The 60,948-nt window shown below is 42.3% G+C and overlaps 2 protein-coding genes across 3 annotated transcripts; one reads left to right on the top strand and one right to left on the bottom strand.

Moving 5' to 3' along the window:
• Positions 1-1,936: 1,936 nt before the first annotated feature.
• Positions 1,937-35,120, bottom strand: OS9 (OS9 endoplasmic reticulum lectin). Of its 2 annotated transcripts, XM_043446732.1 has the most exons (15): positions 34,926-35,120; positions 34,328-34,504; positions 33,405-33,468; positions 33,199-33,275; positions 32,917-33,015; positions 6,788-6,998; positions 6,571-6,672; positions 6,262-6,359; positions 6,011-6,062; positions 5,251-5,339; positions 4,758-5,033; positions 4,301-4,490; positions 3,265-3,429; positions 3,006-3,118; positions 1,937-2,704 (listed from the first exon to the last, which is right to left on the bottom strand). In XM_043446732.1, exons 1-15 carry the CDS (start codon positions 35,085-35,087, stop codon positions 2,579-2,581), a joined length of 2,001 nt encoding a protein of 666 aa, XP_043302667.1. In that variant the 5' UTR covers positions 35,088-35,120; the 3' UTR covers positions 1,937-2,578. The 2 variants fall into 2 exon arrangements, with proteins under 2 accessions (XP_043302667.1, XP_043302668.1); XM_043446733.1 differs by lacking the exon at positions 3,265-3,429.
• Positions 35,121-35,481: 361 nt separating this feature from the next.
• LOC122427808 (small VCP/p97-interacting protein-like) lies at positions 35,482-36,664 on the top strand. The gene is made up of 2 exons (XM_043447514.1): positions 35,482-35,498; positions 36,322-36,664. Exons 1-2 carry the CDS (start codon positions 35,482-35,484, stop codon positions 36,662-36,664), a joined length of 360 nt encoding a protein of 119 aa, XP_043303449.1.
• The last annotated feature ends 24,284 nt before the right edge of the window (positions 36,665-60,948 follow it).

The raw sequence follows: 60,948 nt of genomic DNA, 5'->3' as shown, positions 1-60,948 counted from the left end.
TTAATTCTTTTTGATTCGGTTTTGGTGGAATATATTTCTAGAAACTTGTCCATTTCATCTAGGTTGTCCAATTTTTGGCACTTCGTTGTTTATAGTATTTTTTACATTTTGAAAATTTCTACAGTATTGGTTATTTCTCCCCTTTCATTTCTTATTTGATTTGGGTCCTTTCTCTTTTCTTTTTGGTGAGCCTGGCCAGAGGTTTGCTGATTTTGTTTGCCCTTTCAAAGACTCAGCTCTTGGTTTCATTGACTTTTTCTATTGTTGTTGTTTTTTTAAATCCCTATTTTATTTACTTTCTGATCTTTGTTTTCTTCCTTATGCTTGTTGTAGGTTGTTTGTTCTTCTTTTTCTTTCTCCAGGTTATTTGAGATTTTCCTTGTTTTCTGAGGAAGGTCTGTATGGTTATGAACTCCCTTCTGAAGATTGCTTTTAATGCATCTCACAGATTTTGTATGGTTATGTTTTCACTGTCATTTGTCTCAAGGTATTTTTAAATTTTCTCTTTGATCTCATCATTGACCCATTTTTTTTAGTATCACATTGTTTAATCTCTGTGTAATTGTTTTTTTTTTTTTGTTTGTTTGTTTCTCTTTTTTGTGGTTGATTTCTAGTTTCATGCTTTTATAATCAAAAAAGATACTTGAAATAATTTCTATCCAATTAAATGTTTTGAGGCTTGTTTTGTGTCCTAGTATATGGTCTGTCCTAGAGAATATTCCATGTGCACTTATATGCACTGTTTTTCCTGATGATGTTAAGCTTTTATGCCTCCATCAAGTCACAGATAAGCCTCCTGCCTGTCCCCACGCTCCCATCCTACAAAATTCTGCTACAGCTTCTGGTCAGCTTCTGATGGTATTCCTTCTATGACTCTTGTCTCCAAGTACCTTCCAGTCTCTTCAGAGCCCAGCTGGTTTATTCTGTTCCTGAGTACTTCCCGTGGGCCAGGCAGTGTGCTAAGAGCACAGCACACGCACTGTCTGATGCAATCCTCACCACCACCCAAGGCCAGTGCAGTTGTCCACAGTTTACCCCAGAGGACACAGCACTGCAAAAACCAAACAGCTTGTTCAAGGCCCTGCTAGTAGTAAGTGGGGGGCGGGGGGTGAGGATTTGAATCCGCCGTTCTGCCTGTAGCTGCACTTGTGGTAGTGTCTTAGATCCCTCTTGTTAAGATGCACAAGTGGATCTGGGGTTGCAGGGTTTTAGAAGCCTACCCATTTGTAATTTTAAATAAAACAATGTAAGCATAACTTGCTCAGCAAGTATAAGACCACTTTCAGCAGGAAGAGGGTCAGCCTCATACAGCTTCCTTCCACAACTGAATCTTTTTGTCCCCTTTTGGAGGCCTGGGAGTTTCAAGCCCTCTATTTCTTACATCACGAGTCAGTGAAGTTGTTGGCAGAAATGCTGCACCTGAGAGGTGCAGAGGAAGAACGCAGGGGAAGCGGGGGACCTAGATTTGCACCTGGTCGTGAGGAAGAGAGGGAGGCAGCTAACCAGGCCACCAACCACTGGCAGACTCAGGAGCGGGCCTGTGTGAGTGGCAGCCGTCTCTCTGGGCATGACTGCAGCTAGAGGTCCTTTCTGGGCAGTGAAGTGGTTTGGCTGGCAGGCGTGGGGTGGAGTCTGCAGCACACTGCAGCAAGAGGACCCCCGTGGCGGGGCGACGCTGTGGGATGTGACGGGGGAGAAGGAACAGAAATGGACAGATGAGGAAAAGGAGGGAGCCTAGCACTGCAACTGCTTCAGCCCTGGCCAGGCCAGCAGGCTCTGCTCCACTGTCCCGGTCTCTTCTGCACACCCCAGATCACTGCCGCTGCCCCGACTCTGAAGCACAGGAGGGGATCAGGGCGCATGCCCTCCACCCTAGGAGAACACCAGGTCTCCTCCCTGCTGAGCCCCCCACCCCCAAAGAAAAAAAGATGGATGGTTTGATGGTCCAGTTCTTTATTTAGAAACCTGATTGTTCTAGGACATGGTAGGTGGGTCTGCAGCCTACCCTTTCCGTGGGATTGTGTCAGAGGTGGTGGGCAACTTTCTTCCCATTTTCTCAGCAATAGAGAGAAGGTGCTTCCACTCAGAAGCACAGATTTGTAGGGCACAGTGTGGGAAGGAAAAGGGGCAGGACATCTCAAGCTGATCTGGGGGAAGCAGGGAGGTGACTCTCAACAGGACTGGGGCAGGGGCGGGGGGGCCTACCTTTTAGGGCCTGCTGACCGGCCCCACTCTTCTCACTCTCCCTGCTCTACTCAAAAGATCTCAAAACACTCTTAGGGAGGGGAAAGGAACCCACGAGCTGGGGGATGACAGCAGGGGAAGCCAGGAGGGAAGGAAGAGGGTGTGGGCAGAACCAGGGGCAGCAGATCACACAGGCCTGGGAGGTCTCCAGGTCTCAGCAGTAGCAGCAGCACTTGCCCCACGACCCCTCCACACCCCAGGAGGGCCTCGGGGTCCACAGCTCACAGCTCAGCTCTCTGCTGTTTCGCCTTCAGGGCCCTGGGGGTTGTGGGGGACAGAGGCAGGGCCAGTCTAGGAAGACTCTGGACTCTTTGGCGAGCTGGCGGTGGCGGTCTCAGAAGTCAAACTCATCCAGGTCCCCGGTGCCCTCCCCGCCGGGGGAGCCCCACACCCGGCGGTAGTTGCTCTCCAGGTCTTTCTGCCGCTGCCGCTCCTTCTGGGCCTCTTCCGCTCCCTGCACCTGGGGGAAGGCCGCAGGGCGGGCTGGGAAGAGGGGATGAGCAGGGGGTGGGGGGCGGGCGGGCAGGTGTTGGGGAGGGGAGGGCAGGAGCCAGCACTCACACCGGTGACTTGCAGGGCTCTTGCTGAGGGCTCAACACCCAGAACGGATAGCCTCGTCTTACAGATGAGGAAACTGAGGCTTGGATAGAGGCGAGGCTGGGGGCTGCCTGGAGGACTCTAAACCTCACCCTCAACCCCTCAGCCTGCTGGGGGACAGGGAAGGCGGGAAGTCCAGGACTCAGGGGCGGGGTGCCTCTCACCAAGATATTGAAGAAAATCTCCTTGAGGTTTTTCGTGTCCTCATCAGTCAGCCAACGTGCATCCTCCTCAGTCCCTTCTGTCCCTGGTCGGACAATTTTGATCTCAATTTTCCCTGGAAAGGAGTGGGGTGGGCAGTGAGAGGAGAGGCCAGGGGGCAGCTCCAGTGCAGGTCCTCTGCCCCCTGGGTCCCCAGCCCCTCCACTTCCGGCAGCAAGCCCTTCCAACAGCTCTGAATCCAGCCCGCCCCCCAGGGCCCACCTTCGGCTGTGAGTCCCTCCCTCTCCAGCAGGTCTTTCACCAGCCCCTCGATTTGTTTCAGCTGTGGGTTTTCCCGTTTCATCTCGAGGACAGTCAGATCCTGATTGGGGCCTCCGTGACGGAGCTTGGTGACCCGGACCCGGACTCTGTGCTCAGGATCCTCCTCTTAGAGGGGGAGACACACAGGGAGACACAAAAGAGCGCCGTGACCCCAGGGCTGGGGGCCGGGGTGCTCGCCCCTCTCTGGCTGTCAGTTGCTTTTGGCAAGTTATTCCCTCTCAAACAGGTATGTCAGTCAGGCTTCAGAATAAATTAGGACCCATCACAACCCCCCTACCCCATTCCAACCTATAAAGCTCCCTCCACTGACTGCAGTTTCCTTTCTTCCCTCTGGACCCAGTAATTCTGCCCATCACCTACAGGAAAACTACTGTCTTCTGAAGCAAAAATCAGCGAAGTTGGGGCCTGCAGAGAAGGAGGCTGGAAGACTTTGGTTTGGACCCTATGTTGGGAGTTGAAAGACATTTCAGTGTTTATAATAGAGGTAGGAGGATGGAAGGATTTAAACTAGGACGTTAGACCTGGAACACCTGGTCTCCTGTCCCACAGGACCCGTGGGACAGACACTGGGACACAACAGGAAGGGAGTGACTCTGTCCAGGCGACTGGCTTCTGAGTAGCTGGGCTGGCCATCCCTCTCTGCCAGCCGAGGGCACGCCCTGTGCAGTCCTAGGTGACAGGAGCGTCTTTGGCCCGCACACTCACGGTCACTCATTTAATATCTACTCATCAGTCACAGGGTGCCGGCAAAGTGCTAGGCACTGGATGTACAGAAGCAAGCCAGCAAACAGCCACACCAGCGAGCCACACAGGCTCTGAAAGCTGCCTCTCAAATGGATCACTAGGAAGCAACCCGGTAAAGGGCTAGAGGTGTTGGGAAGCAGAATGGTGTTCCAGAAAGAGCGAGCGGGTGCGCGTTCTCAGAAGGGATACAGGTGACGGACCTGGCCGTCCGTTCCTGTCTGACAGTCCTCACCTGTTGGTTGAGGGGTTGGGGGAGGCTTTTTGGGGACAACCCTCCTTTTTCGGTGCTTCTTTATCAGCTCTGGGCTCTGTCTTTCCTCCAGCCTTTTGATGAGTTTGCTGAGAGTAGACGTCAGGGCCAGCATGGCCCGCTCGCGCTCTGACTCCTCCTTCAGCCCGTCTGGGTCTAGCTCTTTCTCTGTCTGGGAGGCCCAAGGTGGGGGTGGAGAGTTAGGGATCTGGGGAGTGAGGGGTCGTCCAAGCTCTACAAGGGAGTAATGACCAAGTCTCATCCTTCTCACAGATCCCCTTCCCCACCGTCCCAGCAACTAGCAGTTCAGGGCTCCTGGCTGAATGCCCCAGGCAGGTGAGGCGTGGCTCGGGTTCTCTCCCCGCCCCTCGGCCGGTCCCGCCTACCAGCGCTGGCAGTGGAGGAAGCTGGAAGCCACAGGCGGAAGAGCAGAGCTCACCTCCTGGATGATGTTCTCCAGCTCCCGCTCCATGCCAGCCTTCACCTCCGCCCGGAGCCGCTCTCGGTCTGATGGGAGCAGTATACCTTCCAGTTCCTTCTCAAATTCTCCCAGCAACTGCCGTTCATCCTCATCTTCGTCTTCATCCTCTTCATCCTCCTCCTCTTCCACCTCCTTCTGCTGTTCTGGGCCACCCTTTTCCTTCACCTCTGGTTCCCTGGAAGGGACTTCTGTAGCACTCTCTCCAGGCTGCTCCTGGTCTGCGTTTGGCTTCCCCTGGATGGGTGAGGATCAGGAGAAAGAGAGATGGCAGATGGTTGGGGTTTCCATAGGGACAAACAGTGGAGGGCGGGGCACACAGCAGGGATGTGGTTTAGTTGGGGACTCATGAGGAGTGAAGAAGTTGAGGCAGCTCTTTGGGCCCAGTTCAGGGTGTTCCGAGTACCCCCAGCAGGGAGAAAGGTTCCATCCTTCCCGGGAGCAGGGCTCACACCTTTCTTGTTCCACCCTTCAGCTCCTCTATCAATCGAATCAAGTCTGCGGGACTCCGAATGACTTTGACCTGTACGTTGTTCTGAAACTCTGAGATGGAGGAATAGGAATAGATCATAAATTAATTCTACTTTGACTTCCTAAGAAGAGGAGTTGAGGAAGCCAAGGAAGGACATGGCCCTTGGCCCCAGGAACTACCTGTCTGGTCTGAGACAGCAGCCAACACACCCCTCCCAAGAGCACTTAGGGGCCTAAGGGGGCCTCATAGGTGAAAGAGAGAAGGATGGGAACAGGCTGCCGAGTGCCCTGCTCGTCCACGTGCCACCGAGGCCTCCCTGGCAATCAGCCTGGCTTTTAGGTCCACAGAAGAGATTCTGGGGCCAAGGGCTTCTCCTCCCTGAATCCTGTTCTCCCCACAAATACAAACCCCTTTTTGTCTGCTCAGTTCCAGGGATTGTACTGTAAACTAGATTCATTCTCATTTAATCCTGTAACAGCCCTCTCACGTAGGGGTTATCGCCCACATGTTATGGGTGAGGAAATCGGGCTTAAGTGAAATTATCCAGGACTATAGAGTCAGGCAAGCAGTGGAACCACTGTGTTCTGCCATCCTCCTAGAGAAGCACTGCTGTCTCTAAAAAGGAATCTGCTGCTGGCCCGGCTGCCCAGCCTCCCTCCTAGTGTCTAGGTCTATCCCCATGCCATGCTTGCCAACCTGAAAACACACGCATGCAGACAGGAGACATGGAGCGTTCACTCACCGTCGGGAGAGGTTGGCGGTGGGTCTGTGGCTTCAAGGTTTGGTTCCTGCTCCTGATGGGGAGAAAAGGGCAGAGTCAAGTACGCAGGCTTCTGCATGCCAACCACACTCTTAAGGCACTGCCTCTGGGTATGTCCTTGCATCCCTAGGTAAAAAGAGGTCATCTCATAATGAACCTCAGCTTGAGTGGCCCTCTGACCCGAAGCCCAGGTTCAGCCTCCTCAGAGAAGTGGCCAGGAAGCTGGCTCTCACCTCGGCCTGGGTCTCCCTCTCTGAGGGCTGTTCCTCTGGCTCGTGAAGCATCTTCCAGAAATCTGATTCCTTACTGTTCTCCTTGGCTGGGCTTGCACCTAGAATACAGAAAACAAGGAGGAACCTGAAAGGAGAGGTAGGGTATGTTTCCCTCTTCTATTGTAAGGTGTTAGGGCCTGTAGTGCTCCTTCCCCCACCCCAGAAGTCAGGGCTGTGGGGCTGCTGAGGACCACACATCCCCGGGTGCCCAGGCAGTAACACTGAGGAAGAAGTGGAGGCGTGTGTCACGGGACAGGACTCAGGACCTACCTGCTGTCCTTGGTGGCACCAGCCCGGGCTTGGCCTCACTCCACGCTGCAGGGGCCGGGTCTGGCCGGCCCTCTACGGCCCTGTCTCCGCGCTGCTTTGAGTCTACCGGGAGACAGCGCGTCAGCAGGACAGGGACGGAGTCTCAGCTCTTTGATACCCGATCTTCCGCCTGTCCCTCCCTTCGTGTCTCCTTCCTCCCTTCCTCTTAATCACTCACCAGCTTGCCTCTGGATGTAGGCCATGTACTCCTCAGGCTGCAGGGCGGGGTGGCAGAGAATGGCCTGGGGAGCAGCGCTGGGTGGGGGCCGGAGGAGTGGGTGAGGGCAGAGCCGAGGAGTTCGGATGGTCAGCACGTAAGAACAGGACAAGGGCTCGTCCACTCGGTCAATGTAGTCCCCAGAGATACCAGCGCCCTCGTCACAGAGGAACTGCCAGGACGGGAGGACAGATAGTGATCACCACCAACCATCACCGTCAGTCCTTAGCACAGCTGTCTGCTCCAAGGACTCACGGTCTGTCGAGTACGGGATCTGTGTGTTGTGTATATGGTGCTACAGATGCACCATGATTGTTTCGTTGCTACGTTGGATCTGACTTTTTTGCAACCCTGTGGACTGTAGCCCGCCAGGCTCCTCTGTCCATGGGATTTCCCAGGCAAGAATACTAGAGTGGGTGGCCATTTCCTTCTGCAGGGGATCTTTCTGACCCAGGGATGGAACCCCCGTCTCCTGCACTGGCAGGCGGATTCTTTACCACTGAGCCAGCAGGGAAGCCCTTTACACGCATTAGCTCATTTAATTATCATGACAACCCAGTGAGGGAGGTCATAGTTATCTCAACTCTGTGGCTCAAGATACTGGGGTTTGATATAGTTGAGGGACTTGTTCAGGCTGACCAGCTGGTAAGTTGTAAAAATATGAATTGAACTTGGGCAACTTAACTGTAGGTAACCAGCTGATTCCTGTTTCATGTTCTTGCTTTATGTAAATACAGTATGTACATACTTACACACATTTGATATATGTTTTAAAGTGTATCTGAAATACGTATATTCTGTGTGTGTGCATGCATGTGTGTATGATTTAAAAACAGCTTCAAACAGTTCTAAGGTCTTTATATTAATCAGAAAGAGAGTAAAGACATCAATTAATGTTAGCCTTTGCTAAGTTAGGATTCACCATTGTAATTTCTGGGGCTTCCCTGGTGGCTCAGCAGTAAAGGATCCGCCTGCCAATGCAAGAGATGTGGGTTCGATCCCTGGGTCAGGAAGATCCCCTGGGGAAGGAAATGGCAACCCACTCCAGTGTTCTTGCCTGGAAATTTCATGGACAGAGGAGCCTGGCAGGACTCCGTGCGGTGGCAAAGAGTGGGACATGACTGAGCACGCACACACACTCTGTGATTTCTAAAGTGACCATTACAAGTAGACGAGAGGTCCCACTTCTGAGTGGCAGGACAAGGAGCTCTGCAGGTCCACCCCTACTGAAAGTCCATAACTGGCAAACACTTTTTTTTTGGGGGGCATTTAAAATCCCTGGAAATTTTGCTAAGGACATACAACAAATTAAGAAACATCTATTTAAGAAAATCCACTAAATCTTGAATAGTGGAAGTTTGCAATACTTGGGCCATGACCCTCCTTCTTTTCCCCCAACCCTGACTTCACATCTCAGACAGATGCTCCACTCCAGATGAGTAAGGTCCAAAAAAATGGGGCTTCTATCCCCTCAGCATCCAGTCAAGGGATATGGTATGTCACCAGAGGGGCAGGCCACCAATATTCCTCAATCCTCTCTAGTTACAAGTTGCAGAGAATAAATTCCTGCTGAATATGGTCAAGAGACTGAGGACTCCCTTCCTCCACTCAGCCCCACTCACAGGACAGTGGCTGCACCTCAGGTGCAGAAGGACAGGATTACTGGGCCTTGATCACCCTCACCACAGATCACCTAAAGGGCAGAGGTTTCACAACAGAGATGAGAACCGAGAGGACCAGAGGCTATCACCCCTACCCAGGTCTCTGCTCATAAAACAGGAGTGTCACTGACAGAACTGGGTCAGTGTCTCTGACATCAGCTCCAGAGCAGGGGCTTAGAGATTCTGCCGGGGGGGAGAGGCAATCCATTAGAACAGAAAGCTCCAAAGCTCCTTCCAAATGAACTGACTTCTTGTAAAACAGTATGAGGAAGTTTAAGCCTAAGGGCACTTTCCAAAAAATGAAAAAAATTGGTGGTAAGCACTAAAGAAGAAGCTGGTATCATCAAAAACAACCCTGGTACAGAAGCCCAAATTTAACTGGATCAGATTATGGGGCAACTTATGCCCCACATGTCAAAAATTACAGAGCAATTGGCTAGCACTTAATGAGTATGAACAGCTGGGTATGCTACCAGCAGAGGCAGACAGATTGAGACGGCCACAGGGGGCCGTGCTGACTCGCCAGCACCCACGGTGGCGGTGGGCATGCCCGCGGCTGTGCCCTCAGAGGGGTGACATCAGTGGCTTCACACGGCAGGAGGAGTAGGCCTCATTAAAACAGCCCAGCCAAGTCACGGAGGAAACAAGCAAATGACCACAACAAGTCTCATGGTGGAGGCCAAGAATCAATATCCAGACTTGCCCCAATATGTTACCTAAAATGTATTTTAGGTATATTTTAATATATTTTTGTTCACTTTTCAATAAAAAAATTATGAGATATGCAAAGAAACAAAGTGTGACCCATACACAGGAAAAAAGCAGGCAACAGAAAATGCCTGTGAGAGGATACAGATGTTAGATTTCAGAGAGAAACGTTTTGAAGTCACTATGATAAATCCAAAGAGCTAAAAATTTAAATCATGTAAAGTATGTTCTCCTATAATTAAAAAAGATACATGCACCCCCTATGTTCACAGCAACACTATTTACAAAAACCAAAACATGCAAACAACCTCAATGGCCACTGACAGACCACTGGATAAAGAACGTGTGGTGCGTGTACACTGGGCTCCTGCTCAGCTGCGAAAAAGAATGAACTAACGGCATCCGCAGCAACATGGATGGGCCTCTAGAGATTATCGTACTAAGTGAGGTAAGTCAGAGAAAGACAAATACCTTATTATGTCACTTACATCAATCTAAAGTATGATGCAAATGAACTTATCTATGAAACAGAAATTGACTCACAGACATAGAGAACGGACTTGTGATTGCCAAGGGGGAAAGGAGGTGAAGAAGAGAAAGACTGGAAGTTTGGGGTTAGCAGATGCGAAAGTGAAAGTTGATCAGTCATATCCGAGTCTTTGTGACCCCATGGACTATATAGCCTGCCTGGCTCCTCTGCCAATGGAATTCTCCAGCCAGAATACTGGAGTGGGTAGCCATTCCCTTCTCCAGGGGATCTTCCCAACTCAGGGATCAAACCCAGGTTTCCCACATTTCAGGTGGATTCTTTACTGTCTGAGCCACAAGGGAAGCCCAAGCAGATGCAAACTATTATATGTAGAATGGATAAATAAGGTCCTACTGTATAGCCCAGAGAACTATATTCAATATCCCGTGATAAACCATAATGGAAAAGAATATGAAAAAGAATGTATATATATGTATAACTGAATCACTTTACTGTATAGCAGAAATTAATACATTGTAAATAAATTATATTTCAATAAAATACATTTTTTAAAAAACAGGGACAAAGTATGTTCTCTAACCACAGTGTAATATTAGAAATTAATAACAAAGAAATCTGGGGAATTCATAAATATGTAGAAATTAACACTCCTAAGTAACCAATGGCTCAAGGAAATAACAAAAAAATTAGAAAATACTGAGATGAATGAAAACACAATGAAGACATAATTTATCAAAACTTATGGATGCAGCTAAAGCAGTGCTTAGAAGAAAACTTTTACCTGTAAAGTATAAAGAAGAAGAAAGATATCAAATCCATCACCTGAACGTCCACTTTGAAACTAGAAAAGGAAGAGCAAACTAAACCCAAAGCAAGCAGAGGGAAAGAAATAATACAGATTAGAAAAGAAATGAATGAAATAGAGAACAGAAAAATAATAGAGAAAATAAACTAAAAGTTAATTTTTGAAAAGATCAATAAAAGTGACAAAACTTTAGTTAGACTGATCAAGGAAAAAAGAGAAGACTCAAGTTGGTACAATTGAAAATGAAAGAAGGAACATTGCTACCAACCTTCCAGATGTAAAAGGGGCTGTAAAAGAATACCATGGTCACCTATGTGCCAATAAATCAGATAACTCAGATGAAATGGACAAATTTCTAGAAAGACACAAAATACAAAAACTGACTAAAGAAGAAAAAATCTGAATTAGACCAGTAACAATTAAAGAGGTTAAATTAGTACTTAAAAACAACTTCCCACACAGGGAAGCTTGGGTCAAATGGGTCTACTGATGAATTTTACCAAACATTTAAAACATAAAAATTCCAACTGGTCTCAAACTCGTCAGAAAAAATAGAAGAGGAGGGGCTTCCCTGGTGGCCCAGTGACTTGTACTTCCAACCAGGAGGCACAGGCTTGATCGCTGGTCAAGGAAACAGACCCCACATGCCGCAGTAAGAGTCTGCTTGCCACAACTAAACATCCTGCACGCTGCAACTAGAAGATCCTGCATGCCTGGCATAGACAGACAGATAAATAATGCCTTCCCTGGCGGCCCAGTGGTTAAGAACCCACCTGCCCGTGCAAGGACATGGGTTCAATTCCTGGTCCGGGAAGATTCCACACGCTGCAGGGCAACTAAGCCCGTGTGCCACGACTCCTGCGACTGAGCTCGAGAGTTGATGCTCTGCAACAAGAGAAGTCCGGGCACCAAACTAGAGGGGAGCGCCTGCTCTTTACAACCAGAGAAAGTCCACGCACAGCAACAAAGACAGTGCAACCAAAAATAAATAATGTTTTAAAATAAATAAATATTAAAAAAAAAAAACCAAAACACAAAAAACATAAGAAGAGAAAACACTTCCCAACTCATTCTATGAGACCAGGGAATTCCCTAAACCAATGATGTTTCCATTTAAAAAATAAATTTAAAATGTAATATTATAAAAACAATAGCTAACTATTCTTTAACATCCACTATTTCAAAGGCAAAAAACAAAACAAAAAACCCCAAAACTACAAAACATTGCTGAAATAAATTAAAGATTTAAATGGAAAGATATCCAAGTTCACAGATTATAAGACTTAATATTGTGAAGATGGTAATACTCCCCAAATTGATCTTCAGATTTAACTGTAATCTCCATCAAAATTTCAGGTGCCTTCTTTGCAGAAGTTATGTTCCTAAAATTCACATGAAAATTTAAGGAACTCCACATAGCCAAAACAATCTTGAAGAATAGGATTGGATTTCAAATCGTACTTATGGATTTCAAAGCTTGCTACAAAGCTACAATATCAAGACACTGTGATACTAACGTAAGTATACAGACCAATGAAACAGAACTGAGTCCAGAAATTACCTTCACTATTATCCCCTTTCAGTAAGGTTACCACGATGATTCAATGGGAGTTGTCTTTTCAACAAATGATGCTAAGTCAAAAGGATATCTACAAGCAAAACAATGAAGTTTGACTCCTACTTCATACCATACATAAAAATTAACTCCCATTGGATCAAAGACCTAAAGGTAAAACTATAAAGCTCTCAGAAGGAAACATAAGTGTAAGTCTTCTTAGCCTTAAATGAGGCAATGATTTGTTAGGCACAATATCAAGAGCACAAGTAACAAAAGGAAAAAAATCCATCAAAATTAAAGGCCTCTGTGTCGTAAAGGACACCACCAAGAATGTGAAACGACAATCCACAGAATGGGAGAAAATATTTGCAAATCATATATCTGATAGGGAACTTGTATCTAGAACATACAAAGAAGTTTTACAACTCAATAATAAAACGACAATGCAATTTTCAAATGGGTGAAAGATCTGAATAGACATTTCTCTAAAGAAAAAAGACAAATTGCTAATACGCCCCTGAAAAGATGCTCCACATTGTTAACCATCAGGAAATGCAAATCAAAACTACAATGAGATGCCACCTCATAGTCGCTAGGAAGGCTACAGTCAAAAAGATGAAAAACAGGGTGTCACTGGTGGTCTAGTGGTTAAGAATCCACCTGCCAATGCAGAGGACACAGGTTCAGTCCCTGGTCTGGGAAGATCCCACATGCCGAGGAGCAACTAAGCCACAGCTACTGACCCAGCAATCTAGAACCCAAGAGCCACAATAACAGCCCATGTCCTATAACTACTGACCCAGCAATCTAGAACCCAAGAGCCACAATCATTGACCCACCTCCCGCAACTACTGAAGCCCGCCACAAGAGGAGACGCCTCAGTGAGGAGACCGCGTACTGCTACGATGACCCAGTGTGGTCAAAAATAAAACAAAATTCATTAATTAATTTTTAAAAAGATGAAAAAACAAGTGTTGATGAGGATGTGGAGAAATTCAAACTCTCACCCACCACTTGTGGGATTATATAATAAAACAATGGGACTGTTTCAGAAAAAGTCTGGCAATTAAACATAGAATTTAATGAAAGTCTGGCAATCTAAAAATATTAAAGTCTGGCAATTTAATATAGAATTACCATATGATCCAGCAATTCTATTCCTTGGTATATACCGAAAGAAAAAAAGCACACAAAAACCTGTTCACATATGTTAAAAGCACTGTTGTTCATAATAGCCAAAAAGTGCAAACAACCCAAGTGTTCACCAACTGATGAATGAATTGATAGAATGTGGAATGTTATTTGGCAATAAAATGTAAAGCGGTACGGGTACACGCTACACACAGGTGACTCTTGTTCACAGGATAAATGAAAGAAGCCAGATACAAAAGGTCACACATTATACACATCCCATCTACAGGGTGAAAGAGGAGAGGTGGTCTGGAGCGGTGGATGGGGTGGGGAGTGGAGGTGGAATAGAAAGTAGCTGCTCAGGGGCAGAGGATTTCTTCCAGGGCGATGACAATGGTCTACAACTGACTGTGCTGATGGCGGCACACCTCTGAATACATGAAAAAACCACTGAGATACACCCTGAATTGTGTGCTCGGTGACTGATATCTCCATAAATGTGTGATTTTAGAAAATAAAGAGAGCAAAACTTCCCACTGAGATGAGAGACAAGTGTCATCATTAAGATAAACCAAAAGCAAGGAAGGACACAAAAAGTGGGACAAAGGAAAGCATAAAATAAAATGTTAGACACAAGTCCAAATATATACGCACACACATATATAAATGGCTAAAAATGTTTTAAATACAAGTACGTGCTATTTGGAGACACACTTAAAACATAAGAATATAGAAAATGCAAAAACAAAAGGATGAAAAAAATCAGTAAACATAACTCACTGAAAGCCATTACCGCTGTGTTATCACACCGGAGACTTAAAATAAAAAAATTACTAATATAGAGGTCAATTCATAATGTGAAAACATTCAATTTATGAGGGATAATAATTCAAATTGTCTGTAATTCTTTATCTTCCTTGTCTGTCGCTCCCAAAGAGACGAGGCATTTTTGTCTCGTGTTCTGTTGAAATATGTCTAGCAACTAGAACAGTTCCTGGCACATAGAAGCACTTAATAAACATTTGCTGAATCAATTGATATGTAGCCCCAAGATACAAAAAGCAACAGCTGACAGAATAATGACGAATAAATTGAAAGAATAATAAGTAAAAACAGACAAATCCATAATTATAGTGGGAGACAGATCAGTAAGGATACAAAAGATTTGAACAGCATGACCTAAAAGACATACAGAAAACATCGTGCCTCCCAGTAGAGGACATGTTCTTTTCAAACACAAAGAACCATTCATAGACACTGACATACACTGTACTGTACCCGTCTCACCAAATTTGAAAGGACTCAAATTTAATGGTATAACCATGAAAGTCTACGTAACTATGAGATATATCTATATATGTAAGATAATCAGGGAAACTTGAAATGATTGACTATTTGGTGATAAGAAATGATGGTTAATTTTTTTAGTGTGATATAGTACTGTGGTTGTATTTTTAAAAGAGCTCTAGTCTTTTAGGGATAACACAGAAATATTTAAGGATGAAATGAGATGATGCCTGCAATCTGCTTTCAAATAAGCTGGGAGTCAAAGTATAGTGCATGGAGGTGGCAAGGGGATAGATGAAACGAGACTAGCCATATTGGCTGAAGCCAGATGATACACAGGGAAGTCACTGGACAATTCTGTTTTTATGTTTCTCATTTTCTGTAACAGAAAGTTTTTACAGACAATCTTTAAATATATATCACCTGCACCCAGCAATTATACTTTCAAGATATAGTTACACGTACACAAATGTATAATAGAATTATCTTCTGTAATGACAAAAAGTAGGAGGGAAATGAGTTTAAGCATACAGTGACGGTGACAAAATGATAGAACATTCATACGATGGAATATTATGGAAACATGAAAACAAAGAATAAAGTTCTAGATGTACTGCCCCTGAAAGATCGCTAAGAATTATTGTCAAGATGTATAAAAATAAGGTGGTACAAAGAATTTTTACATTGTATGTTTAAAAAAAAGGGGGAACAGGAAATAAAAATCTCTATTCACAACTGCTTTTAAACACACAAGAAAGGCTGGAAGGCTACAGAATGATACGAGCAGGGTTACTGGGTGCTGGGGAGGGCGTGATGGGAAATGAGCAGGTGGCAGCTAAGTTTGGGAGGGGAAACTTTTATCGCACACCTTTATACTTTCTGGGTTTTGAGTTATGGGAGAGTATTATCAATTTGAAAATTAGATTAAAAAACTTAAAATAGCCTCATAAAACTGTAACATATTTGGAGTAGTAACTGGAGAGAAATTTATAAGAGATGTAAAAGAGGAAAAGCTGGAAATGCGTTAAGTACTCAAGAAATTAGGGGGAGGAAAGCAAATTAAAGCTGAAAAAAGTAGAAGGAAGGAAAAGAATGATTAGCCTGGAAATAAATACAATGGAAAACAAATATGATACAGAAGCTCAACGGAGCTGAAATTAGTTCTTGGAAAAGTCTAATAAAACTGACCAGCCTCCCGAGACTGACCAGTAACAAAACCTGTTGCTGCTGTTAGTCACTCAGTCATGTCCAACTCTTTGAGACCCTATGGACTGTTGCCTGCCAGGCTCCTCTGTCCATGGGATTCTGCCATTTCCATTTCCAGGGGATCTTCCCCACCCAGGGACTGAATCTGCATCTCCTGCTTGGCAGCTGGATTCTTTACCACTGAGCCACTTGGGAAGCCCCATACTTCCTTTAGCATTTTTCAAACTCATTACGCTCCAGGGTTCTCCCTAAGTATGCATTCTGGTGTGATATACTCTAATAGCTGTTTTATGGACAAAGGATTTCCACATTCATACATTCGTAAGGTCTCTCCTCTGTGTGAATTCTCAGGTGTACTCCAAGAGCTGAATTTTGGGTAAAAGCCTTCCCACATTCACTACACTCACAGGGCTTCTCTCCTGTGTGAATTCTCTGGTGTGCACTAAGATGTGACTTCTGGGGAGCAGGTCTTCCACCCCCCACTGCATTTTTAGGATTTTACACCTATGTGAATTCTCTGATGTACTCTGAGGACGGAATTACATGCAAAAGGAATAACCTGAAAAAAGGAACCTAATTACTGATGCTACAACAGTTAGAACTGGACATGGAACAACAGATTGGTTCTAAATAGAAAAAGGAGTATGTCAAGGCTGTATATTGTCACCCTGCTTATTTAACTTATATGCAGAGTACATCATGAGAAACGCTGGGCAGGATGAGGCACAAGCTGGAATCAAGATTGCCGGGAGAAATATCAATAACCTCAGATATGCAGATGACACCACCCTTATGGCAGAAAGTGAAGAGGAACTAAAGAGCCTCTTGGTGAAAGTGAAAGAGGAGAATGAAAAAGTTGGCTTAAAGCTCAACATTCAGAAAACTAAGATCATGGCATCCAGTCCCGTCACTTCATGGCAAATAGATGGGGAAACAGTGAAAACATTGGCTGACTTCATTTTGGGGGGCTCCAAAATCACTGCAGATGGTGACTGCAGCCATGAAATTAAAAGACACTTACTCCTTGGAAGGAAAGTTATGACCAACCTAGACAGCATATTAAAAAGCAGAGACATTACTTTGCCAACAAAGGTCCATCTAATCAAGGCTATGGTTTTTCCAGCAGTCATGTATGGATGTGAGAGTTGAACTATAAAGAAAGGTGAGTGCCGAAGAATTGATGCTTTTGAACTGTGGTGTTGGAGAAGATTCTTGAGAGTCCCTTGGACTGCAAGGAGATCCAACCAGTCCATCCTAAAGGAGATCAGCCCTGGGTGTTCATTGGAGGAACTGATGCTGAAGCTGAAACTCCAATACTTTGGCCACCTGATGCAAAGAACTGACTTATTTGAAAAGACCCTGATGCTGGGAAAGATTGAGGGCAGGAGGAGAAGGGGGTGACAGAGGATGAGATGGTTGGATGGCATCACCAACTCAGTGGACAAGGGTTTGGGTGGACTCTGGGAGCTGGTGATGGACAGGGAGGCCTGGCATGCTGCGGTTCATGGGGTCGCAAAGAGTTGGACATGACTGAGCGACTGAGCGACTGAACTGAACTGAAGTGACAGAGATGAGAACAGAAGGAAATAGGCAACTTTATACCAAGAAATCGGAAAAATGAGACAAACTAGACAGATTCCTAGAAAATACACTAAAACTGACCCAAGTAGAAATAAAAAAACTTTGAATATTCCTAAAACTAGTAAAATAAATGAATCATAAGTAAAAATCTTCCTACAAAGAAAACCTAGACCAAGATGATTTTCCAGGTGAATTCAAGCAAACATGTAAGAATAAAAAATTACAGTCTTACACAATCTTCAGAATATAGTAAAAGTGAACATTTTTAAACTGATTTTTTGAAGCTAGCTTAACCTTGTCTAAAGCATGATAAGGACAGTACTGGAAGGAAAAACTAAGGTCAGTCTCTCTTAGGAGATATTTACAAGATCCTTAAAAACATCACAAACTGAGTCCAACAAGATAAAAAAAGGATACTCAAAGATAATACATGTGAACTTCCCTGGTGGTCCAGTGGTTGAGAATCCACCCACCAACACAGGGACAGGGGTTTGAGTCCTGGTCCGAGAAGATTCCACCTGCCCTGGGGCAACTGGGCCTGTGCTCCACGACTAGAGAGTCGCCCGACTCCTCGAAACTAGAGAAGAGCCAGCATGCAGCAACAAAGACCCAGTGCATCCAGAAATAAATAACTAATAGTATTTTTAAAAAGATATTTTTAAAACTAGATGCATCTCAGGAAAGCAAAATTGGTTTAACATTGGAAAATCGATAAATAACTTAATGTCAAATCACAGACACAGAGAACAAACTGGTGGTTATCAGTGGGGTGATGAAAGCGGCAGAGCAATATAGGGGCAGAGGATTAAGAGGTACAAACTATAACGTATAAAATAAACCACAAGGGTGTACTGAACAACACAGGGAACAGAGCCAATATTTTATAATAACTATAAATGGAGTATAACCTTTAAAAATTGTGAATCATTATACTGTACACTGTAATTTACATAATTCATAATCAACTATACTTCAATTAAAAATTTTGGGGGGGTTTGGAGGGCGGCTTAAGAGGGAGGGGATATATACACATATATAGCTGATTCGCTCTGCTTCACAGCAGAAATTAACACTGTAAAGCAATTATATTCCAATTAATTTTTTAAAATTTTTAAAAAATTAGAGCAAAAAAAATATCTCTGAGTGTAGAAAAGAAGCTAACAATGGTTACCTTTCTATGGGGATAGAAACAGAGTGATGAGGGGAAAGTGTGTTAAGACTTTTCTCCGTACACTTTGTAAAGCATTTCTATATTAGAGCTATGAAAATTCATACCTATCCAAAAATTAAATATGAAATTTTCTAAGTGTGAAAAAAATCCAAGAAGTCAGAAAGAGAACAGAACTTAAAGGAAGAAGAAGGAAATAAATGATAAAATAATGCAGATGTTCCCCTGCATGGATCACTGCCTTGTCGTGGCGAAGGGGCCTCTGTAACCTGGACACGCCACGAGCCGATCCACACAGGGCCCCCCAAGGGCACAGGTCATAGTGAGAGTTCTGACAAAATGTGCTCCGCTAGAGAAGGAAACGGCAACTCGTTCCAGTATTCTTGCCTGGAGAACCTCATGGACAGGATGAAAAGGCAGAAAGATACAACACCGGAAGATGAGCCCTCCCCCAGGTGTCCAGTACGCTACTGGGGCAGAGCAGAGGGCAATGAGCAGTAGCTTCAGAAGAAGGAAGCAGCTGGGCCAAAGTGGGAATGACGCTCAGCTGTGGATGTGTCTGGTGGTGAGAGTCAAATCTGACGCTGTAAAGAACAATAGTGCATAGGAATCTGGAATGTTAGGTCCATGAATCAAGGTAAACTGGATGTGGTCTAGCAGGAGACAGCAAAATTGAGCATTGATGTCTTAGGCATCAGTGAACTAATATGGGCAGGAATGGAAGAATTTAATTCTGATGATACAGATGACCACTGTATCTACTAACTACTGTGGGGAGGAATTCTTAGAAGAACTGGAGTAGTCCTCATAATCAACAAGAGTCTGAAGTGCAGTACTTGGGTGTGGTCTTAAAAACAACAGAATAATCTCGGTTCATTTCCAAGGCAAACCATTCAACATCACAGTAATTCAAGCCAATGCACTAACCAATGACGCAAAAAAAGCTGAAGTCAACTGGTTCTAAGAAGACCCAACACCTTCTAGAACCAACACCAAAAAAGATGTCTTTTTCATCATAGGGGATTGGAATGCAAAAGGAAGTTAAGAGATACCTGGAATAACAGGCAAGTTTGGCTTTGGAGTACAAGGTGTAGCAGGGTTAAAGCTAACAGAGTTTTGTCAAGAGAACATGCTGGGCACAGCAAATACCCTTTTCCAACAACACAAGACTCTACACATGGACATCGCCAGATGGTCAATACTGAAATCAGACTGATTATGTTCTTTGCAGCCAAAGACGGAGAAGCTCTCTATACAGTCAGCAAAAACAAAATCTGGAGCTGACTGTGGCTCATATCATGAGCTCCTTATTGCAAAATTCAGGCTTAAACTGAAGAAAGTAGGGAAAACCTCTAAGCCATTCAGGTATGACCTAAATCAAATCCCTTGTGATTTTACAGTGGAAGTGACAAATAGATTCAAGAAATTACACCTGATAAGAGCCTGAAGAAGTATGGACGGGGTTTGCAACACTGTACAGGAGTGGTGACCAAAACCATCCCGAGAAAAAGAAATGCAGGAAGGGGAGTGGTGTCTGAGGAGGCTTCACAAACCGCCGAGGAAAGAAGGGGGAAAAGGCAAGGGAGAAGGGAAACTTACACCCAACTGGATGCAGGCAAACAGCTGTGAAAAGAAGAGAAGCGGAAAACAAAGGAGAGAAGGAAAGATATTCCCATGTGAATGCAGAGTTCCAAAGAATAGCAAGGCGAGGAAGAAAGCCTTCCTTGATGATCAGTGCAAAGAAATAGAGGAAAACAAGAGAATGGGAAAGACTAGAGATCTCTCCAAGAAAATTAGAGATAAGAATATTTCAAGCAAAGGTGGGCACAATAAAGGACAGAAACGGTACGGACCTAACAGAAGCAAAAGATATTAAGAAGAGGTGATAAGAATACTCAGAAGAACTGTACAAAAAAAGATCTTCATGACCCAGATAACCACGATGCTGTGATCACTCACCTAAAGCCAGACATCCTGGAATGTGAAGTCAAGAAGGCCTTAGGAAGCATCACCACGAACAAAGCTACTGGAGGTGATGGAATTCCAGTTGAGCTATTTCAAATCCTGAAAGATGATGCTGTGTAAGTGCTGCATTCAATATGTCAGCAAACTTGGAAAACTCAGCAGTGGCCACAGGACTGGAAAAGGTCAGTTTTCATTCCAAACCCAAAGAATGCTCAAACTACTGCACAATTGCACTCATCTCACGCACTAGTAATGCTCAAAATTCTCCAAGCCAGGCTTCAACAATACATGAACTGTGAACTTCCAGATGTTCAAGCTGGTTTTAGAAAAGGCAGAGGAACCAGAGAGCAAATTGCCAACATCCAATGGATCATAGAAAAAGCAAGAGAGTTCCAGAAAAACATCTATTTCTGCTTTATTGACTATGCCAAAGCCTTTGACTGTGTGGATCACAACAAACTGTGGAAAATTCTTCAAGAGAAGGAAATACCAGACCACCTGACCTGCCTCTTGAGAAATCTGTATGTAGGTCAGGAAGCAACAGTTAGAACTGGACATGGAACAACAGACTGGTTCCAAATAGGAAAAGGAGTATGTCAAGGTTGTATATTATCATCCTGCTTATTTAACTTATATGCAGAGTATTTCATGAGAAATGGTGGGCTGGATAAAGGACAAACTGGAATCAAGATTGCTGGGAGAAATATCAATAACCTAAGATATGCAGATGACTCCACCCTTATGGCAGAAAGTGAAGAGGAACTAAAAACCCTCTTGATGAAAGTGAAAGAGGAGAGTGAAAAGGTTGGCTTAAAGCTCAACATTCAGAAAACTAAGATCATGGCATCTGGTTCCATCACTTCATGGCAAATAGATGGGGAAACAGTGGAAATAGTGTCAGACTTTATTTTTTGGGGCTTCAAAAATCACTGCAGATGGTAATTGTAGCCATGAAATTAAAAGATGCTTACTCCTTGGAAGGAAAGTTATGACCAACCTAGACAGCACATTAAAAAGCAGAGACATTACTTTGCCAACAAAGGTCCATCTAATCAAGGCTATGGTTGTTCCAGTAGTCATGTATGGATGTGAGAGTTGGACTATAAAGAAAGCTGAGTGCTGAAGAATTGATGCTTTTGAACTGTGGTGTTGGAGAAGATTCTTGAGAGTCCCTTGGACTGCAAGGAGATCCAACCAGTCCATCCTGAAGGAGATCAGTCCTGAGCATTCATTGGAAGGACTGATGCTGAAGCTGAAACTCCAATACTTTGGCCACCTGATGCAAAGAACTGACTTATTTGAAAAGACCCTGATGCTGGGAAAGGTTGAAGGCAGGAGGAGAAGGGGGTGACAGAGGATGAGATGGTTGGATGGCATCACCGACTCAATAGACACGGGTTTGGGTAAACTCCAGGAGTTGGTGATGGACAGGGAAGCCTGGCGTGCTGCAGTCCATGGGGTGGCGAAGAGTCGGACACGACTGAGCGACTGAACTGAAGTGAACTGAATGCAGACTTGCAGAGAGTAGCAAGGAAACATAAGAAGGCCTTCTTAAATGAACAGTGCAAAGAAACAGAGGAAAACAACTGAACGGGAAAGACCAGCGATCTTGTCAAGAAAACTGGAGATATCAAGGGAACACTTTATGCAAGGACAGGCACAATAAAAGACAAAAATGGCAAGGACCTAATACAAGCAGAAGAGATTAAGAAGAGGTGGCAAGAATACACAGAAGAACTATATAAAAAAGATCTTAATGATCTGGATAACCACGATAGAGCCAGACATCCCAGACTGTGAAGTCAAGAGGGCCTTAGGAAGCATCACTATGAACAAAGCCAGTGGAGGTGACAGCATTTCAGTTGAGCATTTCAAATCCTAAAAGATGATGCTGCTGAAGTGCTGCACTCAGTATGTCAGCAAATTTGGAAAACTCAGCAGAGGCCACAGGACTGGAAAAGGTCAATTTTCATCCAATCCTAAAGAAGGGCAATGCCAAAGAATGTTCTAATTACCATACAATTGTGCTCATTTCATATGCTAGCATATGCTCAAAATCCTTCAATCTAGGCTTCAGCAGTATGTGAACCAAGAATTTACAGAAGCATAAGCTGGGTTTTGAAGAGGCAGGGGAACCAGAGATCAAATCGCCAACATTTGCTGGGTCATGGAGAAAGCAAGGGAGTTCCATAAAAATATCTGCTTCTGCTTCAATGACTACACTAAAGCCTTTCACTGCATGGATCACAACAAACTGTGGAAAACTTTTTTTTTTTTTTTAAACTGTGGAAAACTCTTAAAGAGATGGGAATACCAGACCACCTTACCTGTCTCCTGAGAAACCTATATGTGGGTCAAGAAGCAATAGTTAGAACCAGACATAGAACAACTGGCTGGGTCTTAATTGGGAAAGGAGTACAAGGCTGTATATTGTCACCTTGCTTATTTAACTTATATGCAGAGTGCATCATGCAAAATGCTGGGTTGGATGAATCATAAGCTAGAATCAAGATTGCTGGGAGAAATACCAACAACGTCAGATATGCAGATGACACCACTCTAACAGCAGAAAGTGGACAGGAAGTGAGGGTGAAATAGGACAGTGCAAAAGCTGGCTTGAAACTCAACATTAAAAAACACTCAGACCATGGCATCCAGTCCCATCACTTCATGGCAAACAGATGGGGGAGAAAATGGAAGCAGTGACAGACTTTACTTTCCTGGGCTCCAAAATCACTGCAGACAGTGACTGAAGCCATGAAATTAAAAGACGTTTGCTCCTTGGAAGAAAAACTATGACAGACCTAGACAGTGTCTTAAAAAGCAGAGACATCACTTTGCCAACAAAGGCCTGGATAGTCAAAGCTATGGTTTTTCCAGCGGTCGTGTGTGGATGTGAGAGTTGGACCACAAAGAAGGCTCAACGCCAAAGAATCGATGCTTCCGAATTGTGGTGTTGGAGAAGACTCTTGAGAATCTCTTGGAGTGCAAGGAGATCAAACCAGTCAGTCCTAAAGGAAATCAACCCTGAATATTCACTGGAATGACTGTTGCTGAAACTGAAGCTCCAATACTCTGGCCACCTGATGAGAAGAGCTGACTCATTGGAAAAGACCCTGATGCTGAGAAAGATTGAGGGCAGAAGTGGGCGACAGAGAATGAAGTGGTTGGACGGCAACACCGACTCAATGGACATGAATTTGAGCAAATTCTGGGAGACAGTGGAAGACAGAGAAGCTTGGCATGCTGCAGTCCATGGGGTCACAAAGAGTCAGACACAGCTTAGTGAAGAAAAACAACAACAAAAGGAAGATGTTAATGAAATAGTACTCAGTGGTAACAGTTATTCAACAATGTCGATGTGCTTACTGCTACTGCATTGCACACTTAAAAATTGTTAAAATGGAAACTTTTAATGTCTGTGTTACTATAACCTAAAAAACAATAATTAAAAATAAAGGAAGAATGCCTTTATGTTTAAAAGACACTGAAAAAATGGGCAATGCACCAAATTCACCAATAATATCTGCATTCCCCATAACCCGGTGCTTCTAGCAGGTATTTCCCTGGAGAAACTCTTCCCATTCCCAGTGTGGTCTACATGCCAGCACTGTGTCAGAGCAGCAGAGCTGAAACCTGACTGCTCCTCAATAGACGACGGATAAGCAACTAATGAAACACGATGCAGCCATTAAAACCACTGAACTGGATCTCCACGTCATGCCACAGAACGGTAAATGCCTCCATTGGTGGAAAAGCAGAACTATGCTGACGCACAACTTTAAAACACAAAGCTATCCGTATGGCCTGGACGTGCGCAGCGCTAGTAACAGTACAAGCAACCACAGAGACGGTTCTGGCGGTTTCTGGAGACAAGACGAAGAAATGAGATGGCGGGCTTTAACTATATCATTAGTGTTTTATTCCTTTTTTTTTTTTTTTTTTTATTTTTTTTTTTTATTCTTTTTTTTTTTTATTATTCTTTTTTTTTTTATTCCTTTTATTTAAAAAAAAAAAAGAAAGAAAACAGATCCGAAGCAAATATGGCAAAATGTTAAACATCTGTTTAACTTGTCTATGACATTATTTCCTGTATGTCTGAAATGTTTCATAATTAAACATTTTAGTGGAAAAAAATCTTAGATCTCTCTGAAATCCTATTTAATATAAGAATGGAGACAGGGATCCAAATTTATTTAATTCCAGATGGCTAACCCACTGTTCCCAAACTCCATAGAAAATACACTTTTACCAAACTCTGTGCATACTGCTCACACCAAGGAGGCATCTGGAAGATGGAACATCACCAGGCCGGCCCTGGAGTCGGGGATTCACTGAGTCACTAAAGCTATTAACTTGGGGGCCCATCAAAAGCTGAAAATGAGAAGCAGCCAGATAGGAATACCATCAATTTTCTGCCACCAAAACCTCCAGACTCCCCAGAAAATATGCTGTCTTTGTGTTCTAGTTACAGTAACAGTTCCCTACTCAGATCCCAGCCCTGCCCACACTCTGTTCTCATTCCTTCTCTTGTACTTCAGCCTACCCTCCTTTCTACTAAGTCCACCCAGTATGTAAACCTGCTCCTACCTTAACATGTGAAATGACAAGCACCAAGTCCCACCCTCCCAAGCCCACAGCCGTCCCCTTCAAATCCAGACTTCTTCAAAGACTTCCACTTCCTCACCACGGTCCTCAACAGCTCAGCTTCACCAGCCCACGGAAACTGCTCTGCAGGAAACCTCCAACGACCTCTGGCACTGAGTCCGACCAAGGACTGGTCAGGGGAGGCTGGGAACAGAGGACTTAACAATTTTCCCATCCCCATCATCCGAATTTTTATTTCCATGTTTCTGTGTTGCTTTTATTAAAATAACAATTCCTATGATCGCTCACAAGCAGTTTTTAATTCTCCATTTCCTTGAAGGTTCAGACGCAGCCAACACCACGGGCCAGTTCCTTCTCGAGACACGTCCTCCCTAGGTTCTGTGTCAGCACAGCCTCCTTTCTAGCCCCTTCTTCTTGGCAGAGACCCCTTCTGCCCAGGCTTTCACTGATGGCTTCCTTGGGCTCTGTCCCACTTTTCTCACAATATCCTGTCTCTTGGGTGGGATTTTATCCATACCACAGCTCCAATTATAACCAGTAGGTTGATGGACCCGAGCACTCTGGGTTCAATTTAGATCTCTCTCCTGAGCTGTGAACCCAGAGATCCCACAGCCCCCTCATATATCTACATGGATGCCTACAGCCACTAAAATCATCCTATTCAAAACCAAAACCAACATTTTCCTTTACCAAACCTACTGCTCTTCCCACTATACCCATCTTGGGAACGGAAACCACCATCTATCCAGTTGTTCAAGCCAGAGACCTGGGAATCTCACTCCGTTAACTTTGCCCCTTGAATCTCTCCAATAATTTAAACGTCTTCATCCCTGGGTCACCTTTGTTTTCTCACCTGGATCACCACGACCACCTCCTCACTGGTCTCCCAATCATTTGCTTCGCTCCAGCCAGAGAACGTCAACATTGTAGGAATCAGCGAACTAAGATGGACTGGAACAGGGGAATTTAACTCAGATGACCATTATATCTACTACTGTGGGCAGGAATCCCTTAGAAGAAATGGAGTGGCCATCATGGTCAACAAAAGAGTCCAAAATGCAGTACTTGGATGTGATCTCAAAAACAACAGAATGATCTCTGTTCGTTTCCAAGGTAAACCATTCAATATCACGGTAATCCAAGCCTATGCCCTGACCAGTAACACTGAAGAAGCTGAAGTTGAATGGTTCTATGAAGACCTACAAGACCTTCTAGAACTAACACCCAAAAAGAATGTCCTTTTCATATAGGGGGCTGGAATGCAACAGTAGGAAGTCAAGAAACACCTGGAGTAACAGGTAAATTTGGCCTTGGAGTACAGAATGAAGCAGGGCAAAGGCTAATAGAGTTCTGCCAAGAGAACACACTGGTCATGGCAAACACCCTCTTCCAACAACACAAGAGAAGACTCTACACATGGACATCACCAGATGGTCAAGACCGAAATCAGACTGATTATATGCTTTGCAGCCAAAGATGGAGAAGCTCTATACAGTCAGCAAAAACAAGACCAGGAGCTGACTGTGGCTCAGATCATGAACTCCTTATTGCCAAATTCAGATTTAAATTGAAGAAAGTGGGGAAAACCACTAGACCATTCAGGTATGACCTAAATCAAATCCCTTATGATTACATAGTGGAAGTGAGAAATAGATTTAAGGGGCTAGATCTGATAGACAGAGTGCCTGATGAACTATGGATGGAGATCCATGACACTGTACAGGAGACAGGAATCAAGACTATCCCCAAGAAAAAGAAATGCAAAAAAGCAAAATGGCTGTCTGAGGAGGCCTTACAAATAGCTGTGAAAAGAAGAGAAGCCAAAAGCAAAGGAGAAAAGGAAAGATATACCCATTTGAATGCAGAGTTCCAAAGAATAGCAAGGAGAGATAAGAAAGCCTTCCTCAGCAATCAATGCAAAGAAATAGAGGAAAACAACAGAATGGGAAAGACTAGAGATCTCTTCAAGAAAATCACAGATACCAAGGAAACATTTCATGCAAAGGTGGGCACAATAAAGGACAGAAATGGTATGGACTTAACAGAAGCAGAAGATATTAAGAAGAGGTGGCAAGAATACACAGAAGAACTGTACAAAAAAGATCTTCGTGAGGTCTTTACAACCTCCAGACATTCTTTGGATTCATTGGAGAGTATATAACTCCATTGCTAACACTAGCAAAGGGGGTACTCTTTTGCCCCCTTCTGATGCCTATGTCAGAAGCTTTCTCTATCTCCTTTATACTTTAATAAAACTTTATTACACACACACACACAAAAAAAAGATCTTCATGACCCAGATAATCATGATGATATGATCACTCACACTCACTTAGAGCCAGACATCCTGGAATGTGAAGTCAAGTGGGCCTTAGAAAGCATCACCATGAACAAAGCTAGTGGAGGAGATGGAATTCCAGTTGAGCTATTTCAAATCCTGAAAGATGATGCTGTGAACGTGCTGCACTCAATATGTCAGCAAATTTGGAAAACTCAGCAGTGGCCACAGGACTGGGAAAGGTCAGTTTTCATTCCAATCCCAAAGAAAGGCAATGCCAAAGAATGCTCAAACCACTGCACAATTGCACTCATCTCACACACTAGTAAAGTAATACTCAAAATTCTCCAAGCCAGGCTTCAACAGTATGTGAACCATGAAATTCCAGATGTTCAAGCTGGTTTTAGAAAAGGCAGAGGAACCAGAGAGCAAATTGCCAACATCCGATGGATCATCGAAAAAGCAAGAGAGTTCCAGAAAAACATCTACTTCTGCTTTATTGACTATGCCAAAGCCTTCGACTGTGTGGATTGCAATAAACTGTGGAAAATTCTGAAAGAGAAGGGAATACCAGACCACCTGACCTGCCTCTTGAGAAATCTGTATGCAGGTCAGGAAGCAACAGTTTGAACTGGACATGGAACAACAGACTGGTTCCAAATAGGAAAAGGAGTATGTCAAGGCTGTATATTGTCACCCTGCTTATTTAACTTATATGCAGAGTACATCATGAGAAACGCTGGGCTGGAAGAAGCACAAGCTGGAATCAAGATTGCTGGAAGAAATATCGATAACCTCAGATATGCAGATGACACCACCCTTATGGCAGAAAGTGAAGAAGAACTTAAGAACCTCTTGATGAAAGTGAAAGAGGAGAGTGAAAAGGTTGGCTTAAAGCTCAACATTCAGAAAACTAAGATCATGGCATCTGGTCCCATCACTGCATGGCAAATAGATGGGGATACAGTGTCAGACTTTATTTTTGGGGGCTCCAAAATGACTGCAGATGGTGATTGCAGCCATGAAATTAAAAGACACTTACTCCTTGGTAGGAAAGTTATGACCAACCTAGACAGCATATTAAAAAGCAGAGACATTACTTTGCCAACAAAGGTCCGTCTAGTCAAGTCTATGGTTTTTCCAGTGGTCATGTATGGATGTGAGAGTTGGACTATAAAGAAAGCTGAGCACTGAAGAACTGATGCTTTTGAACTGTGGTGTTGGAGAAGACTCTTGAGAGTCCCTTGGACTTTAAGGAGATCCAACCAGTCCATCCTAAAGGAGATCAGTCCTGGGTGTTCATTGGAAGGACTGATGTTGAAGCTCAAACTCCAGTAGTTTGGCCACCTAATGCGAAGAGCTAACTCATTTGAAAAGACCCTGATGCTGGGAAAGATTGAGGGCAGGAGGAGAAGGGGACAACAGAGGATGAGATGGCTGGATGGCATCACCAACTTGATGGACGTGGGTTTGGGTGGACTCTGGGAGTTGGTGATGGACAGGGAGGCCTGGCGTGCTGCGGTTCATGGGGTCGCTAAGAGTCGGACACGACTGAGCGACTGAACTGAACTGAGCCAGAGCAAGCCTTCAAAACCAGCACTGAATTTGTCAGCATCTGCTCAAAAGATCAGGCTGGCAGAAAGTTCATTCGGGTTTTTCCTAGGACAGTTTATGGGAAAACCTGAATAAACTTTTTGGCCAACCCAATACTTCATTGGTTTCCCCTCATTTCTCAGCTTGTCCAAACTCCTGCACACAGCTGCAGAGCTTCGCGTGACGTGAGACTTGTCCCCTAGCGACTGCCCAGCCTCACCTCCCATAGGTCCCTCCGGTCACCATGCACAGCTATCCATCCCGGCCGTCTCCAAGCCTTTTGAACTCAATGTATCTTCCACCTGGAACACCCTCTCCTTCCCACTCCTCTGCGGCGGCTGGACGAACTCCTCATCCTTCTACTGCCAGTCCACAGGTCCCCTTCCCCAGCGGTCTCCCCTGGACCTGGGTTAGTTCTTTCATTGTGTGCTCCCCTGTAAAAACACCGCCCCCATCAGAGGGTGCGCCCACGTGCCGAGGCTGTTTGTGCAGTGTGTCTCCTGCCGGCAGGACCAGGGCTCTCAGTCAGCATTTCCTCTCCAGTTTCCACCACAGTGCTGGGCGCAGGGCGTCCTGTCAGCAGCCATGAGGAAAGTGAAGTCTTTGCCCTCAGTTCTCAGTGTTACTGAACATACGAACAAGTAAAGAAATACAGAGACTACAATGAAGTAAGTGTTATAATAGATTATGTATGTGTGTGGGTGCTGTGGATTGCTGTCGTCTGAATGTCTGTGTCTCCCTAAAATTTGTAGGTTGAAATCCTAATGCCCACTGTGATGGTATCAGGAGAGGGTCCTGTCAGATGCTTAGGTCATGAGGATGGAGCCCTCATGAATGGGATTAATGCTCATATGAAAGAGACCCCACAGAGCTCCTTTGTGAGGATACAAGAAGTCTGTGACTGGAAGAGGGTCCTCACCCAACCTCACTGGCACCCCAATCTGAGACTTCCAGCTTCCAGAACTGTGAGAAATAAATTTCTGTTGTTTATAAGCTACCTAGCCTGTGGCAGTTTGTTATAGCAGCCCAAACAGGCTAAGATGTGGATATGTGTGGACGCGGATGTGCTGATACATGAAGCTCTGAAACAACACGGTGAACGTTCCGGGCTAGCCAAGAAAGGTCACAAAAAATAAAGCGACATTTTAAATGGCTCATCATTCATTCCATTCATTCAGTGAATAACCTCTGGGCATCTACTTGGTGCCAGGCACTGTGGAAGACGCTGAGGATACAGCAGAAAATAAGACAGTCAGATATTGTCCCTGACTTCCTGGAGCTTATTCTAGTGGGGACAGACAAAGAAATTAAACCCCAAAAATAAAGCTAATTTCAGGAAACAACACATGCTTTGAAGAATATAAAACTCCATAGGTGTTTACCAAGATGAAGGCAAAAGGGTGTGTGTCTGTGGGCCCACGTCAGGTCTCCCTGTGGAGGTGTCACAGGGATATGTAATCTGAATCAGAGGATGGGGACAGCCATTCAGAGATCTCTAGGCAGGGGAAATAGACTCAATGGTTCAAAAGACAGGAAGAGGGACTTCCCTGGTGGTCCAGTCACAAGACTCTGCTCCCAGTGCTGGGGGCCTGGGTTCAATCCCTGGTTGGGAAAACTAGATCCCACATGCCCCAACTAAGATCCAGTGCAGCCAAATAAACAAAGTTTTAAAAAAACAAACAACAACAACAAAAAATCAAAGGGCAGGAAGAAGAGCCGTGGGACAGAAATGCAGTAAGATTTTATATCTCTAACCCAGACCCTGTCCTGGAATTCCAGAGTTAGAGAGCCAACTACCAACTGACCATTACCACTAGGATATCTACTAGGCATTTTGACCTTCATGTGTCCACACCAGCCTACTTTCCTCCTCCACACCCGTTACCTCCCACTTAACTAAATGACAATTCCATTTTTCCAGCTGCTCAAGCTAAAGGCCCTGGAATCATTGTAGACTCCCTGTCACATCCAATCCTTCAACAAATCTTATTGGTGCTATCCTCAAAATCTATCCAGAATCTGGCTGCTTCCCACCTCTGCTGCTACCACCCCAGTCTGCTCTGAAGTATTTGGATCTTATCATTTGTGCCAGGCAGAATTGTTGAAGGCTTTCCAGAACTCGGTAGAGAAGTAACACTTGCTCAGAGTGGTGTCAGAGCCCACTCAGGCCAGTTCACAAGAGCCGACTGGTCAGTTTTCAGGAATGTTGCACAATGATCGACGTTACAGTGATAGCATGCATTTGTCCACAGGGGGATGTTTATACCATGGATATTGGCAGACATCACACCTGGGCTCCCCCTCCACCACCCCACCCTAGCTGGGCGATCCTCGTGTCCCACACTTACCACCACACAACTGCATGTGCAAATCTGTATTACATAAAGAGAACTGTTGTGTCCTGGCTCTCTACAGGTGTATATGTTTGTGAATACACATTAGAATCACCTGAGGAACTTGGCCTACCAGACAGCTGCCTGCCTGAATTCCTTTAAGTACCATGGTATCAGGAAACTTTGTTAAGAGGCTGCTGGAGGTGATGCAGGTGAGAGATGAAGGCATGAAGCACAGGAAAGAAGAGCACAGCTATGAGAGGAATGCAGAAGCAGAATGAAGGAGCTTTGTTATTGACTCTGATTCCTTTCCTTTCCATCACTTCCCAGCTTGTAATCACAGGCTCATCTTTGTGATTCTTTAACCTCTGCCTTCCTCTCCCGCCTGCAGTCCATGAGGGTAGGGGCTGCCTGTCTGCCCACCCCTGCATCTCCAGAGCGGAGCCCAATACCGACACCAGCACGACCTCACTGCAGACGGTAAGTGAAGAAAGGAGGACAAAGTGAAGAAGGAGGAGTCAGTAAGGAAACGCAGGCGTGCAGCTGAGGCGACAGAAGGGAGACGCACAGATCAAAGTGCGGCTGTTGGTGGGAATGGAACCCATACAGCCACCATGGAGAACAGTATGCGTGTGTGCTCAGTCACTCAGTCCTGTCTGACTCTTTGTGACCCCATGGACTGTAGCCCACCAGGCTCCTCTATCTATGGAATTCTCCAGGCAAGAATACTGGACTGGGTTGCCACGTCCTCCTCCAGGGGATCGTCCCAACCCAGGGATGGAATCCAAGTCTCTTACAGCTCCTTCATCGACAGACAGGCTCTTTACCACTAGCGCCACCTGGGAAGCCCGGAGAACAGTACAGAGCTTCCTTAAAAAACTAAAACTACCATATGATGCAGCAATCCCACCACGGGGTATACACCCTAAGAAAACCATAATTCAAAAAGACATATGTACCCCAGTGTTCAGAGCAGCACTACTTACAATAGCCAGGACATGGAAGCAACTTAAACGTTCATCAACAGAAGAAAATATAAAGAAGATGTGGTACATATATACAATGGAACATTAGCCATAAAAAGGAACAAAACTGGGTCATTTGTAGTGATGTGGATGAACCTAGATTCTGTCATATACATTGAAGTCAGAAAGAGAAAAACAAATATCATATATTAATGTGTAAATATGGAATCTAGAAAAATGGTACTGATGAACCTATTTGCAGGGCAGGAATAGAGATGCAGACATAGAGACTGGACTTCTGGGCACAGTGGGGTAAGGAGTAGGTGGGATGAATTAACAGAGTAGCATTGACATGTATACATTTCCATGTGTAAACAGGTAGCTAGTGGGAAGCTCCCGCATAGCGCAAGGAGCTCAGTTCGGGGCTATGTGATCATCTAGAGGAGTGGGACGTGGGGGCAGGGACACGGGAGGCTCCAGAGTGGGGGCATATATGTACACATACAGCTGATTCATGTTGTCGGAGAGCAGAACCTAACACAACACTGTAAAGCAACTATACACCAATTTAAAAAAAAAACAGAAATGCCTGTGAAAATGGAGGCAGGGACGCAAAGCTGGAAATATGAGTCTTAAACTGAGGGTCTAGAGCCTGGTAGAGGCACTCTTGCCTGTACCGCACCGCCCTGCGCTCTTCCCGTAGACTCGGAGTTCTCTCTGTCGGAGTGTCAACATCCCTCTCCCAAGACTCACCCGAACCTCGGCCTCCCGGGGCCTCCCGTTGAGGTCGCACTTGGACCCATTGCCATAGGTCTGGCTGTGGTAGCGTTTCAGGCGATGCTGCTTGGAGGCCTGGGGAGGACATCAGGCATGAGGGAGGGGTGTGAGAAAGACAGCAAGGAGGAAAAAAAAGAGCACTCTCTCCTAAGACGAAGCCCAGAGAATCACGTCAGCTAACCCTCACCCTCCCCTTCTCGACAGGGCTCTCATCTGCAGCCCAGACCCCTTTCTTTCCCGGTCCCACACTCCCGCCACCTTTGCTGTTTCATCATCCCAGTCGAAGGCCGATTGGTAGTAGCCGAGATAGAGGACTTCACCTTTGATCTCTGAGTCTGCAAGGGAGAGCACAGTGAAGCACGGTTATCCTGTTCTCAGAGGACTGGGAGGGAAGGGCACCGGGAGGCAGGTCACCTTCCGTGACAGGTTTCTGAGGGCTTAGGGAAAACATAGGTGGAACTCACCTTCCATATGGTACTGCTGGATGTGGCGACCATAACAGAATTCATATGTCCACCAGTCCTTGGTCTGACAGTAAAAGAAAAAAGATCAGTCAGGGGGATGGAGTGCAGACATCTTTTCTTGGAGCCGAAATCTCTCCTGGCCCCAAAACACATAACCACTGATTTACTTCTCATCTCCCCCTTATTCTTAATCCTCCAGATTCTTGGTGATGAGGGCTGTCTATCTTCTGTAACTTGGAGACCTCTATAGCCTAGTTGGTTTACTACTCTTCTCTTTCTAAATTTTTTTTTAAATTTTTTTTCTTTGTAAGTATTTTTTTTAATCCTTCTTTGTTGTCCATAAAGATAAGAAATCATGATATCCTTGAAGCACTCAGACCAGGGAAACATGGAATATCAAAGTATTAATTGAACTTCCTTGTACTGTTTTAGCTACTGTGGATACAGCTGTGAACAAGATACATTCTCTTTTAAATTCTGATTTCACAGACTTACGTTCTAGTACTAGGACTCAGACCAAAAATAAATCACCTGATAATTCAGTTAATAATTTCAGATCATGAGAAGTGCCATGATGAAAATAAAACAGGACACTGGGCAGAGAGTGACAGGAAAGGGGTGACTTAACCAGGAAAGTTTCTCTAGGGGAGTACCCCAACTGCCCCAGCCTGGCCCTCTTTAAGCACCTCAGTATTGGTTTAATCTTTATTCTGAGATTTTCTAACACTCCTTTATAATCAGCAAAGCATCATCACTGGTTACAGCATTCTTTCTTTCCTGTCTGTACAATAGGCCTGCTCCTTCAATGGCCTTCTTAACTCCTACAGATACCCCTCATTCACAGACACACTGTGGATAGATAACTAGTTCCCAAACAGATAACTCGTTTCCATGCCCCTTCCCTCTATCCCAGTTCCTTCCACCTTCAGCAGGCAGGGCGCATCTTTCATCGGGCTCAACAACTCAGGGATCCCAGGCCCTTGGTAAGCAGGTGCCTCCTCCTCCCTCTCACGCTGGAAGTGAATAGCTCCAGCTGGCAGGCGACATTCATAGCGCTGCTTGTACTTAGAGGAGACAATCACCACGTCCGAAGCCTGGCTCTGGGAAAGAAGTGGGGGTCGGGGGACAGGGAAGCAAAGAGAGGTTGGGGATCAGGGAGGACCACGAGATCCCTCTTCACACAATGGGGAAGCGTCCAGTCCAGGCAGAGCGAGCCGCCCGTCCAGCGGTGCTCGGCGGGTGAGGGGAGACGGCACGCCCACTTCTTCACGGGGAGGAGTCTGGGCGTTTCAGTAAGGAACTGGGACCTGAGGTTGACAGAGGGAAGCCCCACCCCTCCCAGCCCATGGCCCCGAGGGAATGGGTCTTTGACTACGATCCTCAGGCGTCCTCTTAAAGCCGCTGCTTACTCTCCCCGATTCTCCTCAGGCTTCCGCCACAGACTCCACAGCGGCCCTTCTTCCTCCACCTTCTCCTCCTTCCCTTTCTGCCCAGGACCCTCGCCCCTCTACGCCTCCTCACCTGGCCTCCCATGACAGGCAACGGCAGTATCTCGATCCCATAACGCATCTCACTCAGCTCCTCCAGGTTCAGGCTCCCGACCCCGCCGGTCAGACTTGCGGGTAACAGGAGCCCCAGAAGTAGCAGCCCCAACAGACTGGACAGCAGCGTTTCCGCCGCCATCTTTCGTTCCCCTTCTAATCCAGAACAACTCCTTCCGCCCTAAACCTGGCGGCGGCCTCATCCCGCCCCTAACGCCGCAAGGTCTTATTGGCCAAACTTTCTGTCCCTCCCACGTGCCCTATTCCCATTTGTCAACGTAGCTCTAAAGCCCACGAGGAGGTCTATCATGACAATTAGCGAAATCACTCGCTACGCGTGATTGGTTGAAGAGGCCAACCAATCACCAATGATATCCGACCCCCTCCTCCCCTCTCCCAGTTCCAGGGAGGCGCGGTCTACACGCCGGGCCCCGTGAAGCAGTTATGGGTTTTTTTCGGTTCTAGCCCAGCTGTTGTACGCATTTCTGATTGCTTTTAAGTCATCTTTTGTATTGTGTCTGGCCGCCGCCAAGCGGATGTTTGAGGTGGATGGGTGCGTGCACACAATACTCTTGAAAGCTACTTAATACTTGTTGCAAAACAATTATTGTATAGTAGCATTCCTCTTTTCATATATACAGACAACTTTAGGGTGATCTGGTAATTTGTGTCAAAACCTTCCTGGACGATCCTGCAGTTGTCTTCCAATAAAAATTATCCTAAAGAAATAATGGGAACTTACAGTTGAAAACTGGGAGCTAGAGAGCTGCGAGTAACAAACGTAGGCATTGTCCTCCAGGCCACGTAAGAACAAAAGGGAAAGGAGACAGCAGCAACGTTTCAGAAGCTAGAAAGCAAATGGAGGAATGGGAACTGATTAAGCAATCCTGAGAAACTGATTCCTAAACAAACACAAACAAGAGCATGACTATATCTTTGGAAAAACTTATCTGCAGACCCTGTCCCGCCCAACAGAGAAATCCCAAAGATATTTTCCTCAGGGTTCTCTTAAAGAAATAAGATGAGTTAATCCTACATTTAAGTCCTTGGCCGAGAATCCTGCACTGCAGGCAGATTCTTCTCTGTCCGAGCCACCGGGGAAGCCCTCGCGCCCTAGCCGACACACAATCTTTCCAATCAGCTTTTTGATAGCCTCACTCCGAAATATAAGCGGACAGCCAAGGATCATAAAACATTTAAGGAATGTCTTTAATATACAAAGAAGAAAACAAAACAAGCAAGAAGAAGAAGAAAAACAGCAACTCAGAGGAAACAAATTGCAAGGGAGAAAAAGCAACCGAAAATTAATTCAAACAAACAAAAACCCATCAGTAAGAGCCTCAGAGAAATAATATATTGTGTGCATAAAATTATAGCAGAAGCAGGGCGGAGCGAGCACCGCAGACCTGGGACCCGCGTTTGATCGCGCAGTTCTCACCGCCTGGTTTGGGCGGGCCGAGGAGGGGACCCCCAACCGCGATCCCCGTGGGGGGGTGTTTTCCCTGTCCCACGGAGGCCGCGCCTCCCTCGCCGGACCTGGAAGAGAAAAGAGCAAAGCCTGCAGAGGATGCAGAGAGGAGACAGAAGGAGGCTGCATCTCGGAGTATTCTGAATGTTCAGTTTGTGGAAGAAAAGAGAAAGAAAAAGGGAAAAATAGAAAAAGAAATGGCTACATCTGAACCCCCACCAGAAAGTGGACTTAGACGGACAGTTTTATAAAGCATGAGTGTAAGAGTCCACTGCCAGTAACTGTACCTGCAATCAAGTGGACATCCTCAATTTAATCTCTTCTCTTTGAATAAATGAAGATTCAGACTTTGATTTTAGTGCTCTTAAGTGCAGTGCTTTTTCAAAACTGAATATTGAAAATGCTTTTGATTGTCAGTCTTGGAAAATGGCCAGACCTTGCATTAAATACTTATTTTCCCTACATGTGCTCTTCTGCAGACAGTGGGTGATTTGCCATTTTTCAGTAGTTAGAACATGGACCTAAACTGTGAATATATATTTATATATTGCATGGAAAAACTTTACATACATCTCAAATATTCAAATTTGCACTTGTATTTTCCCTCCTTTATATGAAGTGATCTTGCTATTTTTAATTTGCCGCTTAACCTTATATCTCATTATTTCATTATATGTGAAGATTTTTGCTTAAACTTAGAGATTCAGTGCCCTTTGAACTGATCATCAAGGAAAATCTTGAAAAATTATTTGAAAGGGCTTATATGAAGGAACACTGTAAATTTTTAGAACTTACTAAGAAATTAATATTTCTAGAAAACATTAAACTTTATAAGCTACCTCTGTAGCTTATAAATTGACATACTCTGTTTTACATTATAATAAAGTTTTTCTTTTGCTTGCTTAATTTAAAATTATATATTAGTGATGCCATCAGAGGGCAGTGATATACAATATACAGTATTAGATTCAACTCTATAAAGATCTTTGTAGTAATTGAATGAGTTAAACTAAGAATCTGGATGGGTTATACTTAGTGCTAATGTTGTTTGTCCAAATTTCATAGGTGTTTTTATTCTTCTGTATTTATTAAAGAATGATTATAAGATTTTTATAGATGTGAAATTGCCAAGGCAAGTATGAATGTATGAAAGAAATATGTAAGTACTGTATTTAAAAAGTCTACTTTAAACAAAAATATTGCAAGGTAATTCTATGTGATGGATTACCATAAACTTTTTAGATTTTTGTTCATTGGTAATATGTATTATAGAATTTTTGGTCTTTTGAGTTTTTAATATATAATAAGCTAAAGTAGAAGAATTACTGCATTTTTTTTTTAAATTTGGTTGCTATTTTGGAAGATAAGGCCAAAATCTGAGCCCTAAATTAGAATTTTCAGGTATTAAGTGCAATAAAGATTATAAATTAAATAGACCAACTCACCTTATTTACAAAAAGGAAACTGAACTACTATCTTGCTCACCCCTCCTACAAATCTTGTGTTATATTGCAGTATATTATGTATTTTAATTTTAAAGAGTTTGAACTGTAATATAGAACTCTTGACTCCACATTGGAAAAATCACTTTCTTTGATTATTGAATGAAATATTCTGTGACTATCCGGGCAAGATATGTAGTTATAGACAGGTTCAATTTTCTTTATCCTTTAGAGAATTGGTGGTATGTTTCTTCATGAAAGATCATGAAGTCATTGGATTATATTTTAGAAATAAAATTTTTGACTTAAAAAATTTACTACAGGAAGCTATTTTTTTTAAGGAAGCAATTTTTAAAAGCAGTTACTATTCAGACAAGAAAAAAGAGCTCTTGGAAATAAAAATCAATAAAAATAAAAATTCAATAGAAATTCAATAGAAAGACTAGAGGATAAAGTTGAAAATTAATGGTTGGGAATCTGCCTGCCAATGCAGGAGACACAGCTTCAATCCCTGATCCGGGAAGATCCCACAAGCCTCAGAGCAACTAAGCCTGTGCGCCGCAACTCCTGATCCATCGCTCTAGACCCTGGGGTCTGCAACAGGAGAAGCCACTCCAGTGAGAAGCCTGAGCATCACAATGGAGATCCCTCTCTCCACAACTAGAGAAAGGCCATGCATGCAAAAGTGAAGACCCAGTGCAGCCATAAATAAATAAGTCTTTGAAAGAAAGAAAGAAGATGAAATTTGTCCTACTTTAGGAGAAGATTAATAAAAAGTCAAGGATCAGTCCAGCAGGCCCAGCATCTGAATAGTGCGTACGTGCGTGCTCAGTTGTTTCAGTCATATCCAACTCTTTGCGACCCCCATGGACCACAGCCCAGTCAGCTCCTCTGTCCAAGGAATTCTCCAGGCAAGAATACTAGAGCGGGTTGCCATTCCCTCGTCCAGGGGATCTTCCCGACCCAGAGATGGAACCTGGGTCTCCTGCGTCACAGGTGGGTTCTTTTCCACCGAGCCACCGGGGGAGCCTCTCTGAATAGTGAGGGTTTCACAAAAAGGACAGAGAAGGGAAGAAATAATCACCAAAATTATTCTAAAGTATTGTGTTATCCTGAAATGAAGAAAGTCTCTAAATTGGAAGGGCACACTGATAGCAAACCCACACCAAATCCTTCCTCATAGAATTTCAGAACACTGGACACAGGCAAACAATTCTAAGAGCTTCCAGAGAAAAAGGACAAGTTGCATACAAGATCAAGAATCAGAATAGCATTTGGCGTATCAAACCTCTGTAAGACAGAAGACAGTAAAGAATGGCTTCAAGATTTTGAAGGAAATTGTTTCCAACCTAGAATTCTATTAATACACACAGCCAAACTGTGATCTAACTATGAGTCCAGGATAAAGACAATTTCAGACACGCAATTCAAAATACAGATATTCCATGCATTGTTCTTCAGAAAGTTAGGAGGGGATTTATTACATCAAGACAAATAAATTAGTCAAAAGAGAGAAAGGTATGAAATCCATGAAAGAGAGTATCCACACAAAAGAGAAAAAGGAATCCACAAGGTGATGTTAAAGGGAGATTTCAAGTTGTGGGGCAGGACCAGAGATCAATTCATCAAGATTAGAGAAATTCAGGATTCAAGAGTGATTTTTTTTCATTTATTTTTATTAGTTGGAGGTTAATTACTTTACAATATTGTAGTGGTTTTTGCCATACATTGACATGAATCAGCCATGGATTTACATGTATTCCCCATCCCGATCCCCCCTCCCACCTCCCTCTCTACCCGATCCCTCTGGGTCTTCCCAGTGCACCAGGTCTGAGCACTTGTCTCATGCATCCAACCTGGGCTGGTGATCTGTTTCACCCTAGATAATATACATGTTTCGATGCTGTTCTCTCAGATCATCCCACCCTCGCCTTCTCCCACAGACTCCAAAAGTCTGTTCTATACATCTGTGTCTCTTTTTCTGTTTTGCATATAGGGTTATCGTTACCATCTTTCTAAATTCCATATATATGTGTTAGTATACTGTAATGGTCTTTATCTTTCTGGCTTACTTCACTCTGTATAATGGGCTCCAGTTTCATTCATCTCTTCAGAACTGGTTCAAATGTATTCTTTTTAATGGCTGAGTAATATTCCATGGTGTATATGTACCACAGCTTCCTTATCCATTCGTCTGCTGATGGGCATCTAGGTTGCTTCCATGTCCTGGCTATTATAAACAGTGCTGCGATGAACATTGGGGTGCACGTGTCTCTTTCAGATCTGGTTTCCTCAGTGTGTATGCCCAGAAGTGGGATTGCTGGGTCATATGGCAGTTCTATTTCCAGTTTTTTAAGAAATCTCCACACTGTTCTCCATAGTGGCTGTACTAGTTTGCATTCCCACCAACAGTGTAAGAGGGTTCCCTTTTCTCCACACCCTCTCCAGCATTTATTGCTTGTAGAGTTTTGGATAGCAGCCATCCTGACTGGCGTGTAATGGTACCTCATTGTGGTTTTGATTTGCATTTCTCTGATAATGAGTGATGTGGAGCATCTTTTCATGTGTTTGTTAGCCATCTGTATGTCTTCTTTGGAGAAATGTCTGTTTAGTTCTTTGGCCCATTTTTTGATTGGGTCATTTATTTTTCTGGAATTGAGCTGCAGGAGTTGCTTGTATATTTTTGAGATTAATCCTTTGTTGGTTGCTTCATTTGCTATTATTTTCTCAGGAGTGATTTTTTTAAGAAATAAAATTGATAGAATACCTAAGACATTGGAACTTACTGAAAAGAGATTTGCTTAGCCAGAGGAGACCTTGGGGATATATTACTGAAAAGTGTGTAGAGGAGCCTCGTGGGGCTACAGTTTGTGGCATGGCAGAGTCAGATATGACTGAACGAACTCACACACACACATGTAGAAAGTTAAGCGGAAAAAAACGCATTAATTCTGATGAAGATAAAAAGTTGTGCAGGAAAAGTGAAACAGACTTCTGTTTTCTTCAACACAGATGGTTAACCTTGCACTAAAGATGATTTAAAATGCTGAGGGAAATATAATTATCTTCCTTCTTAAAGCATGGATAAAGCCAACAAAACAGTAAAGAATTAACAGGCCAAAACCTAAATTAAGTCAGAAACCTAGAGAGGTATTCAAAACCCTGTAGTCACATTTGCTTGGAGGGCATTTGCCAAATTTGCAGAATTAAGCTTTGTTTTTTTAATGTATGTTTTGAACCTTTTTTAAATTGAAGTATAGGTGATATACTTCACCTATATCAGAGGAGGAGAAGGCAATGGCACCCCACTCCAGTACTCTTGCCTGGAAAATCCCATGGACGGAGGAGCCTGGTAGGCTGCAGTCCATGGGGTCGCGAAGAGTCTGACATGACTGAGTGACTTACTTTCACTTTTCACTTTTATGCATTGGAGAAGGAAATGGCAACCCACTCCAGTGTTCTTGCCTGGAGAATCCCAGGGACGGGGGAGCCTGGTAGGCTGCAGTCCATGGGGTCAGGAAGAGTCAGACATGACTGAGCGACTTCACTTTCACTTTCACTTTTATGCATTGGAGAAGGAAATGGCAACCCACTCCAGTGTTCTTGCCTGGAGAATCCCAGGGACGGGGTCGCACAGAGTCGGACACGACTGAAGTGACTTAGCAGCAGCAGCGTATCAGAGGAGGAGCCTGGTGGGCTAGAGTCCACGGGGTCTCAGAGTCGGACACAGCTGAGCCACTTCATTTCACGTCACTTCATAGGTGATATAAAAATTACGTAAGTTACAGGTGTGCCGTATATTGACTCATAATTTTTAAAGGTTACACTCCATTTATAGTTATTATAAAATATTGGCCACCTTTCCTGTGCTGTACAATATATCCCCGTAGCTTATTTTATGCCCAGCGGTTTGTACTTCTTAAGCCACTACTCCCTATCGCCTCTCCTCCCTTCTGTCTCCGCACAGGTAATCACTAGCTTGTTTCTCTATACCTGTGAGTTTGCTTTTTTGTTGTTGTTATATTCTCTAGCTTGTTGTATTTTTCAGATCTGATATATGTGATATTATACAGTATTTGTCTTTCTTTGTCTGACATTTTACTTAGCATGACATCTTTCAAGTCCATCCATGTTGCTGCAAATGGCAGATTTTCATTATTTTTTATGGCCAAGTAGTATTCCATTGTATGTATATACATACTGCTGGATCATATTGTAGCTCTATTTTTAGTTTTTTGAGAAACCATACTGTTTTCCACAGCGATTGCACCAATTTATATTCCCACCAACGGTGTGCAAATGTGAGCTTTGCTCTCTTGAGAAAGGGAAAGAAGATCCATTGGGGGTGGAGTGTTTGAGGAAAGATTCTGCTGGTAGACCTGCCCCCAGCTCCACAGCTCCAGAGACCTGCAAGGAAGGGAGCCTCAGTGCCAAACAGAGACGGAGAATGTGTGATTACAAGTAGGACTTTAAAAATTTTTACAGAACAATTTCACAACATTTAAATGTTTTTTTTAATTCAAGCTATAAATTTAGATTTAAGTGGTCCCCAGGAGGAGAAAATGATGCTGTAGGCACTTAGCTGAAGTAAACGCAAATTCATTCTGCAAAAATGTTCCTTTCATCCCAGGCCCCAAAGAACTACAGATCATTTTCCAAGGGAAGTCAGTGACTCGTAATGAAAAATAACTAAACCCAAAAGGAGATAAGACACTGTGAATGAGAACCAGAAGGAACAACAGCAGAAACTGACCTTCGAAGACTTGAGATGTTGTAATTATCTGACACAGATTATAAAATAATTATGCTTACTATACTTACAGAAATACAAGAGAAACTTGAAAACATATCAGAAAACAGGAAGCTACAAAAATAATCTAACATTTAAAGTAGAGATTCTAGAAATAAAATTATAAAGTTTTAAACTAAAAACTGAATAAACTAAGTAGCTTAAGAAGCAATTATTCTTCATGGAAGAATTCTAGCTAATAAGAGCAGAAGGAATTATATACCATCATCATTTTACAATCCTAATGAAACGATCTAGGCAATAGTCATCAATGACTATCAGAAATATTAAGCAAGAGGCTTAAACATGAATCAAGCTGACACCATGTGCATATACTGATAAAACTTAACATTACGAAAAGAGGAGAATCCAGATAGTATGTGCTTCTTGATGGGATACAATAGGAAGTACAGAGCATTTTCTACAAAGGATTCTTGCCCAAAAAAAACACAAGGCTATAAATATAATACCGGTTTTACAGGAAATATTAGAAACAGGACAATATGTTAAACACCATCAGAATGTAATCAAGAATAAAACAGGATCAATGCTCCAGTTTCTTCAACAAATACATTGCAAGCAAAAAGGAGGGAATGAATTGTTATAGTTTAAAAGAGGTTTGAGAAACCTATCTGTCAAATGCAACATATAACTCTTGTTTGGATCTTGAATCAAACTATTATGAAAAGACTTTCATGAGTCAGTTAGGGAGATTCAGACCCTGACGATATATTATATGATATTAAGATACCATTGTTAATTTTGCTGATGTAAAGGGCATTATGGTTATGTTGAAAAGATAGTTCTTATCTCTTAGGGATTGCATACTCAAGTATTCACCAATGAAAGAGTGTAATGACTGCCATTTGCCTTAAAATAATTCTGTGGGAGTCTAGGAGAAGTGGTGGGAGCATAGATGAAACAAAATTGATCATATTTTTAGTTTAAGCAGCATGATAGTACATAGAGATTCATTATACTTTGTATTGTATTTGAAAATTTTTCATTTAAATTTTCTTTTTAAAATCTCAAAGAGCAGTTTAAACTTAGCTGAAGATATGGTTAGTGAAGTAGAAAATATATTGGAAGATGTTACCCAGAATGAAACACAGAACAACATATTCAACATTCAGAAAACTAAGATCATGGCATCTGGTCCCATCACTTCATGGCAAATAGATAGAGAAACAATGGAAACAGTGAGAAACTTTATTTTCTTGGGCTCCAAAATCACTGCAGATGGTGACTGCAGCCATGAAATTAAAAGACGCTTGCTCCTTGGAAGAAAAGCTATGACCAACCTAGACAGCACATTAAAAAGCAGAGACATTACTTTGCCAACAAAGGTCTGTCTAGCCAAAGCTATGGTTTTCCCAGTAGTCAAGTATAGATGTGAGAGTTGGATCATAAAGAAAGCTGAGCGCCAAAGAATTGATGCTTTTGAACTGTAGTGTTGGAGAAGACTCTTGAGAGTCCCTTAGACTGCAAGGAGATCAAGCCAGTCCATCCTAAAGGAAATCAGTCCTGAATATTCATTGGAAGGACTGATGCTGAAGCTGAAGCTCTAATACTTTGGCCACCTGTTGCAAAGAACTAATTAATTGGAAAAGACCCTGATGCTGGGAAAGATTGAAGGTGGGAGGAGAAGGGGATGACAGAGGATGAGACGGTTGGATGGCATCACCAACTCAATGGACATGAGTCTGAACAAGCTCTAGGAGTTGGTGATAGACAGAGAAGCCTGGCGTGCTGCAGTCCGCGGGGTCGCAGAGAGTCGGACAACACTGAGTTACCGAACTGAGTTGAACTGATCCCCTACCCCAGCCCCTGGCAACCACCATTATGCTTTTTGTCTTTACCATTGTGACTACACTAAGTACCTCATAAAAGCAAAATCATATAGTATTTGTACTTTGGTGACTGACATTTCACTCAGTATAAAGGCCTCAAGTTTCATCTATGTGAAAGCATATTACAGAGCAGTAGTTCATTGCGTGTATATGCCACATTTTGCTTATCCAGTCTTGTCTTGATGAACACTTGAGTTGCTTACATATTTTAGCTATTGAGAATAATGCTGCTATGAACATGAGTGTACAAATATCTTTTTTTTGTTGGTCCAGTGGCTAACACTCTGCATTCCCAGTGCAGGGGGCCTGGATTAAATCCCTTGTCAGGAAGCTACATTCCACATGCTGCAACTAAGACTTTGTGTGCTGCAACTAAAGATCCTGCATGTGGTCACGAAGATGGAGGATTCCAAGTGCTACAACTAAGACCTGGTGCAGCCAAATAAATGAATAAAAATAAATATTGAAAAATCTCTTTGAGACTCTGGTTTTTTTTAAAAGATATTCTTTTTCATTATGGTTTATCATAGAATATTGAATATAGTTCCCTGTGCTATAGAGTAGGACTCTGTTGTTTATTCATTATATATAGAACAGTTCACATCTGCTAATCCCTAACTCCCCCTCATCCCTTCCCCAACCCCCTCCCCCTTGGCAAGCACCAGTCTGTTCTCTATGTCCATGATTCTACTGTTTCACAGATACATAGGTTCATTTGTCATGTTTTAGATTCCGCAGATAAGTGATACCATATGTTACTTGTCTTTTTCTTTCTGACTTAGTTCACTTACTATGATCATCTCTAGTTGCATCCATGTTGCTGTAAATGCATTATTTTGTTCTTTTCAGGGCTGAGTAGTATTCCATTGTGTACTTGTACCACATCTTCCTTATCCATTCATCTGTTGATGGACATTTAGGTTCCTTCCATGTCTTGGCTATTGTAAATAGTACTGCTATAAACACAGGGGTGCATGTATCATTTTGAGTTACAGTTTTGCCTGGGTATATGCCCAGAAGTGGGATCGCTGGGTCACATGATGGTTCTATTTTCAGTTTTCTGAGGAACTTCCATAGAACCTCCATTCTACAGGACTTAACCAACTTATATTCCCATCAGTGTAGGAGGGGTCCCTTTTCTCTACACCCTCTCCAGCAATCAGATGCTTACTCTATATCAACAGAGGTGATTATGTGATCCCTTCCCTTCATTTTGTTAATGTGGCATATTACATTGATCAATTTTTTTATATTGAATCATTCTTGCATTCCAGGAATGAATCCCACTTAGTCATAGTGTATGATCCTTTTCATAAGCTGCTGAATTATTTTCTTTTTTTAATCCAACTTTGCTTTTGGGTGTGTGACTGCTTTTATTTTTTCCTTTTTGGCTGCGCTGCAAGGCATGTGGGATCTTCGTTCCCTGACCAATGGTAGAACTCATGCCCCCTGCCATGGAAGAATGGAGTCTTAACCACTGGACCACCAGGGAAGTCCCTTCTGTTGTTGCTGAATTCTATTTGCTAAAATAGAAAGAATATAAATCTTTATTGAAGATTTTTGCATTACGTTCATTCACACGGGATACTTGTCTGTAGTTTTATTCTAGTTCTTTGTCTAGGTTAAGTATCAGGGTTACGGTAGTGGAAGTGAAGTGCTGCTAGAATTAAAACCAAAATATAAGGCACTAACATAGCAACCAGGTGGCTGCCAACGAGAAAATTATACTGAAGGCTCAAAGGATGGAGATTTATTTGTGTTAGCAAGCAAGATGGTAAACACTGTTCACTTAAGAAAACAGAAGCAATTCTGGGTATCAAATAGAGGTAATTTAATACAGAAAATCGTTTACAAACTGTCACAAGGGATGGAGTAGGAAAAAAGGGGAAGATAAAACTATTCAATGATTAGTAAGTCCAGGAAGTCACTAACTCCCAGAGGAGCAAAAGGGGAAATGGTGTTCCCTAGAAGCAACCACTGCTGAGCACTGAGGCTGCTGCTCTTGAAATCCAGCTGCCTGAATAGGGACTCAGGACCCCATTGCCTCCTCTGTCATCAACCCGGCTCCCTTCACTGCTGTCAGAACCTAACAGGAAACCACATGATGAGGAAAGTAGTCTTACTTGACATTAGAAAAGATGTTCTAAAAGGATAAGTATGAAGCTGAGAGACCAAAGACACTATCTGGAATATCACGTTACATGGTGACAAAGTCCTTGGTAAAATGATGCCTGAAGTAATCAGGAAAACACACTACATGCTACTGAGCTCAAAAGAAGGCGTTGAAAAGAATCAAATGGCCAGTGTATATTGGAAGATTTTGGATGCATTACAAAAAAAAAAGATGAGTTCGGGGAGAACTGGCCTTTTTTTTTGCAAGCAAATATTAAAGGGAAAAACATGTCCAGAAACATTAGGTCTTAAAGTGTTGGGAAACTCTATTGCTTCAAGACTTAAAACAGTGGGAAACAAAATTGAGAGGGCCTTGATCAAAAAGTCTCATGAGTATCCTGCCTTGTGGCAAAACACAGATTAATAATGTGTCCTGTCTTGAATTACGAAGGCATAAAAATCTCCTCTAAGTTTTTGCATCACTGCACTGCATAGAAACCACAAACTGTCTCTGATGGTTCAAATGTAAAACCACTATAAGGTGTCCAAATTTCTACATATAGGAAGTTGGCTATAAAATTTCCATAGCCCCAAGGAGAGAGTATTCTCCAAAGCACTTGAGATGCAATCAGGAGGATAGGGGAAAAAAGTAAGCTCCCACCCATGCCAAAGGCGGATCCACAGCTCATGGAGAATAAAGATGACAATGTTTATTCAAATTACAGAACCAGAATATAATCAGAGAAATTGTCAGCCAGCCCTGCGGGATGCCCATGTCACTAAGCACCATTGACCACAGCTGGTCTTCCTTCCATTCTTTTCTTTTCCTTGTGTGAGTGTTTCAGTTCAGTTCAGTCACTCAGTTGTGTCTGACTCTTTGTGACTCATGGACTACAGCACGCCAGGCCTCCCTGTCCATCGCCAACTCCCAGGGTTTACTCAGACTCATGTCCATTGAGTAGGCGATGCCATCCAACCATCTCATCCTCTGTTGTCCCCTTCTCCCATCTTCAATCTTTCCCAGCATCAGGGTCTTTTCAAAGCCAAAGCTTTGGAGTTTTAGCTTCAGCATCAGTCCTTCCAATGAATATTCAGGACTGATTTCCTTTAGGATGGACTGGTTGGATCTCCTTGTTGTCTAAGGGACTCTCAAGAGTCCAGGTTCCAGATTTGATGCATGAGACAGGGTGCTCAGGGCTGGTGCACTGGGATGACCCTGAGGGATGGGATGGGGAGGGAGGCGGGAGGGGGTTCAGGATGGCAGGCACATGTACACCCATGGCTGATTCATGTCAGTGTCTGGCAAAAACCACTACAACATTGTAAAGTAGCCTCCAATTAAAACAAATGAACTAATTTTTTTTTAAAAAAAGTCTTCTCCAACACCATAGTTCAAAAGCATCAATTCTTCAGTGCTCAGCTTTCTTTATGATCCAATTCCCACATCCATACACGACTACTGGAAAAATCATAGCTTTGACTAGATGGACCTTTGTTGGCAAAGTAATGTCTGTTTTTTAATATGCTGTCTAGGTTGGTCATAGTTTTCTTCCAAGGAGAAAGCGTCTTTTAATTTCATGGCTGCCATCACAATTTGCAATGATTTTGGAGTCAAAAAAAAACAAAGTCTCTCACTGTTTCCATTGTTTCCCCATCTATTTGTCATGAAGTGATGGGACTAGATGCCATGATCTTAGTTTTCTGAATGTTGAGTTTTAAGCCAACTTTTTCACTCTCCTCGTTCACTTTCATCAAGAGGCTCTTACATTGCAAATTTGAAGAATAAATCTTAAAAGTTCTCACCACAAGAAAAAGTTTTGTAGCTATGTAGAGTAATAGGTATTAACTAGACTTATTATGGTGATCATTTTACAATATATACAAATATCAAATTATTATATTATACATCTGAAATTCATATAAGGTTATATTTGAATCATACTCAATTTAAAAAATAGCACAAACACACACAAATTAGTAAACTGAATCAAGCAAGATATAAAAAGGATGGTCAAGGATAATACATGATGACCAAATTGGGTTCATTTCAGGAATACAAAATTGGTTTAACATTAAAATAAATAATATTTAATTTCATCCTAAAGTTTGACTTTAGCATATCAATTAAGTACATTAGTTTAAATCAGTTTAATATTAGTCAATAAAAACTTGAAATATGATCATCTGTTAGGAATCAGTGAAATGCCAATTAAATTCACGGTGAGATACCATTAAACACCCAGTAAATTATTAAAAAATTAATAGTGTGTCAATACCAAGTATCGGCCAGGATATGAAATGCTGGGAACTCTAATACATGGTACGTGGAGTACAGTTGTGGAAACCAATTGGCATAGACAAATAAAGTGGATATAATACTAAAAAGGGATACAGGCTCACCTTCACATCCCACACCCACCAAGGTGCTACCAAGTAAAATTCTCCTGAAGGAATTTTTGTGCATAATATTAGGGGTACTTAAAATAATGTTGTTCATAGAAGCACTTTTTGGTAATAGCAGAAAAATGGAAACAATCCAAATTTCCATGAAAGGTAATTTGGGTGGAGAGACGACAATGAATTATACAAAAGAATATTATGATGGGCGTGTTAGTGAATGCACTGCAGCTGTAGTCATCAACGTGGAGGAATCTCATCAACACAGCGAAGAAACAAGTGCCGGGAGGCTTCTGTATATATACTCTGCATGTCTTCATATAGTATGATGCTACTTGTATAAAGTTCAGGAAAAGACTAAATTCAGTGAGATGCATACATAGATGGTAAAACTCTAGAGAAAAACAAAAGAATTATTCTCACAAAGTCAGGATAGTGGTTACTTCTGTGCTAAGGGAGAAAGAAGGATGGGATGTGCAGGGCACAGAAGAGTTTTTAAGGTTCTGTTCTTGTTCTTCCATAAAGTGATTAGATGGGTATTTCTTTTAATATTATTCACTTTATTATATATATACCTTATTATGATATGTGCATGTTTTATACAATTTTATGTATTGTGATATATTTCATAATTTTTAAAAATGTGATTAGGAAAAAAATGATCAGAACAGTAAGGTATAAGAGGAAAATAAGAGGAATAATGTACCTTGATGACACCACAATTCTGAATTCACATGCACTGAACACAATGTCAAATTTGTAAAGAAAAAAATTAACAAAATTGCCAAATGCACCATTACAGTGACAATTTTAACACAACCTTTCAGTAATGTATTGGTACCTGGACAAAAAATTAGTAGAAAATCTGAACAACACAATCAGAATCTTGAACTGATTTATTAGAGAAAACACATGCGTTTGAGCACACCCAGACTTTTTTTCAAAGTTTATCACAAAGAAAGTCTCAACAATCACCAAAAAAAATCACTGACAGAATGGCACAAAATTAGAAATCAATAGCAATCATATAAAAGCAGCAGAAACAAAACATATTTGCTTAGAAATAGAATAAGCATAATTTCTAAATAAGTTTTAAAGCCAAGTATAAATCATAATGACAAGGGAACACTACATATCAAAACTTTAGAGATGCAACCAACACGGTCCTCGGAGTACAGTGGGTAGCTTCATTTTATTTATTTATTTTTTGACGGAGCCGCACAGCCTGTGGGATCTCAGTTCCTCCAACAGGGATCAAAACCAGGCCTTGGGCAGTGAAAGCAATGTGGAGTCCTAACCACTGGCTGCTGTTGTTCAGCCATTAAGTCGTGTCCGACTCTTTGCATTCCCGTGGACTGCAGCATGCCAGGCTTCCCTGTCCTTCACTGTCTCCCCAGAGTTTGCTCAAACTCACGTCCACTGAGTCAGTGATGCCGTCCAACCATCTCAACCTTTCTCACCCCCTTCTCCTCCTGCCCTCAACCTCTCCCAGTGAAACAGGAGGGAAGGGGACAGGGCACAACCTTTGAAAGAATGATATAGTCCAAGGCACCACATAAATTGATCAGAACCAAATGGGTCCAAGAGGGCAGACAAGTCAACTTGGCCAGACCTCGATCCTCAGAACAAGCTCACTGTAACACATGAGCAAGCTGAATGACACACCCAGAGGCGCCATGGAAGTCCCGAGGTCAACCATCAAAGCGGGCACGGGCCCAGGCCCTGGGAATCCCTGCCGCTTCCCCAAAATAGCTGGAATAGTCCTCCAACTCATTAGCCTAGGAGATTACCCAGCCATAATGGCTAACCACATTTCAAGGCAGCATTCACCCTGTGACGGCCAACACTCTGTCTGTGGAGTGTGTTTCTCCCTGAATAAAATCCCCTTCTTACTTACACGTCGTTTCCCACTGAATTCTTTCTGCAATGAGACACAAAGATCCTGAGCCTCAGTATGTCCAGATACCAGTGAGTGATTCTAATTAAAAGATTGTGGGTTCAAGTCCCAAGCAGAGTTTTGGCTGGGTTTGAGCCCCGGCACATTAGATCAAGTCCTAATCTGAGGTTAACGTTTTCACCAGTATCAGGGTCTTTTCCAACAAGTCAGCTCATGGCATCAGGTGGCCAAAGTATTTGAGCTTCAGCTTCAGCATCAGTTCTTCCAGTGAATATTCAGGACTGATGTCCTTTAGGATTGACTGGTTTGATCTCTTTGCTGTCCAAGGGACTCCCAAGAGTTGTCTCTAGAACCACAATTCAAAAGCATCAGTTCTTCAGCATTCAGCCTTCTTCATGGTCTAACTCTCAAATCCATACATGACTACTGGAAAAACCATAGCTTTGACTATGCAGATTTATTGGCAAAGTGATGTCCCTCCTCTTTAATACACTAAGTTTGTCATAGCTTTTCTTCCAAGGAGCAAGAGTCTTTTAATTTCATGGCTGCAGCCACCATTCACAGTGATTTAGGAACCCAAGAAAATAAAATCTGCTACTGTTTCCACTTTCCCCCCATTTATTTGGCATGAAGTGATGGGACTACATGTCATGATCTTCATTTTTTGAACGTTGAGTTTTAAGCCAGCTTTTTAACTCTCCTCTTTCACTTTCATCAAGAGGCTCTTCAGTTCCTCTTCACTTTTTGCCATTAGAGTGGTATCATCCGCATATCTGAGGTTATTGATATTTCTCCCAGCAATCTTGATTTCAGCTTGTGAGTCATCCAGCCTGGCATTTCATACGATGTACTCTGATTATAAGTTAAACATGCAGGGTGACAATATACAGCCTTGACATACTGCTTTCCCAATTTTGAACCAGTTCATTGTTCCATGTCTGATTCTAAGTGTTGCTTCTTGTCCTGCATACAGGCTTCTCAGGAGATAGGCAAGGTGGTCTGGTGTTCTCATCTCTTTAAGAATTTTCAGTTTGTGGTGATCCACACAGTCAAAGGCTTTAGCCTAGCCAGTGAAGCAGAAGTAGATTTTTAAAAATTTCCTTCCTTTTTCTGTGTTCCAATGGATGTTGGCAATTTGATCTCTGGTTCCTCTGCCTTTTCTAAATCCAGCATGAACGTCTGGAAGTTCTTGATTCACATATTGTTGAAGCTGAGCTTGAAGGATTTTGAGCATTACCTTGCTAGCATGTGAAATTAGTACAATTGTACAGTAGTTTGAACATTCTTTGGCATTGCTTTTGTTTGGGATTGGAATGAAAACTGACCTTTTCCAGTCCTGTAGTCACTGCTGAGTTTTCCAAATTTGCTGGCACTTTGAGTGCAGCACTTTAACAGCATCATCTTTTAGGACTTGAAAAAGTTCAGCTGGAATTCCATCACCTCCACTTGCTTTGTTCATACTAATGTTTTCTAAGGCCTACTTGACTTCACACTTCAAGACATCTGGCTATAGGTGAGTGACCATACCATCATGGTTATCCAGGTCATTAAGATCTTGTTCGTATAGTTCTTCTGTGTATTCTTACCACCTCTTCTTAATCTCTTCCATTTCTGTTAAGTCCTTGCTTTTTCTGACCTTTACTATGCCCATCTTTACATGAAATTGCCACATGTAACTTTTCTACATATGTAACCTATATGAATGTAATGCCTATTAAAAAATTTAATACAGATTCTTTTTAGTGCTAAAACTAACCCCAAGAATTCAGAAAGCAGAACAAAACATAGAGAAAGGAAAAGGAAAGAAATAATAATGCTAATGAAATGGTAGATGATATAGAGGATTAAAAAAAACCAAAGGTGGTTCTTAAACTAATAAAATACACAAGCCTCTGGTAAGACAGACCATCAAGAAGAGAAAAGGCAAAAGTCAATATTAGGAATGGAAAGGGGGATAATCTACAAAAATAGTATTTAGAAAAAGAAAATATAAACAACTTTATGCTAATACATTTGAAAACTCAGACAACAGAAAAATGGTCTAAGGAATTATAATTTATTGAAACTTCTTGATGTACTAAACTTAAAATATTGCATAGCCATTAAATAAATTAAATCAATAGCAAAAGCCATCCCCATGGGGTCATTTTAAAGAGTTCTATTAGTACCAAATCTCTAAAGAATAGATTAATGCCTATCTTAGCAAACTATTCCAGAAAACAGGAAAAGAGGGAAGCTCCTGAAGGCATTTTATGATGCCAAAATAAGCTGACTCCAAAACAAATAAACAAAAAAAGGACAGTACCAAAAAAAAGTATGGCCTTATCTCATGTATGAAAGTAGTTGTAAAAATAAATTAAAACATTAGGATACTGAATACAGCAATGTACTAAAAAAATACTTTATGACCATATTATCACAGAAAATTCAAAGATAAAAACCCTTAGAAGATTAATTAATTTAACTAGCCATACTTAAAAAATTAAAAAGGGGTGGAATGGTTATAGAGTTTCAGTTTTGCAAGATAAAAAAGTTCTGAAGATTCATTGCACAATAGTATACCTTAAATACAATTAATACTACTCAACTATACACTTAAAATGGTTAAGATGACTTTTTTTCCCATTTATTTTTATTAGTTGGAGGTTAATTACTTTACAATATTGTAGTGGTTTTTGCCACACATTGACATGAATCAGCCATGGATTTACATGTGTTCCCCATCCTGAACCCCCCTCCCACCTTCCTCCCCATCCCATCCCTCTGGGTCATCCCAGTGCACCAGCCCCGAGCACTTGTCTCATGCATCCAACCTGGGCTAGCGATCTGTTTCACACTTGATAATATTCATGTTTCGATGCTGTTCTCTCAGATCATCCCACCCTCGCCTTCTCCCATAGAGTCCAAAAGTCTGTTAAGATGACTTTTTAATTTTAATTTAATTTTTAAATTTTTAAATGAAAAGTGAAAAATCTAATGACCATCTCAGTAGATACAAAAAAATCTCTCCAACTCCTTCTTCTGCTGCATCTTTTCTGCTCCAAACTGGAGAAAGTTCTCTGCTTTTAAGAGCTTATGTGACAGAATGTGGTCGACTGGAGAAGGGAATGGCAAACCACTTCAGTATTCTTGCCTTGAGAACCCCATGAACAGTATGAAAATGCAAAATGATAGGATACTGAAAGAGGAACTCCCCAGGTTGGCAGGCGCCCAATATGCTACTGGAGATCAGTGGAGAAATAACTCCAGAAAGAATGAAGGGATGGAGCCAAAGCAAAGACAATACCCAGTTGTGGATGTGACTAATGATACAAGCAAGGTCCGATGCTGTAAACAGCAATATTGCATACGAACCTGGAATGTTAGGTCCATGAATCAAGGCAAATTGGAAGTGGTCAAACAGGAGATGGCAAGAGTGAATGTCAATATTCTAGGGATCAGCGAACTAAAATGGACTGGAATGGATGAATTTAACTCAGATGACCATTATATCTACTACTGTGGGCAGGAATCCCTTAGAAGAAATGGAGTGGCCATCATGGTCAACAAAAGAGTCCAAAATGCAGTACTTGGATGCAATCTCAAAAATGACAGAATGATCTCTGTTCGTTTCCAAGGCAAACCATTCAATATCACGGTAACCCAAGCCTATGCCGCAACCAGTAATGCTGAAAAAGCTAAAGTTGAAGGGTTCTATGAAGACCTACAAGACCTTCTAGAACTAACACCCAAAAAAGATGTCCTTTTCATTATAGGGGGACTGGAATGCAACAGAAGGAAGTCAAGAAACACCTGGAGTGACAGGCAAATTTGGCCTTGGAGTACAGAATGAAGCAGGGCAAAGGCTAATAGAGTTCTGCCAAGAGAACACACTGGTCATGGCAAACACCCTCTTCCAACAACACAAGAGAAGACTCTATACATGGACATCACCAGATGGTCAACACCGAAATCAGACTGATTATATGCTTTGCAGCCAAAGATGGAGAAGCTCTATACAGTCAGCAAAAACAAGACCGGGAGCTGACTGTGGCTCAGATCATGAACTCCTTATTGCCAAACTCAGACTGAAATTGAAGAGAGTAGGGAAAACCACTAGACCATTCAGGTATGACCTAAATCAAATCCCTTATGATTACACAGTGGAAGTGAGAAATAGATTTAAGGGACTAGATCTGATAGACAGAGTGCCTGATGAACTATGGACGGAGGTTCGTGACATTGTACAGGAGACAGGGAGCAAGACCATCCCCAAGAAAAAGAAATGCAAAAAAGCAAAATGGCTGTCTGGGGAGGCCTTACAAATAGCTGTGAAAAGAAGAGAAGCCAAAAGCAAAGGAGAAAAGGAAAGATATTCCCATTTGAATGCAGACTTCCAAAGAATAGCAAGGAGAGATAAGAAAGCCTTCCTCAGCAATCAATGCAAAGAAATAGAGGAAAACAACAGAATGGGAAAGACTAGAGATCTCTTCAAGAAAATCAGAGATACCAAGGGAACATTTCATGCAAAGATGGGCTTGATAAAGGACAGAAATGGTATGGACATAACAGAAACAGAAGATATTAAGAAGAGGTGGCAAGAATACACAGAACTGTACAAAAAAGATCTTTCACAACCCAGATAATCACGATGGTGTGATCATTCACCTAGAACCAGACATCCTGGAATGTGAAGTCAAGTGGGCCTTAGAAAGCATCACTATAAACAAAGCTAGTGGAGGTGATGGAATTCCAGTTGAGCTATTTCAAATTCTGAAAGATGATGCTGTGAAAGTGCTGCACTCAATATGTCAGCAAATTTGGAAAACTCAGCAGTGGCCACAGGACTGGAAAAGGTCAGTTTTCATTCCAATCCCAACGAAAGGCAATGCCAAAGAATGCTCAAACGACCACACAATTGCACTCATCTCACATGCTAGTAAAGTAATGTTCAAAATTCTCCAAGCCAGGCTTCAGCAATATGTGAACCGAGAACTTCCAGATGTTCAAGTTGGTTTTAGAAAAGGCAGAGGAACCAGAGACCAAATTGCCAACATCTGCTGGATCATAGAAAAAGCAAGAGAGTTCCAGAAAAACATCTACTTCTGCTTTATTGACTATGCCAAAGTCTTTGACTATGTGGATCACAATAAACTGTGGAAAATTCTGAAAGAGATGGGAATACCTGACCACGCGACCCGCCTCTTGAGAAATGTGTATGCAGGTCAGGAAGCAACAGTTAGAACTGCACATGGAACAACAGGCTGGTTCCAAATAGGAAAAGGAGTACGTCAAGGCTGTATATTGTCACCCTGCTTATTTAACTTATGTGCAGAGTACATCATGAGAAACGCTGGGCTGGAAGAAGCACAAGCTGGAATCAAGATTGCCGGGAGAAATATCAATAACAGATGACACCACCCTTATGGCAGAAAGTGAAGAGGAACTAAAAAGCCTCTTGATGAAAGTGAAAGAGGAGAGTGAACAAGTTGGCTTAAAGCTCAACATTCAGAAAACTAAGATCATGGCATCTGGTCCCATCACTTCATGGCAAATAGATGGGGAAACAGTGGAAACAGTGTCAGACTTTATTTTTTGGGGCTCCAAAATGACTGCAGGTGGTGACTGCAGCCATGAAATTAAAAGACGCCTACTCCTTGGAAAGAAAGTTATCACCAACCAATACAGGGTATTAAAAACCAGAGACATTACTTGGCCAACAAAGGTCTGTCTGGTCAAGGCTATGGTTTTCCAGTGGTCATGTATGGATGTGAGAGTTGGACTGTGAAGAAAGCTGAGCACAGAAGAATTGATGCTTTTGAACTGTGGTGTTGGAGTCCCTTGGACTGCAAGGAGATCCAACCAGTCCATCCTAAAGGAGGTCAGTCCTGGGTGTTCATTGGAAGGACTGATGTTGAAGCTGAAACTCCAATACTTTGGCCACCTCATTCGAAGAGCTGACTCATTGGAAAAGACCCTGATGCTGGGAGGGACTGGGGGCAGAAGAAGAAGGGGATGACAGAGGATGAGATGGCTGGATGGCATTGCCGACTCGATGGACATGAGTTTGAGTAAACCCCGGGAGTTTGTGATGGACAGGGAGGCCTGGCGTGCTGCGATTCATGCGGTCGCAAAGAGTCGGACACGACTGAGCGACTGAACTGAACTGAACTGATGACTATACTGGGCCCACCCAGATAATCCAAAATAATCTCCCTATTTTAAAGTCTGTAACCTTAATTATATCTACGAAGTCGCTTTTACTATGTAACAAAACATATCATAAGATTCTGGGGATCTGGGTGTGGATAACTTTGAGGGATATTATTCTGCCTACCACAGCCTTGTTCTTTATTTTTTAGATAAGATTTTGGACTGTGTAAATATTTTGCAAAAAATAAGGCTAAATAGGTCTCCCAACCCCTCACAAGAAACTAATCCCTAAAATTAAAAAACAAAATTAAACAAATTAGCCTAACTATCTATCCATTTGGTGGCATAACTACATGGAAGAAACAACCCTAAGTGTCTTTCAAACACAATATGTACATTTGACCCACAAAATCTTTAACTGTTTTCAGTAATCACAGGATTAGAGTTATTTTACTTTTCCCCTACATTTTTGTGTATATTATGTGATAAAGCAAATAAGTCATCATGCTGGCATTGTTGCAATAATTATAAAACCTTATATGGTGGGAAATGTTCAAATGTGTTAATAATTAATGGGTCAAAGTTGAAATCATAATGGAAATTAGAAAATATTTTAACTGAATAATAACAAAAGAACTGCATAACAAAACTTGTGTGATGAAAGTAAAATAGTCTGTAGAAAAACATTCATAGCCTTATGCATTTATTAATGCATATATTAATAAAGAAAAAATGTTGAAAATGAATGTATTCAACACCCATCTCCAGAAGTCAGGAAAAAAGGCAGCAAAAATAAAAAGAGGGCCAAAAGATAAAAGATAAAACACAGTAGATTGAAGGCATTTCCCTGGTGGTCCAGTGGTTGATGCTACACAGTTCCAGTGCAGGGGCATAGGTTTGATCTCTAGTCTGGAAACTAAGATCCTACACACCACGTAGTATGGCCAAGAAAAAAAAAAAAGGGTAGATTGAAGTATAAAATAAACACTCAATAGAGAGGATCAACAAGTCAAAAGTTAATTAAATCCAAATTCTAATAGAAATAGAAACAATAGGTCTGGAAAATGGAACATGGCTAAAGATGCTGCCAACATTAAAAAGATACTGTGAAACTCAAGTCATACACATTAAAATGCATAATAAATGTCAATCATTCCTCTTTAGTATAAATAAATTTAGGAAATAAATTCATATATAAATATATATGAATATATAAATTTGTATATAAATAAATCAGTATATATGCAAATTCCTAAAAAAACTGTCAAAACTGACTCAACTTTTAATTGATTTATTTGTTTATTTATTCTTAAATTTTGAGAGTTCTTTGTAAATTTTGGATAACAGACCTTTAGCAGATATATCTTTTGCAAATTTTTCTCCCTGCGTGTGGTTTGCCTTCTCAGTCTTTTGAAAGACTCAATATGCTGACAATTCTTCCCAGATTGATGTATAGACTAAGTGTAATCCATAGCAAAATCCCAGCAGGATCTTTGGTAGAAATTAGTAAGTCTGCCCTAAAAATGTATGTGGCAATGTAAACGTTCATAGTAGTCAAAATAATTTTTAAAAAGAAGTTCGGAAGACTCAGCCCATTTCATTTTAAAACTTATTATAAAGCTACAATAATTGAAAGAGTATGGTACTGGGGTAGAGGTAGGCATATAGATCAATCAAACAGATCTGAGAATTCAGAAAAAAAATCCTTATACTTATGGTCCATTGACTTTTGACAAAGATTCCAAGGCAATTCAATGAGGGGGAGATAGTCTTAACAAATGGTGCTGAGACAATTCAATATCCATAAGCAAAAGATTCATTTAGACTTGCCACACTCAAAAACCAATTCAAAATGAATCACAGAGCTAAATGTAATATATATACCTATAAAACTTCTAAGAAAAAGTACAGGAAAAATTCTTTATGGCCTTGAGATAAGCAAGAATTCTTAGACACGACACCAAAGCATTACCCATAAAATGAAAAAATGGTAAATTAGACTATATAAAAGTCATCATTAAGAAAATGAAAAAAAAAAAGCCTTGGAGAGCATATTGATGCATATCACAAAATATATAAAAACTGTTCTGTCAATAAGAAGAAATAACTCAATGTAAAAGTGGACTGGGGCCTTTCCTGGTTTTCCAGTGACTAAGACTCTGAACTCCCAATGCAGGTGGCCCTGGATTGATCCCTGGTCAGGGAACTGAATCCCACATGCTGCAACTAAGACCCAGTGTAGCCAAGGAAATAAATAAATATTGTAAAATAAAAATTAAAAAAATTTAAGTGGACAGAAGATTTGAAAAGATACTTCACCAAAGAAAATAAATGAATGGATAATAATAAGCACTTGAAATTATGCTCAGTATCATGAGTCATTAGGGAAATGCAAATTCAAACCACAATGAGACAGCACTACATACCCACTCGAATAGTTACGGCTATAAAGCTATCTAATGAGAAGGACACAATAGCTAATATTGGCAAGACACAGAGAAACTGGAACTCTCTTAAATGTCTGGAGGGAATGTAAAATGGTACAACCACTTTGGGAAGTGATGTTTTCTTTGAAAAGTAACATAAACTTACCCTGCAAACTCTCAATTCCTTTTTTCAGTATCTAGCCAGTGGGAATGAAAGCATATGTTCAGACAAAGACTTGAGAACCAATGTTTGTAGCAGCGTTATTCATAGTGATTAAAAACAGGAAGGGCTTCCCTGATGGCTCAGCTGGTAAAAAATCTGCCTGCAGTGCAGGAGACCCACGTTTGATCCTTGGGTCAGCAAGATTCCCTGGAGAAGGGAATGGTAACCCACTCCAGTATTCTTGCCTAGAGAATTCCATGGACAGAGGAGCCTGGAGGGCTATAGTTCACGGGGTCGCAGAGTTGGATGCGACTGAGCGACTAACAATAAAAACAGGAACCAATTCAAATGTCCATTAAGTGATGGATAAACAAAATGTGATATATCCGTACAGTGGAATATCATTCAGTACTAAAAAGGAAAGCACTGCTGACACATGCTACATGAATGAATCTCAAAAATATTATGTGACATGAAAAAAGTCAGATGCAAAGGATTACATATTTTATTATTTCGTTTACATGAAATGCCAGAGAAAACAAATCTTGGGGAAAGAAAACAGATCAGGGGTACCTGGGCTGGGGGTAAAAGTGGGGGTTGACTGAAAATGGCAGATGGTAACTTTTGGGGGTGATAGAAATGTCCTGAAACTGGATGGCCCTGATGGTTGCACAACTATTACTAAGTAAAAATTATAATATTGTACACATATCATGGATGAATTTAATGGCATGTAAATTATATGTTAATGTAACTGTTTAAAATGCTTGCCTATTTAAAAGTGACATGAAAGAAGGCTAAGACTGGGTCTTAAGCAAGTCTATCATGTTTAGGGAATCACATTTGGAAACTTAAACCATAGGGAGATGTAAGGAAACGGTTACTATAAAAATCAAGATAATGGTTTCCTTTAGTGGAGAATAAGGGCTGGAAAAGGGCACAAGGATGTCATCAGGGAATACCTGATAAACTTCCGTTTCTTTGCTGGGATGGTGTTTACAAAGACTTTCACCTTAGAGTAAATCATGAAATTGTACCAATTTTTTTTTTTGAGATTTTTGCATTTGTATTTTATTTCATAAGAAATTAAAGGAAACTTCTTTTTCTTTTTTGGGGGGGCCTACCACACAGCATGTGGGGTCTTAGTTCCCCTACCAGGGATCAAACCCCCACCCCTTGCATTTGAATCTTGGTGTCTTAACCACTGGACCACCAGGGAAATCCCTAAAGGAGACTTTAGAGAGGCTACTAAGACGAAATTGGTATCGTCTTAATTTGAAATCAATTAAATTTCTATATACTACTAAAAGTTATAAAATTAAATGTC

The sequence above is a fragment of the Cervus canadensis genome, chromosome 25, assembly GCF_019320065.1.
Source record: "Cervus canadensis isolate Bull #8, Minnesota chromosome 25, ASM1932006v1, whole genome shotgun sequence".
Taxonomy (NCBI): Eukaryota; Metazoa; Chordata; class Mammalia; order Artiodactyla; family Cervidae; genus Cervus; species Cervus canadensis.
The sequence above is the reverse complement of the archived record's forward strand: the minus strand, read 5'-3'. Positions and strand labels throughout refer to the sequence as shown.

What these genes read in the sequence shown, in the direction of transcription:
- OS9 (XM_043446732.1), bottom strand. Translation starts at nt 35,087, where the DNA reads ATGGCGGCGGAAACGCTGCTGTCCAGTCTGTTGGGGCTGCTACTTCTG. An exon ending in TGCCTGTCATGGGAGGCCAG is followed by an intron (nt 34,505 to 34,925) that starts GTGAGGAGGCGT and finishes CTTCTTTCCCAG; the next exon opens with AGCCAGGCTTCGGACGTGGT. An exon ending in ACCGCCAACCTCTCCCGACG is followed by an intron (nt 5,340 to 6,010) that starts GTGAGTGAACGC and finishes CCTCCATCTCAG; the next exon opens with AGTTTCAGAACAACGTACAG.